Source organism: Balaenoptera borealis (genome assembly GCF_965194805.1).
Source record: "Balaenoptera borealis genome assembly, contig: HAP1_SCAFFOLD_1904, whole genome shotgun sequence".
Lineage (NCBI taxonomy): Eukaryota > Metazoa > Chordata > Mammalia > Artiodactyla > Balaenopteridae > Balaenoptera > Balaenoptera borealis.
The window spans coordinates 9,410-74,000 of NW_028122353.1; the positions used below are offsets into that span (position 1 = coordinate 9,410).

Here is a 64,591-nt window from a genome sequence, read left to right on the forward strand (position 1 = left end):
TACCTGGGAAACTTTTATATGTCAAGTAATTCAATTCTCTGTTCACCCACGTTGACCCTTCTGTCATTGTACCAAATAGCTTTACTAAGAGCAAGGTTCTTCAGAATCTTTACCCTCTTTGGTCCTTTGTTTCCAATTGGTGCTTTCAAAAAGGAATCAGATCCTTCACTTTCTTGGTGGGAAGTATATTGAACAACAAATTGAACAAAACAGAACAGTTTGGGAACAGTTTGTTCAATGTTTAGCTTATCGAACTTGTACCAGGCCACTGGTGATCCTCACAGTACTGGGGGAGATAACAGGCAGAGAATCCTTTAGGGTAGATCTTCCCAACCAGCGAGGATTCCTTCAGTGGGGATTCTCAGAGTGGCTGGCAGCACCAGCTTCATGAATGTGCCCCTGGTATAGTTACATGGTGCTTAGTTTAGCCCTCTGCTGGTACTGTCTTGAAATCCTCAATAATTTCTGAGTAAGGGGCCCCACATTTTTATTTTGCAGTGGGCCTTGTAAATTATGTAGCTGGTCCTGGTGGCTAGCACTGGCCTGGGGCAGCTGAAGTCCTTCCTACAGCAAGCTACCTCCTCCATTGTCCAGCACACTGTGGGTGCATGTTGGTTTTCCTTTTTGCTGTATGCTGTGGCCTGAAAGACATCAGGAAGCAGTGCCCTAAGGTAAAGCATATAGGCCTGAGAAGTGGTTCTCAAATGGAGTGATTTTTGTACACCTCCCCACCATTGGAGATACTTGGCAACATCTGGAGACATTTTTGGTTGTCACAACTGGGGAATGCTATTAGCATCTGGTGGGTTGAGGCCAGAGATGCTGCTAAACATTTCATAGTGCTCAGGACAACACCCACCACAAAGGATTATCTGGCCCCAAATCTCAACATTGCCAAGGTTGGAAAACCCTGTGTTAGAGCCCGGCCACTCAAAGGTTATCTTCTCACCAGCAGCCTCAGAAACACCCAGGAGCCTGTTGGAAATTCAGACTCTCAGGCTATACCCAGACCTACTTGAGTCATAATCAGCCTTTTAACCAGATCCCCAGGTGACTCATACACACATCAGAGTCTGAGAAGCAATGGGCCAGAACAAAACTTATCTGGTTTAGGCTTAAGCGTCTGCAGAGTTTCTGATTGGAGGGCTATCCTTGGCATTGAAGATCATGAATTTGGATCAAACAGGGAGAGTATGGCCTGAGGGAGGAAAACCTGAAAACCAGCCCAGTATAGAGCAATAGGTTCAAAAGGCAAAGCAGGAAAGGAAATAGGGGAAGAGTCCTCAGGGCGAGCCACCAGTGGTTCCTCAGATCATGAAGACCTAAGGAGAGCTTGAATCCCCCTTGCATGTAGCCCATTGCATGAGGTGGGTAGGAAGCTTCTAAAGGAACCACAACTGTGAACACACACATTTGTGACCATCAGAGACCACTCTGTCTAATGGTGTGTCTATTGGACTTGGGATATGGACACGACCAGAGTCTGCCTATATTACTTTGCTAGGATCCATAACAAAGTGCCACAGGCTGAGTAGCTTAAACAACAGAAATTTATTTTCTCACAGCTGTATAGGTTGGAAGTCCAAGATCAAGGTGTCATCAGGGTTGGTTTCTTCTGAGATTTCTTTCCTTGGCTTGCAGATGGCTGTCTTCTCCCTGTGTCTACACATGGTGTTCCTCTGTGTTTGTCTGTGTCCCGGTCTACTTTTATTACAAGGACACCAGTCATATTGGATTAGAGACCACTCATATAACCCCATTTCAAATTAACTACCTCTTTAAGACCTATCTCCAAATACAGTCATGTTCTGAGATACTGGCAGTTAGGACCTCAACATATGAATTTGGCGAGGGGACACAGTTCAACCCACTGTCCTCTCTTCCCACATACTCCTCAACATCACAGTCTCCCATTCATCTCCACTGGGCTCTCTTAGCTGCTAACTTTGGGTCTTTTCCCATATGACCCGCCTCATTGAGAGTTGAAGTTCACTAGCTCCTGGGAAGTCTGGTGCCCTGCTGAATATTAAACATACGGGCTCTAAGCTCTTGGGACACAAAGTGAGTTGTGAACCAAGACTCTGCTCTTCTCTCCAGAAGGCATTTGGCATTTCCTTCCCTTTGTGGGTACACCACACCATATCCATGACCCTCAGGTTAACTAGGGCAATTACTAATAAAAGGTTAGAGTGTGATTGCCTCAAGGTTCTGATAGATAGGTCAAAGGAATATGAATGCAAATGCATTTTTTAAAGCACACTGCAGCTATTGTTGGGTATAATGGAAAGTCATTAAGCATATTAGCTGCTGATTCTATAATTAAGTGCTAGCATTTTCTGGATGCTAACCTAAGTAACAGGAGATATTGGCCATTTGCAAAACATGTTTAAACAAAAAAGATTCAGGGACAAGAAGTGCCTCTCATCTTAATTATTTTTTTTTTGCATCATAAAAACCTCATGAACAATGCTATTGCAAAGCATAATGGATGTGGAGCAGCTGTAGAAAACATCTCACTTCCTTTGTTTGGAAACAACGTTTTACATTTGGAAAGAAAAATTCTGTCCAGCTGATTTTATTCCAAGGAGAGGGCGATTCTCTGCTGTCTGAGGAGTATCTATCCATGTCCATCGAACACTGGTAAAACTTTAGAGGGAATGGTTTGAAATTGTGCTTGTTTTCTGTCAGTACTGCTTCTTCAAGGTCTCCAGGTGGCTGCTAAGTCTGCAGGGGAAGGCGGACTGTTGAGCATCACGTCCTGACCTTGATTGCCAAGGAGCAGACTTTCATGCTTTCATGAGTGGAGAGAGAACTTCTTATTCTCTTTTTCGGAGCCATTCACAAGCCATCAGCATCAGCCCAGACTTGTTTTTCCAGATGGATAAAATAAAATTACTGATCACATCACATCAGGAGCAGAACTTCCCCAGCATGTCAGCTGATCGTGCTTAGGCAGGCAGCACATCTTGCCTTTCCAAGTTCTTAGATGTGAATCTATGGCCAAATGAACTCTGTGTCCAGTGTGCCCAGCAATGGCCAACATAACCATGGATCCTCTGAGTCACAGCATTCTCTACCTCTATGAGTTGACCCCCTTCAGGGGACAAGCCATCTATCTACTCTATACCAGTTGAACTCTGTGTCCAGTGTGCCCAGCAATGGCCAACATAACCATGGATCCTCTGAGTCACAGCATTCTCTACCTCTATGAGTTAACCCCCTTCAGGGGACAAGCCATCTATCTACTCTATACCAGTTAGCAGTTGCCATGTAACAAACCGTCCCAAAATTTAGTGGCTTAAACCACAACCATATGCTACTTCTCATGAGTACCTGGTGACTGGGTGGTCCAGCTGATCTGGGTCAGGTGTGGTTGATCTGGACTGGGCTTGCTAATAAATCTGCGGGCAGTTAGCAGGTCTACTTGAGGCTAATCAGCCTAGGATGATCTTTGTTGGGATAAGTTAGTTTTTTCCCGAGTCTCTCTCCTCATCCAGGTGAGACTGGGCATGTGCTCATGGTGGTGGCATGGGTCCAAGCAAGGAAACGTAATTGCTGAAGTACTTTATCAGGCCTCTGGCCCCATTAGCCAGAGCAAGTCACTGTCCAGTGACCATGTTGAATTACCCACTTTAATTGAGGTCCAACTGGCCTGAGTCAGACTAACTAACATCGCTCTGCTCAGCTTCCCTCCTTTTCATGGATGGATGAGATCTTACCCTTTGTGACCCCCACTCCTGACCGGGGTACTGGCATGAACAGGGTCGTAAGACCATGGGCACCTAAGGGGAACAGGTCAAAACTGCATCATGAAACGTGGTAGAATATGAATGCATGATACAGTGGAAAAAGACAAATTCTGTATTCCCAAGGTACAACTTAAATTCAGTTTTATCATTGCCCAAAGTCTCCCACCAGAAAGGCCCTTGCTCCTCACTCAGTGTGGATATTTGCCTCAATTACACCTGAGCTCTTTAGCCTGCCTTATTTGGTGCTGACAAACAGCCCTGGGAGAACTGGAGAAAACTGAATTGTCAACCAGCAAGTATCTGAACAATAGATGTGGCTCAAGATAAGGAGTCTTTTGGTAACTTTCCTTGAGATAAAAGAGTTTTTGGACTTCTTGGTCCACAAATTCAATTTACTCCATTCACCCAAGGAGTATTAGATCTGAGAAAGCTTGTTAGGTGTTTTGTTTACTTGCTAAATGTGTATTTATCCATCAAATTTTTGCCTAACTGTTCCCTTCTCTATTAAGTCTTCCTTGAACAGGTAGAATTAGCCAATCCCCTGTGTGTGAACCATTGCACTTATGCAATAGACTTTTTATTCTTCTTCCATTCATATGTTCACCAAAAAGGTATTGAATGCTTCCTATGTGCCAGGCACTGAGTAAAAACCTTTGAACAAAAGCAAGGTCCCCACCCTCATGGAGCTTACATTTGGAAGGGAGGGTTCCATAATTAATAAATAACCAAATAAATATATACTATATCAGATGCTAAGAAAAAAAATAAGATTGGGTAAGGAACAGACAATGATGGTGTTTGTGTGTGTGTGTGTGTGTTTGGGGTCTGTGTTAGGTGGTCAGGAAGCCCTTTTGAAAAGTTGCATTTGGGCAAAGGTCTGAACCACATGAGGGAGTGGGCTACATGGGCATTTAGGGGATAGCTTCCTAGGGAGAAGAAGTTTCAGCACATGGAGCAAGCTTGGCTCTTTTGAAGGACAGCAAGGGAGCTGGTGGGGTTTGATTGAACAGGGAGAGAATGGTAGGGCATGAGATCAGAGAGATAGTAGGGTTCCTGATTGTATGAGGCCTTATAGGCCAGGAAAACAACTTTTAATTTTGTTCTAAGTGGGATCGTAAGTATGGTAGATAGAATAGTGGCCTCCAAAGATGACCATGTCCTAATCCTTGGAACCTGCGACTATGTTATCCTTACATGGCAAAAGAGACTTTCCAGATGAGATTAAGCCAAGACTCTTGAGATGGGGAGATGATCCTGGGTTATCAGGGTGGGCCCAATGGAATTACTAGGGTCCTTATAGAAGGGAAGCAGGAGGGTCAGATACAGAGAAGGAGATGGGATGACAGAAGCAGAGGCTAAGGTCATGCAGGGCCATGAACCAAGGAATGGAGACATCCTCTAGAAGTTAGAAAAGGCAAGGAATAGATCCTCTCCTGAAGCCTCTAGAAAGGAACAAAATCTGCTGACACGTTGATTTTAGCCCATTAAGACCCTTTTCAAACTTCTGACCTCCAGAACTGTAAGATAATCAGTTTGTGTCACTTTAAGTCACTAAGTTTGTGGTAATATTTTACAACAGGAAGTCACTGGAGCGTTTTGAAGAGAAATGTGATATAGAATGCCTTACATTTAAGAAAAAAATCACTGACTGATTATGTGGAGGATGCAGTGAGGAAGGCCAAGTAGAAGCGTTCGCAGGAGTTCAGAGAAGAGATTATGATGCTCGGTCTAAGGCGATGATGGTGGAGAGAAGTGGTGGGATCTTCATGTGTTCTGCAAATAGACTCTAGGACTCAGTATGTAAGAAATTGGTTGAAGGGGCTGAAGGAGACAGAGGAGCATGGATGACTCCCAGATTCTCAATTTAAGTCCTAGAAAAGATGAAAATGTTATTTATTGAGTATGGTCAGAGGAAAATCAGTTTTGGAGGTTTGGTGTCTATATGTGGAGGGAGAGAGTGGACTGAGAATTCCATTTGGATATTTTATGTTTAAAATGTCTGTAAACCATCAAATAGGCAGTTTTTTTTTTTTTTAATGAATTTGGAACTCAGGAGTATTCTGGGCTAGAGGTCTAAATGGAAGAGTTGTCAGTGTAAAATGATGCTTAAAGCCATGGGGACAGATGAGATTGAGGTGTAGATTGAGAAGAGCACAGGCTGGGGAGGGTAAGTGGCAGCATTCCATGCAGAACTTCCTCATGTTAGCAATACTCACTCTTGACTGGGACTTAGGCTGGAAAAGAACTCTGCTAGAATGTTGGGGTGGGGAATACACAGCTAAGGAGATTTCTTAGTTACCCATTGCCCTCTACAATGTAGAAGATGACTGGACTCAAACTGATATTCCCTAGCACTTATTCATAATGGAAAGATGATGCTTTCTTAAACAGATAAATAAAACCACATATTTAAGCAAAGGCAGCCATCATAGCATGTGTACTATGATACCCTTTGGCTGAGTATACCCATGAAAGTGCTTTAATATGGGTTCATCGGATAAATAATGATTGTAAGAAAAGGGTAGATACTTGGGGGAAGCAGAAGGAACAATACTATGTGGAGGGCAACATGGCTTCCCAGATTGATTCATTTGCTCTTGTTGACTATTTCCATGCTATAAATCTCAGTTGAAGAGTCTCACTGTATCCAAAATGAGGGCCCAGAAACCCCAAACAAGAATACAGTAGCTCACCAGGGAAGGCAGTCACCAACCTAAATGCTGCTTTCCTTCCCTGAAGAAATCTCCTCCATCTGTGCCAGAGTCGTTATCTCTGCCTTCCTTGGAAAAGAGGAAATTTGCACTATCAAAAATAGGATTTGTGTGTCCAACCTGACTTCAAAGATATTAAATGATAATCTTTCCAAATAAAGAACAGAATGAACTCAAAGCTCCCACTCCACTTGCTGGGTAAATGAAGATGGAGCCTCAAGCAAAACCCTCTGTGGGAAGGAAAGCAGGTTTCTTGGTATCCTACCCATAGGCAGGCTCTGACAAGAGCTCTATTTCAAAGACCTTGTCCTATATTAGGGCCTCTAAGTAACTCATGATAATTGCTTGGTTATTTTCTATGTAAGTTATCTCCTATTAAAAACTGCTCCTGCTGCTATATTCTTGCTGTATGAAGAGTGTATCAATTAGATATTGCCACCATAATGCTGTGTAACAAGCCATCCCCAAACTCAGTGGCACATAACAATAAGTATTTACTTATACCCATATATCTGTGGGGCAGCTGAGGTTGGCTCAGGTGGCTCTGCTCCACATATTTTCACTCCTGGGCCCAGGATAATGGGGTAGCAGTTATCTGGGGGGAGGTCTTGAATGGTAGAGGTTGGAAGCTCTCAAAGGGGTGAACAGAATGACATAATATCTCTTAAGGCCTAGGTTCAGAAGTGATACATTTCATTGGCCAGAGCAAGTCATATGACCAAATCCAATATCAGTAAGGCAGGGAAGTGTACTCCTCCCATGACATTTGGGTAAAGGGAGTGAATATTTACCAAATGATAAGCTAATCTATATAGGGAGGAATACTAATATCTCTGGGTTTTAGATGGGAAAACTGAAATAGAGATCAACGCCATGTCTGTGAAATAGTTCTCAGTTGAAACTTAGAGAAATCATTCTGTATTGATTACCAAAATGGTTATTAACTAGGCTATTTTTGCATCTTCATGTACTTAGCCACCAGATATAGTTATTTTCTAGAAGGGACCAGAGTGACTCTCCTGCTATTCATGGAATGCCTGGATGGCATTGACTATGCAGTGACCTTGTCAGGTGGTTGAAAGTTGATCAGAATGACCCTCAGATAATTTGGATGATGGTGTTGGAGCACGGAGGGAACAAAAAGTGCCCACCAAACTGAGAAGGCATTCTGAGACAGAAAAATGAGGCAGGCAGCTCCATGTAATCAATGGGTCAGTTTATTATAGGGTAACTTACTCACAGGGTGGGGTCTGGATCAGGCCGACAGGGACCTGAAAGAGTTCGCGGCTGCACTCTGCACCGCCGAGGGGCCACTGGGACAATTTTATGGTTAACCTAGGGCAAGGGGGTAGGTGTTTGGAAACAGGACATGCATTCCTAAGTTAAGATTTATGAATGGATAACTAGTCTTGTGGGCGCCAGGAATATGTCAGGGAAGGTTTTCACCATTGTTTGGGGACTAACAGAGTATAGTGGCTACCTGGTCCTAATGATCATGAAACAATATCTATTAACTACAAAGCCCTTGACAACAGAGAAGTGATTCACTGCAGCGTACAGTTTTGGGTAGGGTCAGCAAAAGGACAAGAGAAACTGTAAGGGCCCAACATAGCATCAGTTATACTAACAACAGTCATACAAATGGCTTATGATCGGATTGCAGGGCATGGTTTTGAATATCTTCTCTTTCCAAAATCAGTGAGCTGTTAGTTAAAATTCTTGTTCCTGGGAGATCAAACCGTGACCATATTATGGCTTGAAGTTATGACAGTGTGGCACACATAATTAATCATTCAAGCATCGATTCATATTTTCCCAACTGTCAAGATAACTAAGAGTCCAGTAGTGGCATAGTCTTAAAGCCAGTATGGTTTGGTCAGCTTGCCCAAAATAATGGAGGCATGTGTCACCTCATGGCCTCACAGTGAAGACTGAGGATCTTTGTGCCTAAGAGAGTTTCTCAAAGCCTAGTCTTAGACACCAGATCCCTCTTTCTAACTTCATCCTTAAGAAAAACCGAGGTCAGCTTCTCCTACCTCTTTTTGATATCATGTGTTGGCAGTGCGCTACTCTTTCAGGAAAGGACATGCCCCACATTATTTTTCCTGCCATGTGCATGGTCTTGGAATCTAAAGGCGTGCCAAAAGAGAAGGAAGAATTGGCGGTCACATGACTGTGAGGAATTCCAGGGCACAGGACTCAGCAGTGCCTTTCCATGCAGAACCGCCCCCCCCCCAGAACCTTGAAGACAAGGCTCCAGGAATGAGCCTGGCCTCTTGAGAAGAGGCATTAATTGAAGTTCATTTTTATTCATCGAATGTGTTCACCAAAACTCATTTCCTTTTCCTCCTGAGCAGACAAACAGATATTTCCCAGCCTTCCTTGCAGCTCGATGGAGTCATGTGACTGAGTTCCAGCCAATGGGCTAGTTGTGATCCGCACCACTGCCTGGCCTGCTTGATGCATACCTCCCTCGTGCATTCCCCATGCTCTCTCCCTTTTCTCCAGCCGCTTGTCCTCGCGCAGCGCAACTTTGGGGCCACACGTTAAAGATGGCAGAGATGCCTTCCAACCAGAAACACCTACTGTGGCCTGCTACATGAGCGAAAAATAAACTTTTGTTAAGCCACTGGTATTTGGGAGTTTATATGTTAGAAGTTAGTGTTACACTAATTAATATGTTTTTTAATTTTTTTAGACTCATAAAAGTCTCTCACTTTCCTTTGTCTCCAAGGCCCTGCTTGGACACAGTGGACCATCTGAAGACCCAAACATGTCCGTCCCATCTCTAAGTCCTAGCAAGTGTCCCTATCACTGAGCCTCACATTCTGTCCATGATGAGGCTGATGACAACTAAAATGTGTTGGCAATTTATTATATGCCAGGCATTTTATGGACTTTATCACATTTTAACCTCACAAATCCACTGATATTTGTCATGTCCATTTTACTGTTTAGTAAATTTAGGCTCTGGGTGGATAAGTCATGTGCCCAAGACTTCACAACTAGAAAAGTGGGGAAGTCAGGAATGAAGCCCAGGGTAGGGGACTCTAGAGCGTGTGTCCCTAACAGCCGTGCTGAGTTCCCAGCCAAGCAGATTATTAGGCCTGCCGGCAGCCCTTTCTCCAGGCAGCCTCACACTCCCGCTTCTCACGGCCATCCTGGAAACCAGTGACTGCTTTCTCGACGCTCCTGAGTGACTAAGCTTTCCCTGCGTGGCCCAGCCCTGGTCCATCCCTGACTCTCCTGAGATCTGAGCAGAACTACACTCCGTGTGCTCCATGCTACAACACCATGTATCTTCAAGCTGCCTCTGTTTAGAAACAGGCCTCCCTGAGCCAGCCCTTTCATTAAAACACTTCTGCCTGCCCTTTTGCTCACCCACACTGGGAGGCCATGTCCACAGAAGACTCTCCTATTTGCCCTAATGACGAAGAGAATGATTACCCATCGCCCCATTTTCCAGATTACTGAAGCCGGTAGCGGTGGGAAAAATACAATCAAGGCTACTGCGTCAGAGCATGGACTTAGCGGAACAATGATGAATGGGCTTAAAGAGGCCTGCGCGGACTCTCGCAGCATAATAAGGTGCTGGCTAGCAGGCTCTCGCCAAGAAGGGCATAGACACTCCCTTGCTGGAATCAGGGCTCCTTTTTCTCTTTCTGGAGGAGGTCTGAGCTCCTGTCACTGTCACTCAACTTTGGTGTCAGTTTCCAGGAAATAGTCAAAGGCAGCTCAGAGAACTGGGAGGCTCTGGGAGGTGACTTGGGGTGAGAAGGCGGAATGGCAGTGAGCATAGGGCAGGGCTCCTGACCAGCTGAACCCAGACTCCTCAGCATTTCCAAGGTGGCCTTGGTCTGAGCCTGGAGCTGATCCTATAGTTATAACTGAGGCAGTGTGTGAAGTAGTGATCAGGAGTCCGTTGGCCTTGCTTGGAATGTTTGCTCCATCACTTCCTTATTGCGAGACCATAAGTTAATTTCTTAACACCTGCAGGGGTAAGTTTTCTTATGTGTGCAGTGGAGATTTTCGAAATAGTACTGCTCCAAAAGGGGAGGACTTATGCAATAGGCAGAGAAAGCACTTAGTAGAGTCTCAACTTTTATGAAGTCCATCCTGGCCACCACATCCTAAGCGTAGCTTGTTTGGTCAAAAATAATTTTCAAGAGAACACTAGGGACCTGGAAGAAAATTACAGAGGAATCCATTTGTGTTCCTGTGGTCATACTTTGAGGTTGGGGTTCTGAAGGAGAGGCAGGAATAACCCTTTAAGCTGCCCCCCTTAGTTCTCTCTGCCGGTGAGAGTCTGTCTGGAGCTGAGGGTGAAGAAGTGAAGTTGATGCATTTTTCCCAGTGAGTGAGCTGTCAGCTAGCCCCATTCAACCTCAGTGGCATGTGTCCATCTGCTTTCCATCTGGAGGTGGCACCTTACTTCTAAGGTGGGAAGTGTATTACTGTAGATGAGACCGGGGGGGCGGTGGGGCTGACCACCAAGGCAGTGGAGAGATCACCACCATGGCTTAGGTCCTGAGAAGGTGAAGGAGAGCAGAGTCTTCAGTGAAACCAGAGGGACTGACTTTTGCTCTGAGGAAGAACTCTTCTTTCATTGCAAGAACACTTATAAAGCCCTGGTCTTGTCCCATGGCAAGTTTGTATTTTAAAAAGTCTAGTATAGGCTTTCTTCATGTTCTCAAACAATTAAGGGGGTTGTCTAGGTTTGGGTTTCCCCAAAAGCAGGCCCTGAGATTAGGATTAGAGTGCAAGGATTTTATCTGGGAAATGATCCCAGGAATTCCCGTCGGGGGAGGGGAATAGGGAAGAGACATAGGTGTGGTAGATTAAAAAATGGCACCCAGTCGATTTCCATGTCCTAATCCCTGGAACCTGTGGATGTTAAGTTATGTGGCAAAGTCACTGCAGATGTAATTATTAAAGATCTTGAGATGGGGCAGATGATCCTGGATTATCTGGGTAGGCAATCACATGTATCCTTATAAGGAGGCAGAGGGAGATTTGAAGCACACAGAGAAGGCAATGTGACCACAGAGGCAGAGATTGGAGTGATGTGACTACAAATCAAGGCGTCCCAGCAGCCACCAGAAGCTGTGAAGTTTTTCCCCTAGAACCTCTAGAGGGAGCATGACCCTGCTGACACCTTGATCTTGGACTTCCGGCCTCCAGAACAGTGAGAGAATAAAGTTCTTTGTTTTAACCCACCAAGTTAATGATAATTTGTTAGAGCAGACCTAGGAAGCTCATACAACAGGGAAGGAAGGATATTTTCAGAGCGTTAATAAACTGGTTTTCCCTCTGGGCAACTGGGGCCCAATCCCACTGGGGGTTTCTTGGAGTTTTGCAGCCGTATCTTCCAGTTGCATCCCCTGAGGATCAAAGAAATTGGAGTATTTATTCACTAAATCTTTTCGTCAGTGTTCGGTGGCTACTCATGGGGACATCAGCTCCCTGGTGCCACCGGCTTGCTCTGTGTACCAGAGCTTTCCACACCAGAGAACACTGTCAGGCATTGTAGCTGTTGCAGTTTTCTATAGTAAGAATTTGCCAGCGTGCTTGGAATGAGGGGATAGAGTCTGCTCTGGAGATCACAGTGGACTCTACCCATGTACATAATCCAGGTGAACTGGTTTTTTTTCTCCTAGTGTCTGAAACCCTCACAGAGCCAGCAGCCTCTTGCTCTCCTAGCCCAGGACTTCCCCCTCACCGACAGCATCCCTGTTCTGTCATCTTTGATACCTGAAAGCTCTGAGTCAGGGAAGGGGAAAGTTGGTGAATCCCTACTGGTGAATAATTTTGGTCCCATCCTAAGTACAGTAAGAGGCAAAAAGAGAAATGGATTTGAACACAGGATTGTAGAAATGAATTTCCTCCAAGACCCCTAATTGTGGGAGAGAGACATCATCTGGACGTTCTGGTGGCCTCCCCCCACCCCCACCTTTGCTTCTCTAGAACACGTTTCTCTGGATTTCAGGTGTGTTTGGGCAATTCACTGCAGACATCTGGAAATTAATTACCTATGTAGGGTGTTTTGCAGCCTACAACTAAGTTTTTTTTTTTTTAACATCTTTATTGGAGTATAATTACTTTATAATGGTGTATTAGTTTCTGCTGTATAACAAAATGAATCAGCTATACATTTACATATATCCCCATATCTCCTCCCTCTTGCGTCTCCCTCCCACCCTCCCTATCCCACCCCTCTAGGTGGTCACAAAGCACCGAGCTGATCTCCCTGTGCTATGCGGCTGCTTCCCACTAGCTAGCTATTTTACATTTCGTAGTATATGTAAGTCCATGCCACTCTCTCACTTCGTCCCAGCTTACCCTTCCCCCTCCCCATGTCCTCAAGTCCATTCTCTATGTCTGTGTCTTTATTCCTGTCCTGCCCCTAAGTTCTTCATAACCATTTTTTTTTTTTAGATTCCGTATATATGTGTTAGCATACGGTATTTGTTTTTCTCTTTCTGACTTACTTCACCCTGTATGACAGACTCTAGGTCCATCCACCTCACTACAAATAACTCAATTTTGTTTCTTTTTATGGCTGAGTAATATTCCATTGTATATATGTGCCACATCTTGTTTATCCATTCATCTGTCAGTGGACACTTAGGTTGCTTCCATGTCCTAGCTATTGTAAATAGAGCTGCAGTGAACATTGTGGTACATGACTCTTTTTGAATTATGGTTTTCTCAGGGTATATGCCCAGTAGTGGGATTGCTGGGTCATATGGTAGTTCTATTTTTAGCTTTTTAAGGAACCTCCATACTGTTCTCCATAGTGGCTGTATCAATTTACATTCCCACCAACAGTGCAAGAGGGTTCCCTTTTCTCCACACCCTCTCCAGCATTTGTTGTTGGTAGATTTTTTGATGATGGCCATTCTAACTGGTGTGAGGTGATACCTCATTGTAGTTTTGATTTGCATTTCTCTAATGATTAGTGATGTTAAGCATTCTTTCATGTGTTTGTTGGCAATCTGTATATCTTCTTTGGAGAAATGTCTGTTTAGATCTTTTGCCCATTTTTGGATTGGGTTGTTTGTTTTTTTGATATTGAGCTGCATGAGCTGCTCGTAAACTTTGGAGATTAATCCTTTGTCAGTTACTTCATTTGCAAATATTCTCTCCCATTCTGAGGGTTGTCTTTTCATCTTGTTTATGTTTTCCTTTGCTGTGCAAAAGCTTTTAAGTTTCATTAGGTCCCATTTGTTTATTTTTGTTTTTATTTCCATTTCCTTAGGAGGTGGGTCAAAAAGGATCTTGCTATGATTTATGTCATAGAGTGTTCTGCCTATGTTTTCCTCTATGAGTTTTATAGTGTCTGGCCTTACATTTAGGTCTTTAATCCATTTTGAGTTTATTTTTTTGTATGGTGTTAGCGAGTGTTCTAATTTCATTCTTTTACATGTAGCTGTCCAGTTTTCCCAGCACCACTTATTGAAGAGGCTGTCTTGTCTCCATTGTATATTCTTGCCTCCTTTATCAAAAATAAGGTGACCATATGTGCGTGGGTTTATCTCTGGGCTTTCTGTCCTGTTCCATTGATCTCTATTTCTGTTTTTGTGCCAGTACCATACTGTCTTGATTACTGTAGCTTTGTAGTATAGTCTGAAGTCAGGGAGCCTGATTCCTCCAGCTCTGTTTTTCTTCCTCAAGATTGCTCTGGCTATTCAGGGTCTTTTGTGTTTCCATACAAATTGTGCAATTTTTTGTTCTAGTTCTGTGAAAAATGCCACTGGTAGTTTGATAGGGATTGTATTGAATCTGTAGATTGCTTTGGGTAGGATAGTCATTTTCACAATGTTGATTCTTCCAGTCCAGGAACATGGTGTATCTCTCCATCTGTTTGTATCATCTTTAATTTCTTTCATCAGTGTCTTATAGTTTTATTGCATGCAGGTCTTATGTCTCCTTAGGTAGGCTTATTCCTAGGTATTTTATTCTTTTTGTTGCAGTGGTAAATGGGAGTGTTTCCTTAATTTCTCTTTCAGATTTTTCATCATTAGTGTATAGGAATGCTAGAGATTTCTGTGCATTAATTTTGTATCCTGCAACTTTACCAAATTCATTGATTCGCTCTAGTGGTTTTCTCGTAGCATCTTTCAGATTCTCTATGTATAGTGTCATGTCATCTGCAAACATACAACTCAGTTTTGAAACCAGTGTTTTAGTTACTTATGATGATGAGATGGTAAGGATGATAGTATAATCATATTGACCATTTCTAACCATTAACCATTATCAACCAAATCTATTTTGAAAACTTAAGCTTATGTCTTTGCTACTCAAAGTGTGGTCTGTGGACCAGCAGTAGCAGCAACACCTGGGAGCTTGTTAGAAATGCAGAATCTCAGGCTCCTCTTTGGATCTGCTGAACTTGCATTTTGCCCAGTTCCCAGGTGGCTCATTAACTTTGAGAATTGCTAACTTATACATCTTAACGGAGACCTGGGCCTCTCCTGTGGCTCTGTCGACCTGGGGTCTTCTTTGCAGGCTTGAGGAGAAGGAATGGGGTGAGCAGAAGTAGATGCTCAGGAGGCCTTTTCTGGGGGATGCCCTAGGGTCTGAGGACCCAGTGATGCAGCAGGCAAGTCTTTGTGACCTTCTCCCCTTCACTTCCTCCAGGTTGGTAGACCAGGCCTTTTTTTGTTTGTTTGTTTTTTACTGCTGACCCCCAGTTGCTTGCCCTCTGCAAGTATTGGCATTGTGGGGGTGGAGGACAAAGCCGCTTCTAGTTTTTTCTGGGAAGCCAAGAGTTTAGGGTAATTTTCTAAGCTGCTTCCTCTGGCAACCTCCCCTTGCCCTCTTGCCCTCTGTTCTGAGTCTCTGGGGGTAGGGGGCTATGCTTTGCTGTGCTTAAATTTGGAAACCCCTTGTTACCTGTCTCAGCCCCCAGCTCTGATAGTGCCTGTCAGATTCTGCTCCCTAAACCTTCCCAGGCTCCAAATAATCTCCTGTGTCTTTCCTATAAGCTCCTTTGAATTCGCTCACTCATGTAACATCGAGGAGAAGAGCTGCGTTGTTATGCCAAAGCCAGCTTCTCCCATGAGCCTTTGTCACACAAATAAAATAGATGTTTGCTTTGTTCCTCCTGCTCCACTTTTTTACACGCCCAGGCACAGGCTTTTAACAGAGTTTATTAGAAATGGAAAAGAAAGCCTCTAAAGGCAGCAAAGGGCGCCTGTGCATTCTTCTGATTCTAACTCCTGCCCTTCCTGGTGCCTGTGTTTTCGATAATGAATGTCACAGGGGGACGGGGAGGTGAATGGGGACTGATAAGTGCAGACCGTTATTGTGTTCAGCTCTGTGGAGCCTGCGAGGGGTGCCACCACCGAGCTCCGGCTGCGACAGCAGAAAGCACTTTCCTGCCATCCTCCCATGTCCTCCACCCCAACCCGAAGGAGGACTTTTTTGTAATGGTGCAGAGGGGGAAAAGCAGTGGGTGTCCCAATACTCCGGTTACTGGTTCTGGCTTTGCCACCAACATGCTGGGAGACCGTGGCTGTGTGACTGAAGCTTTCTGGGCTATAAACCTAAACTGAACCTATAAACTTGTTCCTGCTTCATGAGCTTGCACAACTATATATGTTAAAATATTCTTACTTGGATTAAGGAAGAAATATAGGCCGCTCCATGCACCCCGAAGTGCCTACCACTGGTTGCTTTCCTGTGGGGCTCCAGAGACCAAGGCTAGCCTGACTTGATGGGATAATAGACAGATGTGGAAGCACTTGGTAAACTGTAAAGTGCTATGCCTGAGAGCAGTGTTGCCATTGCCATTATCCTTGAGTCTGCTGGGGCAGTGTGGGCCCATTGTGGGGTGCTGAGAGGGAAAAAGTGAAGGAAGTTATGAGGGTTGGGTAGGCCTGGTGAAAGGCTATTGATGGGGGAATCTAAGGTGAGATAAAAGCTGGATAATGTGGGAAGGGAAGACTGAGGGAAGTGATGGATGGTAAGAAAACAGGTCAGACAATGCACTGGAGATAATGATTGTCTTAGTCCATTCAGGCTGCTGTAACAAACCGCCACAGACCAAGAGGTCTACAAACAATAGATATTAATTTCGCACAGTTCTGGAGGCTGGAAGCCCGAGATCAGGGACCAGCATGGTTAGGTGTGATGTGGGCCCTCCTCTGGGTCACAGTGGTGAGGGAGCTCTGTGACATTTCTTTTTTTTTTTTTTTGCCTGCAACAATTATACTTGTAGTATTGTTGCAAGCTCTATTTTTTTTAAATAGATAAATTTATTTATTTATTTATTTATTTTTGTCTGTGTTGGGTCTCCGTTGCTGCGGGCTTTCTCTAGTTGTGGCGAGCAAGGGCTACTCTTCATTGCGGTGCGTGGGCTTCTCATTGCAGTGGCTTCTCTTGTTGCGGAGCACGGGCTCTAGGCGCATGGGATTCAGTAGTTGTGGCACGTGGGCCTAGAGCGCAGGCTCAGTAGTTGTGGCGCACGGGCTTAGTTGCTCCGCGGCATGTGAGATCTTCCTGGTCCGGGGCTCGAACCTGCATCCCCCGCGTTGGCAGGCGGATTCTCAACCACTGCACCACCAGGGAAGCCCAGATTTCTTTCATAAGAACACTAATCTCATTTGTGAGGGTTCCACTCAAAGGCTCCACCTCCTAATACCATTACCTTGGGCATTAAGATTTAATATATGGATTTTGGTGGGGGAAGCGCAAACATTCTGACCATAGCAAAGATTGTAAAATGCTTGGCATCTTTATTATGCTTTCAGTTTGGATTTCACCCTTGCTCCCTCATCTCTGAACTTACTTTGGGTTGTCAAAGCCCCTCCTGATATGTTACAAGACTTAAGCTCAAATTTCAGTCATCAGTAAGAATGTCACCTCATTTAAGAAACATACTCTAGAGCTATTAATATAGCCCAGAATTGCAATGATCGTTTTTTGGTCTGTTTTTGTCAATTGTGTTTTCCTGCAGACTATCTGAACTTCTTGTCCACCAATGCAGTCCCATCTTTTCTCTCATAAGCTGGTGCCAATGTGGTTCTCACTGATTCTCTATTTTATATTTAAGAGAAAAGCTTTGCTCTGATAAATAATGACATTTTTAATAATTTTAAATATTGGCAGCTTCAGCAGGCATGATAGGTAAGGGTTCAGCCAGGTGGATAAATCCTTGTATGGATATCCAGGGACTTAAAATAGCATTGGTGAAGTGGTGACCAGAAGCAGAGAGAGGAGGGGAGGGTCAGATGGTAAATGTGGGATCTAGCCTCCTTGATGACCCCCAGTGATCCTGAGCTCTAGGTATTCACACCCTTATGTAATCTCCTCCCATGATGACTCAGAGGGCCAATCAAGTATGGCAGTGGTTACAGTGTGTGACTTCTGAGGCTAGGTCATAAAAGGCATTGCAGCTTCCACCCTGGCCTCTTGGATCTCTCACTCTGGGGGAAGCCAGTCACCATGACATGAGGAAACTCAAAGGACTAGGTGAAGAAGAGCTGGGGCCTCCTGCCAACAGTGAGCATGAGTTTGCCAGCCATATGAGGGATCCACTTTGAAAGAAGGTTCTCCAACCCCAGTCAAGCCTTCAGATGACTGTAGTCCTGGTCAATCTCTTGGCCCTAATAGACTACCTCAAGTTAGAATTTTCCAGCTAAGCTGCTCCTGAATTCCTGACCCATAGAAACTCTGAGTGATAACAAATGTTTACTGTTATTTTCAGCCACTGCGTTTTGGGGCAGCAATAGGTTACTAATACAGGGGTATGAACTTGGTGGCAGGGAGATGAGGTCAAAACTACAGAAGCCAATTTTTGCTTTTAATCTACAAAGTAAAAAAGCAAGGAAACAAAAAGACTGGGATTTTTTTTTTAAAAAGAAAACTTTGTGGTTTATGAGAATCGCACTGTAGGAAGCAAAGAGGAGGATACTCACCATTTGGAGGCCTGGGACTTCCACACCCCAGATCCTTAATACATAAAGTTCCAGGCTTAAAAAATATCCATGAGTACAGCCAAAGGCCCCTATGGACGTTACCTTGTGGTCGTCAGGGGAGGAGGGATCTTGTGACATTTGTGGGGGAAAGATGAAGTCTTGTGATGCTCAGCAGAGGAGAGGAAGGTGGTCCTTGCCATAAGCTAGCAAACTTCAAAAAGGCTTTTGAAAAACATACAGATAACTTATCTTTGAAAGAAGTCACTATATTTGTCCAATAAAACATGCAGGGTCTCTAAATGGGCTCTAGCATTTTTCCAAGAGAGTAAGGCTTTGAAGATCTATAAAGGGGTCATGATGGGGGTCGAGCAGAGTAAAACACTCCAGCTGTCTTGTTAGCTGAGATTTTTCAGTTTCAGAATATGTGACATGAAGTTCAGTTAACTGTGGACTGTCATCAGCGTGAGGACAGAAGTAAAAGCCAGACCATAAGGATGAGGAGCTGGGGTCAGGGCCAGGACAGGGGGCCAAGTGAGAAGGACTTTACAGTTGTTACAGACACGGCTGCTCAGATATTTTTAGAGGGACTTAAGCCTCTATGACTGGGATAAGCAGTTCCCTGCTCTGTCTGGAATTCTCCAATTTACTTTCCAAAATTCAGGGGAAAACTTTAGTGCTTCCCTGCTCCTGGGGTGTATAAAGAAATCCATTGACTAGACCAGGATGAGGCCACAGATGCTGGGCAACGAAGGAGTCTGGCCCTTGCCATGAGAGATCCACCCCATACAGGAAGTGTAGGGTGGGGTTTTCACTTTCCTTCAGAGAAGGCAGTTTTCCTGCCCTTTCCATTTATGTGCCTGTGCCATCCAGATGGTATGTGAGATGGAGGGTGCTCGTCAAAGAATTACCGTTATTTTCAAGACATTAAATCATGTTACCTTTTCCATTAGATGGGCCTCTGGATAGTATTTTTTCTGATTTAAAATAAAGTGTAACCAATTGAGGAAATACATAACATTAGATATTAGGGAAATTTTAAAAGGCAATAATATCTTCATCCAGGCACTCAGAAATATGGGTCATTTTATATCTCTTCTGGGCAAATAAAATGACCACAAGAGAGGTATGGCCTAGTCAAGAGTGATTTGATTATAAGAGCCAAAATCCCACTTGAAACAAAATAAGCAAACCAAAGCAAAAGCAAAACGAAAAAACAAAAGAAGAAAGAAAGAGAAATTTATTGGACTGTTTCATGGTTCATTGACTTAGCTCCATCTTCCACTTTCTTGGTTCAAATTCTCAAGAGAGAGAATTGGATTGGTAAGAGTGGTTTGGGATCCTTTCCAGGCAGGCAGGTAGCATGGTGGTGCGGGCCTACCCTTGTGTGTGGGGTAGGGTCATTATCAGATAAGAGGGCCACGAAGTGCACAGACACTCTGAAATGTCTTCTACAAACTTCTGCCCTGGCGGGGAGCTCTGGTTAGCTCACAGACATGCACACCGTGAGGGACTGTAAGAAATGCAAGGCTATAAAGTTGCCAAATTAACAAAAAAAAAAAAAAAGAGAGAGAGGGAGAGAGAAACGAAAGGAGGAAGGGAAGGAGGAAGGTGGTAGAAAGAGAAATGGGAGGGAGAGAAAACTATCATTAAGTATGCAATAATTGTTATATACTAAAAAATCATTTTTTCTTTATCTGAAATGCAAATTTAACTAAGCATCCTGCATTTTATCTGGCAATGCTACCCAAGGGCAATCCTTCTCCATTGGAGCTGTCATGGAGGAGGACTAGGGAGAATTTAAACTGAGTCTTAAACTAAATTTTCTGTGCCCTGGGGCTGCTTGTGTCCATGTCCTGTTGGTTTTCTGTGATCTGTTTTTATTTTCAAGAGAAGCAACCTGGTGTGATGAAAAAGCAGAGAACCTGGCTTTGAGGTCTGGATCTGTCACTTAGGAACTGGGTGATACTGGGCAAACCATTTGGTTTTGAGGTGCCTCTGTTTCCTCATCTAGAAACCAGGGGTAGTCATGCCTATTTCAGAAGACAGCTGTGGGGGAGTAACTTCAGGCAGGCAAAATTAGCTGGAGGGATACCAGCCATGTAGCCGGTACTCAGCTAACATGTATGCCCCTTTCTTTTTCCATCCTCATTGTATGAATAGAAATACCAGTATGTATTACTATTTATTGAATTGCTGTAATCATTTATATGCCAGGTACAGGATAATATGCTGTACAAGCATCGCCTCATTTAATTCAAGCAACAATTGAGTGAGAGAGCTACTATTTTCCTTCCCAATTTGCTGATGATGAAACTGGGGCTCAGATTGGTGCAAGAGGACTGACCAGAACCTCTTAAAGGACAGAACTTGGGTGTAGACCTGGGCCTATGGGTCTCCAGAATGCCTGCTCTCTACTTTCACTCGAATGCCTTTCCTTGTGCTCATGAAGCACACAGCCCACGGCATGGCACGTGGAGCATTTGCAGTGCTGGATCCACTCACTGTCCAGTCACTCCTTTCACTAATATTTTTTGCATGCTCGCGCTGTTGCAGGCTTCCTTCTGGACACTGAGGATGCAGTGACGATCAGGTCAAAGGCCTCCCTCATAGAGTTTCCATTCCAGCTAGGAACAGACAATAAACATGTAAACAGACACAGGCAAGATATGGCATTGTGCTGTGGTATGTGATATGAAGAAGAACAGGAATGAAAGGTGTGACCTGGGGCTAGGGAGTAGGAGAGAGATATTTTAAATAAGGGTGTTCATGGAAGGCTTCTCTGAGCAGGTGACCTGTGAGCCCAGACCTAAAGAAGGCATGAGAAGAAATGGGCAGAGGGTGTGGCAAATGTAAACACAGAGACAAGAGCAAGCTGGGGTGATGTAGCACAGCAAGGAAGCCAGCGTGAAGCAGAATGTGTGAAGGAAGGAGGCCGCGGATGAGGTCAGATCCTAGCAAGGAGCTGGGGATTTACTCCTCAGTGATGGAAGGTGATCATTTGCCGGGAGCTGTTGTGCCCGTGACCCGTGGCGCCCACCACAGCTTCAGGAGAAAGGCCCCGTCGCCGAGAAGCGGCTGCGTCGGCACAAGGAAACCAATCATGCCACTTATCGCCCCAGTTCGAAAGGTAATTGCAGACACATGTGTAAAGGGCAGGGCAATCTTTTCTGCCAATTATGTGCCCTGCTATTAGGCGACTAGAAGATGGTAAAGTCACGGTGTGAGGGATTAGCAGCACAATTCCCTCTCCCGTCACCTTGGCATTTCTGCTTCTCCCGAGGGTGCCTTCTTCCCTCCTCAGGTGCTGGTCTCAGCTTGACCGGGTACCTGTCCCAAATTATGTCCCCTAAACACACCTGTCCTTGTCTATAAAAGGAAAAGAGCATTCAAGAGACTCCTGTAAAACTGCAGGTGAAAAACAGGGTTAGGTTTGCCTGGCTAGGAGATTGCAAACTTGTATTTACAGCAATACTTGTGAAGACTGTTTTGTTCTGGGTATTTCCAAAGCTGCTTATCAACCAGAGTGTGCTGGTCCTTGCTGCACTTTCATGCACATGCCTTTATTGTTTTATTTGCTTCTCATGCCTGTGCACATCTGCCCATTTCTTTGGGCCTGTGTATTCACGAATCCATCTGTCCCTTCATTCTTCAAGCCAGTACTTAATTAAGCATCTATTTTCTGCCCGGCGCAGACCTGCTCTTTGAAATTAACAGTAAAGTCTAGTGGATAAGAGCTTCAGGGTCAAATAGCCCTGAATTCAAATCCCAACTCAGCTCCTTTAGTTATTTTTGTGGTCAGTATTTCCATCTGAAAAATGGGGATGGTGGCAGAATGGGATTCTCTGCCACTCTAACCTTCTTCACCCACCCTCATTCTCAGTCCTGGTGGAGAGAGGGCTTCTAGTCTCGCACCCCATCCAGTTATGGCCTGACAGCTGCGAGAAGACATTGGTTGGTTTATAGGTGTCCCACTCTAGAGGTGAAGATCCAAGGGCAGGCAGCACTGCGGGACATGGGTTGGGGAGGAGGGTGGGACTCATGGGACTCCAGTAACTGGATGAACCTGGAAGCCTGAGAGGAAGAAGGAAAGAGGGGCAGAGGAAAGGAAGAAGGGAGCAGAGACAAGAGAAGGGGCCTCCCAAACATGCACCTAAAGGAGTCTAGACCAGCTATCCTGTACTGAGGCTGCTGCACACCTTGGTTCGCTAAGGGAGTAACTTAAACCAGACCGCTAGGGATCAAGTCCTGGCTCTGCCCCTTGTTGGCTATGGGTCCCTGGGTAAGTAAAGCCTCTAACCTCTCTGTGCCTCATTGTTTCATCTCTAACGAGATCCTAATAATAGGACTTACCTCCTAGGGTGGCCGGAAGGACTCAATGAGTGCATACATGTAAAATGCTTAGAATGATGCCCGGCACAGAGTAATCATGAAAAAAACATTAGCAGTTATGGAATTCTAAGTCTCTTCCCAAGTGCTCTCTGCTCCTTTCCTGCCTGTATTTCACCAGAACTCTTCTCACTATTTATCTTATCTCACATTTTTCTCACCCCACCGCCCACCACACTAGAATTCAAGTTCCTTGTCTGGGGCTTTTGTCTGTTTTGTTCACGACTGTATTCTAGCTCTATTTCCTGGAACAGTGCTTGGCACAGGAAAGGGACACAATCAATACTTCTTAATGGTTGAGGGAATGAATGGATAAATGAAAGAATGAATGAGTTATTATCCTGTGCACTCTGTGTTCTTGATTAACTCTTAGTAATAATGGGCTACCCACCCAAACTTTCATAAATTGTGAGCATAGTGGTGGTGTTCTATGATAATGATAGTGATATCGACTTTCTAAGGATTGAGGAGTGGAATATCTGTAAGATACCCAGGGTAAGTGCCTGCTAGTGACATTGTTGCTTTGTATGGTGTACTCTCTCCTCCAAGACACCTGGGTACCCACCAAGGTTACTGACCATGAGGAATCTATGATTGATGTAACTGAGAGATGGGGAGGATCCAACCAAGGCTGTGCAATCTGGTTGTCTGGTTCTTTCCATCTTGAGGGCAGTGAAACCATGTGGCCAGGCCCTAGAGCTAGAGCTCTTTGGTGGTGGCTGTCTGGAATCAGTGAGAATTTTACCATCTTGTGACAGGTTTCCACTGTTCATGAACACCCAGTCTTAGATGCCACAGAATTGGCTGAGACTGAAATATTTAGAAACTTCAGTTCAGTGGACAGTCCCATAAACTGTACAGGTGCCCAGTTGGTGAAACAATTCTCAATTAATGTTACTTTTATTTCTGTAATTATTCCCACCACATAGGTCACAACTTGGCAGATGGCAAGAGCTCAATGGTGATGAGTTAAGTAGCTCACCTAAGGCCTGTTCTAGAAAGTGACAGAGTGGAACTTAAACCTTGGGTGTCTGACTCCAAAGGCTGTGCTTATTAACAAGCAAGGAAACTGAGGCTTTGAGAATACTGACCTGTTCTCTGCTAAGGCACAAGTAGGCTGTAAAGACTGGCTTAGGACTCGGATGCTTGGACTCCCAGGTTAGTGCTTTTTCTTCTACAGCCCAGTGCAGGTTTGTCTGTCACTGGTCACCAGTAAAAGGGGATAATCCTACTTCATAAGGAGCTGGCTAGGATTCAATGAGAAAAACATGAGTGTGAAGTACTTGGAAAAGTGCTTGGCACTTAATAAAGATCACAGCTCTCATGATTATTTATGATGTGTGTGTATCAATGCATAGATATTATTTTGAAGTCCTATGTCTGCTTGGCACTGGGCTTATTGAGGATGTCGATGAGAATAAAACTTGGTTCTTACCTTAAGCAGCTGATAGTCCAGAGAGGGACCCCAGTAAATTAATAATGACATGTTCTAAGTGCAGTTAACTCAGCCTGGGTGGATCAGGGGTGACTTCCTGGAGGAAATGGCATGTGAGGTGATTGGTACTTAATGATGAGCTGTGAGATCTAGGCCTGCAAAAGAGAAATCCAAGAAAGCAGCATGTGCAAAGTTCCTGTGGAATGAAGTAGCCTTGCATGAGGTGAGGTGAATGCCAGAATGTTCTGTATGGCTGGTGCTTGAGCTTTGTTGTGGGAGATAAAGCAGAGCAGCCATGTAGAATCTTTATGTATGACACTGAATGCCAAGTTAGGGATTTGGAATTAAAGGCAATGGGGAGCCGCTGAAGGTTTTATATATATATCAAGAACAGATACAGGAACAAAAGCCAGGAACAAAGTTGCTGTTATTCACTGCTAAGTAAAATAATGCCTAGATTATGGTAGATACTTGATACTTACTGCTCCAATTAAAAATTACTCTAGCAACAGTATGAAAGTCAGACTGGGGAGCTGGAGGAGTCTGGCAATCTAGGGATCAACTACTTAGTTTGATTCCAGAAAAATACTCCTTTTTTTTTACTGTATCTTGTTGCTTATTACAAAACAAATTGCCGAATGAGTGAATGAACAAAGAAATGAATAAATAGTTGTTGTCCTATTCTACTTTCTATGTAAAGAGAGGGATGATTTATGGGCACGGAAGGCAAGTTAGCTGGGAGCAATAAAGTAGGAAAGTCCTAAAATAAATAACCATTTAACCCCCAAAGAATAATAACTGGGTCATGAGCATCTTCTGGGAATATGTCAAGACCTGCGTCTTCACCCTTAAGGCTCCATGACAAGCAGTGAGAATTCTTTGTCTTCTCTCTTGACATTCTGTGGTCTTCAGAGTCTCCTGGGGACACCAAGTGAATCGATAGATTCATTACATGAACAAGAACCTGGCACTCTGAAAAGGCTTTAGATGAATTCCTGAACTGTCAAGTAAGAGAAAGTCGTGTTGAAAGTACTCTACCAAGATTTCCTCAGGTGTGCCCCTGCCCCCTCAGCCTCTCCTGATTCACCTTGGGAAAACTGGGTCCTTAATTCACCTAGGATGTGCCCCGGAGTCCATATGAGCTTGGTCTTGGCAAAGAAAATAGACAGTAGTTTACTTGGCTCACTCACAGGGCCCCCGGACCCTTGATCTCATGTTTTATACAACTTAAGGCTTTGAGGTGTGCACACTTAATCCTGACTACATTGTTGCATGGTGGTTCTCTAGCAGTGTTCTGCAGTCATCAGCCATTGGACCATTACTTGGTATTCCTAACAAGATTAATGCATCTAGAGATCCACTGGTCCATCTACTCTCATTGGCCATAATATCATCTGTTCATTCATTTCTTCAAAAAAAAAAAAGAAAGGAAAATAAAAAGATTATTGAGTGCCTGTCATGGACCAGGTCTGGTTCTAGGTCCTGGAGTACAGTGATCAATAAACAGATATTTAGTTGCCATCATGAAACTCATAGTCTAGTGAGGGAAACAAACATAGAAAGAGGCAAACAATAAATAAAATAATGACAAAGGATGGCAAATGCCATGAAGGAAACAAATAAGGAAATGAGCTAAATAAAGAGTGAACTGGTGAGGGACGGCTTCTCCTCTGAGGAGGTGACATATAAACAGATTCTGGGAGGATGAATGACCTGGAAGTAGAGGAAAGAACATTCCAGACAGAGTGACTAGAATGTGCAAAGGCCCAAGTGTAGGGAAAAGCTTGGCATGCTTGATGATTGAGAGAAGAGCAGAGCACAGTGAGCAAGGGGAAAGTGGAAATGGAATGAATTTGGAGAGAGAGGCAGACTCTCCATCATTTGCAAGGCCTTGGGGGCTGTGGCCAATTTCCCTTTTCTGTCATGTCTTAGGAGAGAACTTTATAATTCAAGACATACTCCCTTTTGAGTTTTATGCAATAGAAACAGTAGACAAAATTTCCATGTGGAGTGTTGGGACCAAATGGGGACATACAGTGGGACAACAGTTTGAGAACCACTGTTCTAGGAGATGGATGCTGATAATAGAGGTGTATTGTTTGATAGTTTGTTTGCTGCAGTAATTATAGGTATGACAAACAGCAGATGTGTAAGGCTAAACAGGACCTCTCCTATGGTGCTGCACTGTTTTATTGACACATCCCTCTCATGTCTACTGAATGTCAACTCAGAGCCATACAACGTGTGGCCAAGGGGTATTCAAGGGAGAGAAAGACAGATGTCATCCCTGACATCATGGAAATGGCACACTGACCGTTTTAACTCCATAAAAGCTCAGCTTAAGAAACAAAAGAGTCTTGGATTTGCCTTTTCTGGTTCTCATTTGGTTAAATTCTGGCAGCTGTCACACATTTAGAATCATTAAAATGTAGTTTTCTGTGCTTAACTTGCTTCCACAGATTAACTTTCCTCAGCTCATTATGGTGGCCCTGACCTTGGTCTATTCATAAAAGGCCACAGAAACCATTAACCAGGTGTGTTGCTTTTTATAGGAGCAACACAATTTTATCTACTAGAGGCATTGGCAGATGTGGATTACATTGTAAATAAATTTATCCACTACAAACATTCAGGGATCTGCCTTGCATTGTAAATAAATTTTCCCAAGTAATTGTTAAGTGATGGCCTCACAACTATGCTGGCATAAGAAAAACAACCAGAGACAGATTCAGTAGCTTTGCAGTAAATATTCAGATAGGAACCTAGTGTTTTGCAAGGAGACAGCTGACTTGGATTAGGTGAGTGGAAGGAGAGGACTATTTGATAAGTCGAGAAATTATTAAGGGCTTGGATTTGTGGTAAGCATTAAACATTGGTCACACCATGTAAATGTCTATGCTCTATTTAAGTATTCACCCTTTATCCCATTTCCTGAGCTGTACATAGTCCCAAGAAGAGGGTTCATTTATGTATCAGTCAGCTGTTGCTGGATAACAAACAACCACACACTGTGGCATGCAATAGTAAGCATTGATTCCTTTGGATCCATAGGTTGGTTGGGGTTTGGCTAATCTAAGCTAGACTCTAGTTCTCACTACAGATCTGTGGATGGGTGGAGGTGGCTCAACTTCACCTGTTTCTCATCCTCCTTGGATCAGTTGGATAGCCAGGGAATGTTCTTTTCATGGAGATGGCAGAGGTGTAAGAGAGCAAACAGAAACACATGAGAGCTCTTAAGACCTAGGCTCAGACTGCACACTGCCACCATCACCTCATTCTGTTAGCCAAAGCAAGCCATATGGTCAAGCTCAAAGTCAAAGATGAGGAAGTTCACTCCACCATTAATGAGGCATGGATTAGATGCAGGGAAGGGTGAAGAATCGGAGCTCAAAGGAATCTCCTGTAATTTAATAAGTATGTTTCATTCATCTATTATTGTATAAGTTTCTTTTATGTGCCAGACACTGCTAGGCAGCAGGAGAGATTGCCATGTAATATTCCTATACCACTCACTGGTTAGAAAACTAAGAAAAAGAGTTCTGGCTCTTATCTTTTGTATGGTATGTACAATAGTTTTCTAAAGTCTCTCTTCCTTAGTTATGGCCTTGATGCAGTCCATCCTCCAGTGTGGCCAAAGTGAACTTCCTAAAATGTAAATGAGATATTGAATCTTCCCTTTAAGCAGTTTGGATGATTCCCCTTTGCCAGTAGGATAAAGCTCAACCTCCACATGTTGACATTTAAACTGATCCTAATCTGGACCCTCAAACTGCCCACACTTATCTTCTGCCATCCCTCTGGTCATCAGCCCCTCCCCCAAGCATCCCCTCTTCCTTATTTCCCTTTTGCTCTGGCTCAGCAGTTCCCTGCTTTTAGACCACAGACAGGTGGTGGGTAGGGAGGTGGAGGGCATGGCATCATTGGAAGGCATCTTACTGAATGCACACTAAGCATTACCTGTCAACTCTAAATAATGCTCACCCTGCCCCGCCCCACACCCCACACAGACACTGCCATTTGCAATTTTACCTAGATGAGATTGTGAAGAATACACTGCAAATTAAGTTAGAGGGAGGTGTTGAATTTGAGCTGCCTTTTGCTATTATTTAGTTGCTCATCAACAGATGCAAAAAGTACAACTTCTGTCAAGTAGAGATCTATAATGGTTTTGACAAACAGTGGAAACGAACGACAGTGGAGCCCTTGCCTCTTCTTAAAGACATCCTGAGCCCCCCATATAGCTCTGGCTACTTTGACTCTCTCAGCACCTCCTGCAGCACGTTGTAATAGAATGATGTCTTTCTCTCTAGGAGTCCTATTTTCTGAAGCACACAAACCATGCTTTTTCATTTCTTTCCCTGTTACCCAGCTCAGTGGCTAATATGCAGTAGGCGCTTTATGATAGTTCTTGAATGAACGAATGAATCTATGTAAGTGAGTGCCGGAGAATTCTTTAGAGGAGTGGTTCTCAAACTATGCATATGAAAAGCTTGTAAAACAGAGATCTCTGGACTCTAATCCCAAGTTTTTGAATCAGTAGGTCTGGGGTGAGGCCTGAGAATTTCCATTTCTAACAAGTTTCCAGGTGGTGACGATGCTGCCAGTCTAGGGGCCGCACTTTGAAAACCACTGCTTTACCATATGGATGCTGAGATGATTCTCTGTGTAGAAATAACCCCACTCACTAATTTTGGGTAAGGGAGACACCTAGAGGGGGGTTTTAACAGCTTCTAGTTCCCAGGATAAAATTGGTGTCTGAATACCCAGTTTTGCTACCAAGGGGGGACTGGAGTCCTAAAGACAGTTAGGCCAGTTGAATTGAGATGGCCTAAAAGTCACTCCCTGTTTTCTCTCTGTGCTAGTGTGGAAGTCATGATTGTATTAAAATGTATTCAGAGGACACTATATTAGTGCAGTACCTCAAAAGCCAAAGGAGTATTTTCTGTCCAATTTTTAGATGTCTGGGCTCTTCATACATTGAGGAAATTCAGAAGGATGTCTCACCCCAAGTGTCCTTCACCAAAGATCCCCAAGCACCTGCCTGTTCACACTAGTCTCTGTGGAATGTTCCTTATTTTGTCTAATACTGGTCTAGACTATCATAAGAAGTGCTTGCCTTGTCATAGGCCGAATTAGACGGCCACGTGGCAGTGGAGACTGTCAAGGTCATAGGATGCTTTCCACGTGGGGGGACTGAACTGTCACCATCAGAAAGTATTTCTGTTAGGGCAGTACATGTAGGGGGGTTTCATATCAGCATCACAATTTTCAGTACAGAAGCCATTTAATGCATCTTCTCAACAAAAATCATTTGAGCTCCTACTATGTGCCAGACACTGTTCTAGAAGCTGAGCACACAGCAGCAAAAGACAGATGTGGGACTTATATTCCAGAGGAATAGACGGACAACAAACAAGCCAATGTAATTATTGGTTAGCTATTGCTGTATAACAAACCATCCCCTGATTTAGAGCAATTATTTATTTTTAGTTCATATAACTGTGGGCCAGCTGATCTGGGTGGGGCTCTGCTAGGCTTGCTCAAGTGTCTCTGGGTCCATGGGGGTGCTCATCTCTCCTCCTCTGACCAGTGAGCTAGTCTATGAATGTGCCTTTGAAGGCATTCATTGGCAGAGGCCCTAGCAAGAGCCAGGTGAAATGCACAGGGCCTCTTGGGGCCTTGGCTTATAACTGGGTTTGTGTGGCCAAACCCAAAGTCAAGGTGTAAAGGATATAGGTACAAGTTGGAGTGAATAATTGAGACAGTAATGCAAGTGACCATTTATAGTATAAGGTCAAGTAACATAAAGGACTTTGAAGAAGATAAAGCAGGTTCATGGCTCAAGAGCAATCAGGGGTCCTTTTTGGTGGCCAGGTGTTGTGAGATGGTGTACTGTCATCATCCTGGGTATTTTTAGCAGGCTATCCCACTGGGAGAGGTATAGCTTCAGCTTCAGCCTGTTACAAGGCTGTATAGGATGGGCTTCCCTCCCCATTGTCCCGGTATATCCCAGTTACCAAGGGCTCCTGGCATACCTGATAAGTGTTACATCTCGTAAGGGCATCTATTTGGTTTATTACTGTCTATTCAAATGCCTCATCACAGCAGCACATTCAGAGGTACCAAAATTGGAACAAATTATCTCTGCTGGATGATACACCAGTTGCCCCCTGTTCATATACACACACCCATGCACTTGTACACATAACACACAAGCACTTCACTCACCCACATGGCCACCTCCACACACTCAGAAATGAGGTCTTCATCATGTCAGTCAATGAGAGGAAACAGTCTCAATCCCTGGCACCTCAGGAGACAGCTGCTGACTGTTGGATGATTCCATCAGCTCCAAAGCCAGAATGATGTGCCCAGAAAAGGAGTGTGAACCTGGAATGTGTCTGAATGCAGACACAGCTTCTGGGGAGCCCACAGCTGCAAGCTGCAAAAGCAGTCAGGGGTTGTTGTGGGCTGGGGTGGGAGGAGATAGAGTCAGGGTAGGTAGGCGGTGGTTTTCAGTTTCAGTATTTACTTACCACCATCAATCAATGCATCAGCCAAAAGACCCTCATTAGGGAGCTGAAGGGAAAACAAGGCAAAACAAACAAACAGAAATGGATTTCTTCTTCAGAAGCCTCTTATCATTGGAGTGAAGTGATTTTTCTCCTGTCTTTGTTGAACAAAACCTGATATTATGTTTTTGGCAAGATGCACATTTTCTGAGAGTAGAGGGGAGTAGGGGATAGAGGGGAAAAGTGACATCAATTTTTACAACAGTTCTTGGAGTGTTATGTTATTATTCCCATTTTATTGATGAAGAAACTGAGGTTTGGGGAGTAAAAGCAACTTGCCCAATATAAGTAAAGTCCAGAGATCCCAATCCAGGTCTCATTTTGTGGACCAATCTTTTTGACTTCCTAGCTTCCATGGTTTCTAGACGTGAGCCTCAGGGCCTAAGAAGACTCTTGAAATTAACTCTCCCCAGCCCCTAAAATTCAACCTGTGGGGGCTGAGGTAGGAAGGAATGGAGACTGGCCCTTTGGGTACACTCACCTAAAATCAGGTGAGGTTGCCTGGAGCCACTCTGCCTGCCAGTAGAACAGTTCAGGACAAAAGCCCAGGACTTTGGTAAATGCCCGTGCAGGTCCTGGCTGGAGACAGAGTGAGCAGGACTTCAGCCAGGCAAATCTACATCCATCTTCACTGGTACCATCAGATGCACAAGGTCATCTGCAGCCTGGGAATCACAGCCTCCGGTTACCTGTTATGGGTCACACCTTAGTTTTCTATAGAGCTGACAAAGCTGAGGTCAGACTGGAATATTGCCCTTGGGAACAGCCAACAACTGGCCCACTGGGGGCACTAAGGCACAGCCCCCTGACTCTGTTAGGCTCATCTCTAAAGGGCCACTCTAGCCTCAGAGCTCTCCTGGGATTGGCTGAGGCCTCTGCTGCAACTGCAAAGTCATCCACCTCACCCTCTGCCAGTCTTGTTTTCCTCCCTCTTGCAGTGGTTGTGGTGAGAACACTCCCCACTAAGCCTCCTGCACAAATTTCCATCCCAGCACCTATTCCAGGGAAACCAATCTGTCTCACATTGGTGATTAAATGCTCCACCTATCACTTTTGCTCCCAGCTCATTTGCTAGAACTAGTCACATGGCCCCACAGTAAGCACAAGGGGGCCAGCAAGTGCAACCCTGCAAAAAATGGGGAAAACTGGATCTATTTGGTGAGTGGCAGTAAGGGAGATGGGATGGGAAGACCACAGAAAGAGCTGCCAGAACTATAAAATCAATAATACTGCTTTGCACCTTAGACAAGGCAGCCTTGGACACACCCTACCCTTAGGAGTGCTTCTCTGCCCAAGTGGCTGCTTGTGGAAAAGTGGCTGGAACATCATCTTACTGCCCTCTTCACCCCTTATCACGGTTGATCATCTCCCAGGAGGTCCTCTGCTCTCTCTCTGTCTCCACGTCTGCTAAATCCATGGGCTTAGCTCAGTTGACCTCTAATTGACAAGATGGCTGCTACCCTGGAATGGAGAAAAATTAGGGTATTTCAGGATGCCTTGGTCTGAAGTCTCTTTGACTTCAAAGTACCTTGTTTTACTCTTTTTTTTTTTTTTTTTTTAAGAAGGTTAGTAGCTTTATTTATTTATTTATTCATTTATTTTTGGTTGCGTTGGGTCTTCGTTTCTGCGCGAGGGCTCCCTCCAGGTGCGGCAAGCGGGGGGCCACTCCCCACCGCGGCGCGCGGGCCCCTCCCCACCGCGGCCCCTCCCGCTGCGGAGCACAGGCTCCAGACGCGCAGGCCCAGCAGCCGTGGCCCACGGGCCCAGCCGCTCCGCGGCACGCGGGATCCTCCCAGACCAGGGCCCGAGCCCGCGTCCCCCGCATCGGCAGGCAGACTCCCAACCACTGCGCCACCAGGGAAGCCCCCCCTTGTTTTACTCTTAATGGTGGGTAATGTGGGTATGGATCTCCACACACATGGGTTCCAAGCTGGGACAATCAGATCATCTGTCAAACGCTGCCTGCACTTCTAATAGACTCAGAGGTGGATGCCTACCTAGGCAAGAGAACAGTGGAAAGCAGAAGAGACTGGAAGAAGCAGCAGCATCCACCTTTCCTGAGCTCTTCTGGGGGCTGTTTGGCCAACATTGCCATCTGTTGGGCTAGTGCTGGCTAATGCAGCCAGGTGGTCAGATGGCATTGCATCTTCATCAGACGCGATGACCGAACTGCTGACAATGAAGCAATTTTAGAAAGTGCATTAGTTTACATTTAATGAGTGGTTATTCTGTCACTTAATCCTCACCACAAACTTGTGAGTTCAGTACAATTTATATTTTCATTTAACCAGTGATCAAACAGAGGCACAGGGAGTGAGAAACTTACTAGTCAGTAGCAGAGCTGGGGGTTAAGCTTAGGCAATGTGGCTCCAGATTTTTTGCCCCACCCCACCCTCTGCTACTTCTTGATTAAGTCTAGACATCTGTTTAACACACACTAATGATTGTCTCCATGTTTCAGGCCCTGTGCCAGATGCTGGGAATACAGCCCAACCCACTGGATCTCGGCATGGTCCATTGCACAGTGTCCTGCTATATTAGATGTCACATTATACATTTAGTCCAGTATTTACTGCTGGGGAAATTATGTCAGAAGATATTTGTATACTTGTATCTACAAGAACTATGTAATTTAAATGTTTCTCTTGTTGCTTTGGCCACCAGGAAGCTCAGATCCAAATCAGAGGAAATACGTTAGCGTTTGGGTTTAGTATTTCAGTTTTCTGAATTTTTCCTCCTGTCCCAGATTTTTTATTTTTCTTGCATAAATTCTATTGAAAAAGTGTCCTATATTATAAAACACCTTAAATTTTTTTAGAAGGAGGCTGCATGGAAATGAGAAAGTAAGGTCTTTACTGCATATTCTTAAACTCCTACTGGGAAAGTTAGACCTAGATAGCCCTCTTACACTCATTCCCATAGCACCCCACTTATAAAATCCCTTGAACAGTGGTTACTACTGTTCCCAATCCCTGGAGATAGCTAGAAGCTTCTAAAAGACCACATCCAGAGAGAGGAAAAAAAAGTTTCCTCAAATCATGGCCTCAACTTTGGTGCCAGATGCACATTTCTGGAGTAGGCGGCCAGTCAGACTCTCACCTGAGCAGTTAATAAAATCTATTGCCCCTTGATGGATTTTTTTCTGCAAGCTACAATTGATCTGTCGTCTTTGTGATTTGTGAGATGGCAGGGAAACACCAAACACCATCATGACTTGGGCCACACTGAAAAAAAAAAAGAAAGAAAAAGAAAAAAAAGAAAATCCACCGCCAAGTCTTTCCTGGCGTAGAAAGGGCTGGAACTGCTGGGGTCATTTTATTTGATTTATTGGAAATAAAGTGGATCTTATTAACATTTTAATAAAGAGAATCTTTTGCACTGGGCTGGAAGTGGCCGCCAGTACCCGGTGGAATTCCATTCTTTGGAAAAGTGGCATCAGCTGGCGTTGCCCAGCGTGATTTGTGGGGCTGGGCCCCAACAGTCCAAAAAAGCGAACGGGCCGCCTCCTCCGAGGGGCTCGCTCTGCGCGAGGTGCTCGCCCCGTCTCTGCCATGCAAAAACGAGAGAGCTTTATGAAGGAATCCGTCTTGTAAAGCCATTGGTCCTGGTCATCAGCCTCTACCCAATGCTTTCGTGATGCTGCCGCTGATCTATTTGGGAAGTTGGCTGGCTGGCGAGGCAGAGCCTCTCCTCAAAGCCTGGCTCCCACGGAAAATATGCTCAGTGCAGCCGCGTGCATGAATGAAAACGCCGCCAGGCGCTTCTAGTTGGGCAAAATGCAGCCGACAACTCCGCTCGTCCTGTGCGTTCTCCTGTCCCAGGTAGGGAAGAGAGGCTGCTGGGCGCACCCCGCGCCCCGTTTCTGCCTTCCGATTGCCTGGCGCGGGCTGGGCGAGGGGGTTTTCGGGGGGTCAGGGGACTCCGGGCGCGGCGGCGAAGACAGCTCGGGGCTCAGAAGGGAGGTCATACCCAGCCCCTGAGATCCTGGAGGGCGAGGGGGTGGGCCTGCTTTCCCACTCCGGGTTGTGTATGTATATGTTCGGGAGATGTGGAAAGAGCTCCGAGTCCTTCTTTTTTTTGCAAGCAGGGGCGACATTCTCGCCTACATCAAGTGTGGTAACTTTGATTCGCCTCCTCCGGAGGCTCACGCATCGGAGACTCAGCTGGAAGCGACTCCAAGGAGTCGTGGTTTCCCCCAACCCAGCGCCGATCGGGGAAGCGCAGCTCGGGTCGGGATTGCGGGCTGCCGGGCTGGAGAGGTCGGCCTGGCGTCGCCGACTTCCCGGGGCGCCCGGGCCCCCTCGCCCAGCCCGGCGGCGCGCTGGAAGGCGCCTCGGGCCAGCCGAACGCCGCAGCCCGGCTGCCGCTGTCGCTCAAAGGCGCCGGCCGCGCCCGCATCGGGGTCCCTTCCCTCCCTGACCTCGGGCCCGGAAGGGCCTGAGCGCGTCCCCTCGCCCAGGCCCCAGGCCCACTCCCCCCCGCCCCCGCCCCCGCCCCCGCGCCCCCTTTGTCTGGCCCACGGGAGCTCCGGCCCTGAGCCCTTAATGCCGCTTCTGCTGTGTTCCCGGGCGGGCGCAGAGCGCGGAGAAAAGTTCAAGCCTTGCCCACCAGGCTGCAGCTGCCTGTTAACCCTCAGGGCGCTGAGGCGAGAGGGAAGGGCCGGCGACCCGGGAGAGGGGGCGATGGAGACGTGGTCCTTAAGCAACCATCTCTGCATCTCGGAGATCTCAGGAAGTCTGTGGGCAGGAAAGCAGTACTCTCAGGAGGCCAGACTGGAGGTGCTGGCTGGCGGCCGGCTCAGCCCTGCTCGAGGGCCTGTGTTCTGAGAGCGCTGTTACCCAGTCCCCCCCGGCCTTCCTGGCAGCCTATGGGACTTGGCATGAGCTAGCAGGCTACAAGTGGGTGGCTGAGATCAAGGCAGGGCCAGGCAGAGAGGAGGGAAGGAGACAGGGAGTGCCTTGGGGTGCTGGAAATGGGTGTTGAGTTCCTGGCCAGGACTCCTGGATGCCAGGGGAAGAGGCACATGTGTGAGTGTGTGAGTGGGGTGAGAGGGAGGGTGAGGCAGCTCGAGTCCCAGGCAGGGGCTGGCTGGGAAGCAGAGATGCAGTGCCGCCTGCTAAGGGGAGACCACTGATGCGTCCACGTGGGGCTTAGACTTCGGAAATGGGTCAGTGTCCCAGGAAGCAGTAACCATGGTAATGACTCAGAGTTGGGTGTGAGGGTGGATGATGGTGCTTGGGGGCAGAGTAGGGTGCCTGGCTGCTGAGCCCCCTCCCAACTCCTGCCTTCTTTCTTCCCTGGATACACAGCCCCCATTCATCAGTGCCCAGTCATACTCTTCTTCTACTAGGGCTTTGGGCTGATTCTCTTGGGGTCCCTGTAGCTTTAAGTTCTGCCACAAATCCTATGCCTGTCTGTGAGCCAGTTTTCTAGACTTTGTGAACTCTATCCCGGAGGTAGTGTGTGTGTGTATGTGTATATATATCTATACATCTATATATAGATGTATAGATATATATATCCCAATTTAGCAGGGTGGTTCAGAGCATGCCTCTGATTCAGACAGATCCTCTCTGCCATATGCTAGTGGTACCACCTGGGCAACTCGCTTAACCTCTCTGAGCTTCCAGATTCTCTGTGGTGAAGTAATTTTATCACCTTCCTAGGACTGCTAGGCAGATTGGATTGCATTCAACAGCATGTCCTAGGTAATGCATTTAGCACAAGGCCTAGCACTCTGGGAGCTTGAGGTGTCTGGGAGCACTTACCACTGCCTTACCCAGGACTTTACAGTCCTTTTCTCCGTGGGCATGTTTTGACCTCAGTGTGGATTCCAGGGTTTGGCTGAAGTTTCGTCTTCCTTCGAGCAAATCAGACCACATGACAGCACCCAGCAATTCCCATGCACTAGGGGCTTACATAATGCCTTTTGCAAAGCAATTGGTGTGTCTCCTCCCCCAGGGCCTGACTGACACAGGTGGCTTCTGAAGGCTGTCAGCTCTCTCAGTTTCTTTAGGATGGGGGAGCAGAGGTTTTACGAAGAATTTAATTGCCCGCCCTAAGAGGCTTATTTCTCTCTTAGATTGTAATTCATAATCAGAGCAAATGTCCACATTAGGACAGCAATTGATATCCTGGTAGCAATAGCACCTTGCAGGGAAATCATTTTGGTGCAAATCAGTTAACCGGCAAGAGGTTCAAGTGCAGAGCTCTGTGTGCCGTAGCAAAAGGAGGGGAGAGTCTAGGAGCCTTTGAGTCAACAAGCGAAAACAAAACTTTCCTGAGGCAGAGAGAAAACAGAGGAAAGGGGAAAAACAATGTAATAAAGCCAATTAGTCACTCGGCCTTAGTGGTGTTCAGGCAAATATGTGTGTGTTTTTCTACCACAGTTGTAGTACTCTGGGTCTGGCTTTGGAAGCCATCAATCTCTGTAAGTTTATTGGCTAGGTTGCTGTTTTAGGCATTTTGGAAGGGGGAAGAGGAATTCTAAGCAACAATGGCTGGAAGCTGGCAAAGCTGAGGAGCAGTCACCTCTCTTCTCCCCTGGGGCATTTTGGGTAAGCCCTTACCAGAAGTGGCCTCTGGAATTTGGCTATGATAAATAATGAATGTGAAACAAATCAAGAGAGGACATGAGCTAGAAATTCCACTGTAAATATGATTCCCCCACCCCCAACCCAATTAGGGTATCACATCTAGGCAGGCAAAAGTTCTAACAATGAATGAGTAATCCCCCAAGAATGAGGATTTTAGGGAGTGGTTCAGGTTTGGAGAGCAGTCACTTGGGAGTGACTAAAGTTTCCACGGAATTCTGAGATGTTGATTTAAAATGGGGAGGTTTTTATTGGAGTCAGAATCTTGATTTTCAGGATTTTAAATGAGAATCAGTGTCTTCTAGTGCCCCTGCAACTTCATATATTGTATTTTAAGGGCAGTGTTTATTTGCAGAACCCTTTTGATGGGGAGGAAAGACTGTGAGAATTGCAGAGGGCATCTCTTGCTCTGAGATGGGTTCAACATGTGACAGCCTATAAGATTTCAAAAGCACTGGGGAAGCAGAGATATAAGTGGTGAAAGGAATTGCCAAGTGGTAGTGTTCATATGTCTGAACAACTTTTTTAGCAAGTCCCCAAAGAGATTGAATAAACTGTAAGGCTGAATATGTGATCTGGAATTTATGTAATACCACAGTCTATATTAAAAGCCCCAACAGTCATCTTAGCTAATATCTCCTGCTCTGCCTCCGTCCCTTCTTTTCTATCTTTAGCCCTTGGGCTTTCCATTAAATAAATCTATTTTTTTTCTAGAAATATCCTCTGTGTGTTACCGTGCCATTGCCCAACAAACCAATGTACCCAATAACTGCATTATCTAAAAGTACCAGCATTTGGATGTTTATGTTGAGTCTCAATCTGAAGTTCACTGTTGAGGTAAAAGTACAGCTGGGTTCTGGAGAATATCTTTCTTTCTTTACCTCCTTCCAAAAAGATAGTTGCTTGGGGAGTCCAGTTAATTTCTATCTGGTGGAAGCTAAGGAAAAGGCCAAACTATGGATTCAATTCGCATCTGAATGACAGTAGCCAACAGTATTACATATTTCTGTGTGTGTGTGTGTGTGTGTGTGTGTGTGTGTGTGTGTGTGTGTGTGTTTATGTGTGTGTGTTCATCTCTGTGTGTTTTGATCTTGTTTTAATACCTGTTGAAAATTTTCTCCAGAAGAGGGCTCCATCCACAGCATTACAAAATTCTAAATCTACAGCTCATATTTTAAAGAACTTCAGTGTAGAAGCTCCATCAAAACCAAACTATTCTCCTTATTTTCAGTTATTTTCTACAAGCTCCCCTAAAGAGAAGTCCTGTCATTTTGCACTGAGTATCTTTCCTCCTTTTTTTCCCTATTGTAGTTGCTTCTGTTCTATTTTATTCTTCAACTATGTATCCCCTCTGAGTATTAGAGCAGGGAACATTTCAAAGGTAGACAATGCAGTATGATATGTGAGGAAGTTCTGAAATTTCCTGGCATTTGACTTCGGTTGGGCCTGGTTTTACTCTTTAGGCAGCCAAACGGCAGGCACAGTTCTGCCTGTGAAAGGAGATAATCTTCCCCATTAGGTCACTACCCAGAAAAGCGAATCATTAGCCAGATGCACTCACCGTGCAACACCAGTTGAAAAGGAGAGGGAAATATCAGTCTGTCATCCAATTACAATAACCAGTTGGACAGAATCAATCGAGTGACCACTGGTTTTGGCATCGTTTCCACTTAGCTGTGGGCAAGGCACCCACACGCCTGGGAGAATCTGACCCTCCTGAAGGATGCTGCCAATACAATTCCCTGCAGCTTATCACCTCTGCAGCCGCCTGGGGACCCCAGGCCTGGCTCCCTCTATCTGAGCAGACTGTACAAATGATGACTGGCTGGACTGTAGGACCCCCTGCACCTTCACCAGATATGAAGTAGTGGCTTTATTCTGGAGTTAGGGTGGAAAGTGATTTCTTTCTCTACTGAGAGAAGCTTCTAAGGGTAGGCTAGGGAGGAGAAGAAATGACATTTCAAACTTGAAATGCCGTCTGAGCCAAGGCTCATGGAGATAATGGGTCGCCCTTTGGCATAGCAGGTTGAACCTCGAGAGATCTACTTGGTGGTGCTGAAGCCCATTCATCCCAATTCTGCAACTCTAGATTCCAGGGAGAAGTTGCAAAGTAGACGCCACAGGCCAAATGTAGCTCATGGATGTCTCTTGTTTGGCCCAAATGTTTTGAAAAGTAGGATATTGTACATTAAAAAACAAAACAAAACAAAACAAAACAGGTTTCTTGCATTTCTTAAAATGTCAGAAGGTTAGGCAGCCCTAGAGCCACATTCCTGCAAGGCCACTCTTCCCTGGAGCTGAGTCACTACTGCCCCCTTTAGGACATGCCTCTGTAGTTTGCCACAATCCCCTCCACTCCCTACTGTCCACCCAGCCCATTGTACTCATTTATTTTACCTACTTGCCCTTGTAGGCATTTCCATTGGGAACTTCTGGTTTTGCAAATTTTGAGCCTTGATCAAACTGATGTAGTCAGTTTTTCAGTGATAGGCTGTTTGGAAAGGAAGGGACTAGCCCCTTTTTGATTGCTCTGATTGAACCACATGGATGTGAACTTTGGAAGAACATGACCAAGGGGACTGCACCTCCTCCCTGAGAACATTATTACCATCAATGCCATTAGGTGACTAGGGCTACCCAGAGCAACACAACACCCAGGTCACTGTTTCATGTGGAATAGTTACACCCAGAGAAGTGACACACTGCAGTTTTCAGTCAGTCTGAGTGCTGGTACCAGGGTGTTGGTACACCTTAAACATTGTTCTACATCAGCAGCCAAGGGGCTCTGGGACCACTGGATAATATGTAGGCCCTAGTGCACTGTACGAAGTATTACAGCAAGGGCATCCCTGCCCTTGGAGTACAGTGACTCCCTGGGCATTGCCATTCCAACAGTGTTGCTCACGCACAGGATGCGTATCATCAGAACGTCACAACACCTTACTGTCCTTAGTCCTGCAGGGAACTCTGGGAGAACTGAGCTAACACTCCGAGCATTTATAACTTCAGGGTAATGTTAGCTTCGTAGCTTTGTTGTCTAGAGTGCTTTTATACACAGGACATTGTCACCTCTAGTGCCAACTGCAGTTTGTGTGATGTTTTTGTAACTGTTTTTAGCAGTTAACACCCACCACAGTCTACACGCAGTGCTAATGCTACAATTAATGTCCTCTGGCTCCATAAATACTAGACTAATCTGTCCACTCATCCCGTACCAGCAGGTAAGCCTCAGGTAACTATTGTTTTCAGTAGCTACAGACCCCAAAGATCAGCGTAAATATACCTACATACATATACAAAAAAAAAGTGATTGTTTTTCTTCTGTCAGTTGCCAGCAGAAGTCAAATTCCTGAAAATTAGCCTTAGCAATAGGCACGTTTTAACATGCCATGTCTCATTTCAAAGGCCCCAGTGAGTGTCACCCAATCTGCTACAGAAGCACAAAGCCCCTGTGTCTCCCAGCTGAGCGCAGGCTGGGCTGGGGTGGAGGGCAGCAGCTGCTCAGCTGAGAGCAGCCCTGCCACATGCCTGGGCAGGGCCAGGAAGTGAGCTCAGCCTCTGGAGGAGCCTGGGGACCCTGCAAGGAATGTGGCAGCCTCATTCCTGCCTTATGCGGCCTCTAGGCCAAAGTCTCTTTCCTCCAGGGTGGCAGGGAACTGCTTTTCCATGAGCTGCAGGAGATGGTGACTGCAAATGCCTGAAGCTCAAGCTATTGGGATAATCTCCCTGTCAAACAATGTGGGGTCTGCGGAGAGTTGCTGGACCCTGCCAGTAGAACCCATGGCTGACTCAGGCCACACAGGCCCCGCCTTCAACTGCTGTAAGCTGCGGGGCATCTGGGATCATCTAACTCAGGGGTTGCAAACTATGGCCCGTAGGCCAATTCCTGCCTGCAGCCTGTTTTTATAAATAGTTTTATTGGAACATAGCCATGCCCATTCATTTATATAATCGTCTATGGCTGTGCTTGTGCTATAACAACAGAGTTGACACCATATGGCCCACAAAGACTAAAATATTTACTATTTGGGCCTTTACAGAAAAATTTGCTGACTCCTGCTGTGGCTCAAAATTACAGCCAGAGAGACTGCAGAGAGCCTTGTCAAAGTGCAGAGAGACATTAGGGGTTTGTATTAGGAATTGTCCCTTCTATGCCCCAAGCACTCAAGCAACTTGACTTCAGGGAGATTCACCTGGGACCAAATGGATTCAATAAATACCTATTATATACATGTGGGACCTACTGTGTGCTCCAGGTACAGCTGCCAGTAAGGCTGATTCAGTCTCTCTTCTCTTGGGGCTCAGACCCCAAGAGATCCCCTGGCAGGGGAGATCAATGTCAATTAATAAATATTTCAAAACAGAGACAACTGCTAGATGGACGGAAACACAGTTGTGTGAGATCATGTCATTCTATATGGTTTGCTTGTCTGTGCCTTTTCTTTCTCCTCTACTAAAATATAGGCTCCGTTACAGCACGTGTTGTTGTCTGATTGAATCAGTTTTGTAGTCTCAGGGCCTAGAACAGAGCCTGGCATATAGTAGGCCCTCAGTAAACATGAATGAATGAATGAATGGATGAATGAATGAATATAAGAAAGGCATCAGATCCAGATGAAGGGTCTGGGAGGCTTCCCTGATAGCCTGCTGCTTGGGCCACAGTCTGGAGGAGCAGTGAGGCTTATGGACAAAGGAACACTAGGGTGTGGTGATGGGGGAAGCATTCCAGGCAGAAGGCCCGGCCTGGGGGAAGCCTGTGCAGGAGGAAACACCACACAACCCAGAGAGTGGTGTGAGGAACAGCTGGGGTTGCCAGAGCTGCTAGCACCTTGTCAGCCATCTCAAGGATTTTGGTGTTCGTCCTGGAGCAATGGGCAGTCATTGAAAGCAACATGGGGAGGGTATACTGTGACAAGGCCAGATTTCTATTTTGAAAAGGTAATTTGGCTGCAGTGTAGTTAGTGGATGGAGCTGGATATGAATGGAAGGGAGAAGCCAGTCTAGGCTTGAGATCATAGGAAGAGCAGGGACTCTTGTTGCTCTAGACTAGGGAGTGACAGTGCAGATGAGAGAAGTAGACACACCCTACTCAGAGCATCCTAGAGACATTTAGGGGAGAATTTGGCAGGGCTGGGTTTGAGATGGCAGGACAAGGGCTAGGGAGGTGTTAAAGATGCAAGCTTGAGTTCTGGCTCTTCCAGTTGGCAGAAAGCTGGAGCCAGTTGCCCAAACAAGGAACCATGTGTTTGACGTCATAAACAGGGCCTGAGGGCTCTTCCCATGGGGGTGTTAGCCAGGCTGCAGCATGCTCCTCACGCGAGGCGTCCAGGGCCCCAAGGTACGCTGATGTCCGCAGACCAATCCATGCTTGCATCTGGGATGGGCACCGTGGGGCCTGGCAGTGCCCTTGGCTAGAGTGACTGATGTGTAGCCTTTATAATTAACCAATCTCTGAGGATTTTCATGCAAAAGATATTTGAGAGAAACATTGCTAAGCCCTTTAATTGTTTCTTGAACATTCAATCAGCAGCACTAGAAATATTTCTTACATGAAGCAAATAATGATCTACTATTTTCAGCAATCACTTTGCGAATGCTAACAAAACTTCATTTCAGCATCCTAGATATAGCCTTGGTGATGTTTATGTTCCTAGGTATAGTAATCTTCTTCAGCTGGGTGCCAGGCAGTGGTATGCTGCTAAATGTTTAACAACTGCTTTCTCTCTAAAAAAAAAAAAAAAAAGCAGCACAGGTACGTTATCCTCAGAAGGTGAGGGATGTACAGTTGTCCACTTGCTAAGTATTTACTGAAGCATTTGGGGAGTTCATAGGTAAACAAGATGGACATGGACATGGAAACTGTTCTCGTGGTCTTGTGATCTACTGAGGGCAGCCAATAAGGAACAAGAAAGCAAATAGCTGAAATATACACATTTGGTAATTATTACGATAGGAAACAATAGGGGCTGAGATAGTATTGAAGGGGTGAGGCTGCTGTGCTCTCTCTCCTTTCCTTCCATCTTTCCTCCTACCCTCCCTCTGTTCCTCCCATATTTTCTTCTTTCTTCCCACAATTTTTGATATCTAGCAAGTGCCAAGCATTCTGCTAATTTGGGGATCCGGAGATGAGTACAACACGGTCCTGGTCCTCAATAGGAGAAGTGCTGGAGGTGAATCAGGGCCTCTGGTCTCCTGGGACCCAGAGGAGCTAGTGTCTTAGTTTATGAGGATCAGGGAGACTTCTGAGACTTTGAGAAGTGAATTTGAATTCTGACCCAGCCTTTTGCATGCTGTGTGACCTCTGATAAGTTACCTTTTTTCTCTCTTCTTCTGTTTCCTCCTGTGTCTAAAAAGGAGAGGCTACACCTCTCTACACCTGCCTAGCAGGTGAGTATTAAATAAGTGTATGCTTACGGCTTCATCACATGATTGCCAATGCTAGGAGCTTAAAGAATACTGGTTGCATTAACTTTTATACTCCATGCTGCAAAGTAGTTTATGGCTTGAAGGTACCATGGGGCCCTGGACTTGAGCATCTGACTAACTTAGAGGGGAAAAATACTTGTGTCCTTAAAATTGTACGGACATTAAAAAAATAAAGTTTGCTCCCCATAGAAGGATTTGCCAAATCTCATATTGGGAGCTCCCCAGTGATCATTCTCCTGGAGATTTTATGCTTCATAAAATTTTTTGATCTGGTGGGATGGTATCTTCTAGATGTATCTTCCCAGCAGCTGTTCCCAGGAGGCTTTATCAGGGCAGTATGTACGTGGGTATGCTTGCCAACACCATGAGCACTTATGATTATTATTATTATTTAAAATAAATCGAAATTACTGTAGTAAACTTATTGTATAATTTACTGCTAAGTGCCAGTTGAATATATTATCTCAAATTCTCACTGCAACCCTTAGGGACAACTATTCTTGTCTCCATTTTTATCTATGATGAAAAGAAGTTCAGAGTGGATGAGTCATCTGCCTAAGGCTACACAGCCACTAAGAACTGGGATCAGGGTTTGAACCCATGCATTTCTGATTTCTGGGCATGTGAGTTATCCTCCATATTTCCCTGGTATATAAAAAATTGCTCCCTTGTGCCCTCAAATGATGTAAGAATTCTCTTCCTTGACTATTTTGTTCTCTGGCTCTCTTGGAGTCAAAATAGCTGCCTGCGATGACCTCATTTTTGAACTCCTTGTCTCTAAAAGTAGGCGTGGGACCTGGACCTCCTCTCTGGGTTACTGGTTACAACCTTCAGAACTGGGTTAGCTCAGGGTTATTTTGTATACTTTATCGATGAGTCCTTGTGTTTGACCAGGGACTAACAAGCTACCCACACCACATGCTTCCCCCAGCGAGAACAGTCATCCCAGGGAGAACAGCCACGCAGAGGCCAGGACCCAGCCTGGGTGTGGCTCCTCTGCAGCTTCCAACGTGCAGGTAAATTCTCTGGCAGTTTCCTGCCTGCTGCTGAGCCCTGAAGCTGGACGGCATCCCTCCCTGGGAATGCCAAGGAACTCCATTGTCCAAGCCAGTGTCTCCTGAGTGCCACTGTCTACAATACTGTTTTCCCCAATCTATAGGAAAATGAGAAATACACAGCCTGTATCTATATCCAGACACTCAGATCTACAGTGGGTTGCAATTGGACTGAATCTAACCTGAAGTTTAGTTGTGTTTTACTAGATGAGGTTTCTTTTTTTCTTTTTAATTCAATTTAAGGATCTTTAGTCAGGGTAGCCACTAATTCAGTGAACATTGTTGAGTGCCTGTTATGTGCCTGGCACCATTTCATGTCCTGGAGACAGAGTAGGGAGCATTCACAGAGCCCCTGTGCTGGCAGATACACACACTCCCCCTTTGCCCCAGTCCTCACCACCCACACAGTGACCTTGCCTTTCTGCCTCTCTCAGGATGTACCTGTGCCCCAATCTATTCACTCCACATTTGATTAAGTCATTCATTTAACAAATATTTACCGACCAATGACCATATCTCAAGCAGGGTGCTTGACACTGGGTGAGAAGCAGTGATTAAGAAAGACAAGATTGCCTGCCCTCATGGAGTCTATGTTCTCATAAGGGAGAAAGAGAGTAAACAACAAAAATAAGTAAACATGATAATTTTGGAAAATGATAGTGCTCTGAAAAAAAGTTTTAAATGGGATAGGCAGTTGTTCTGAGCTTATCCACTACTCTCTTTGGGGATGGAATGTTCATTGTTCTGATGCAATGACCATTCTACTTTTTAGGGTTAAAATGTCTTATAATTTGTGAAATGAAGTTGGTTAATACATAGAGGGCATTTTTGTCCTTAGTGTTAAAGTGTTATTGGCAAACCTTTGCCATTCTCTATTTTTTGTTTTTCTTAAAATTTTGCTTTTGGGAATCCAAAACTATGGCAACCAATGACTTAAACCACAGGTAGGTAATCTTTTTCTGTAAAGGACTATCGAGTAAATATATGGTCTCTCTTGCAACTACTCAATGCTATCAATGTAGCATAAAAGTAACAACAGATAATATGTAAACAAATGGGCAGGGCTGTGTTCCAATAAAACTTTATTTACAAAAACAGGCAGAGCTGGATTTGGCCCTCAGGCTGTAGTTTGCTGATCCCTCATCTAAACCATTAGCCGCCTCACCAGTTGGTCAAATTGGAATAGGGCAGAGGCCAGGGATAGAGACCAGAACTTTTTCTTTGTTGTCTTGTCTTCATGAGAACTGTGGTACTTCTTTAGCACCACATATCACTGGGATTCTACGTTAACTTAGATCAAGGTAAAGATGCTGGTAGTCAACTATGGAATGTAATTCTTAGACCAGCTCTAAAAGATATAATAATTCAGCTTTTATATTAATTATCTGGACTACAATTCTTAAGGCTTACTCACCACCCAAAGGTATATTGGTGCTAAACCCTGTATCTTGGATTGAGTTCTCCCAAACGGTGATGGAGACAAAGGCTTGTACGCAGGGAGCTGATGTGAGAGATGATTCCAGTTCACAGACATGAGGACTGTAAAACAAGAAAGAAGGAAAGCCAATAAAAAGTGTATCTTTGAGCTGGTTATTGTCATGGGCAACGGAGGCTCACTGCTGCTGGGGGCCCTTGGAAGAACTGTGTAAAACTCGCTTCAGAATGGTCCCTCTGCAGGATAGGAGGCTGGAGTGTACATCTACCTATGCCCGCTTTCCATTGGTCAAGGGTGGCCTCTGGTGCCATTATTTCCTCTGTGATTCCCTGCTGAGCCTTTGTGACCCTGGGGGCAACCATGGTTTTAGAAAAGTTCTGAGCAGAAAAATGAAGAGGCATGACAGGTGCTTGGATGGGCAGTACACGCCCTGAGTAGAACATGAGTATATAAGGGATTCCAATTGCCACCATTATGTGTTACTGGAAACTTCCTCAGTAGAGTTAATGATAAAGGAAACAGTTGTGGTGGTTGTTTTTATAAACCCTCCAAATTCAGTTTAGCACCCACCTGCAAATATGCTCTTTCCCACTAGATGGTACCAGTATGCCAAAGCCCTGGAATGCTACCTTAGGCCCTCATTTTTGAGGAATACTTTCCCACTACTTTTGAACAATTTAGGAATAAACGAGTTGAGATTGGAGGAACAGACTATGGGTGTTTTGGGAACAAAAGATGGAAGAAAAGTGGAGGTTGTCTAAATAATTACCCTCATTCATTCGTTCACCAACACATCTTACTGACAACCTTCTAAGTGCTCACTCTCTTCTTGGCACTGGGAATACAGAAGTGAACAGTGTACACAAAGCCCCTGCCACAGTGAGCTTCCATACCGGTTGCGGGAGAGACAATAAAAAATGAATGGGGGGGCTTCCCTGGTGGCGCAGTGGTTGAGAATCTGCCTGCCAATGCAGGGGACACGGGTTCGAGCCCTGGTCTGGGAAGATCCCACATGCCGCGGAGCAACTAGGCCCGTGAGCCACAATTACTGAGCCTGCGCGTCTGGAGCCTGTGCTCCGCAACAAGAGAGGCCGCGATAGTGAGAGGCCCGTGCTCCGCGATGAAGAGTGGCCCCCGCTTGCCGCAACTGGAGAAAGCCCTCGCACAGAAACGAAGACCCAACACAGCCAAAAAATAAAATAAATAAATAAATAAACCCCCAAAAAAAGTTTAAAAAAAAAAAATGAATGGGTAGATACACGATGTCTATCAGGTGGTGCTGTGTGCTCTGGAGAATGACAAAGCAGGCAAAGGGATGGATGGGGGCAGGGAAGAGCGCAGCCCTTCTCATATCTTCCTGTCCTGTCTGCTGGTAGGGTGAGAGATTATTTCCATCTATTTCCTAAACCCAGTTCTGCCACTCACCAACCTCTTATGAGTATGTTTATGTGGTTTATTTTCAAAATGAGACTGTGAACTTGTAGAGGGCAGAAGCAGTGCTTTGCAAACGGGCGTTGACCAGCTGGAACCTACTTCAGCCTAACGCCCAACTCCACCAACTACTTGTTGGCTGATTTCATTTATCTGGAATCGTTGTGAATTATTGTTGTTGACACATAATAGAGTCACATTTTACTCAAGGGTTAGATTATAAAGTCAAGGTTTCAGGCAAACATAGAGTCATCATTAACCTTGAGATCTCTAAGTTGCCCATTAAATTGCAGTGTGTTTGGTTCTGTGTACGCAACCTTGTACTGTAATCAATATATAACAATGTATAATGCATGCAGTGATGTACAGTGCATAATAAGGAATATATGCAAGATATAATTTTATAGCATTTAATTGCAGTATTTAAATTGTTCTTTTTCCTTCTCTTTTTGGTGGAAGAGCTAGATTTCCATTAGTTAAATGTGCATATGATAAGACTTTGTGTTCGTTTAAACTGGTTTCCTAATCATGTAATCCCCACCAGGCTGTGCATAGGGGAGGGCAAGAGCTATGTTCTTTGTGCTCTATTCATCTTTGGGTTCCCACCACCAGTCGCATGCTTTGGGGCAGAGGAACAGCAGACTAGTAATATTAGTAGTAGTGGCCGTAATGGAGGCTGACATCTTAGTAGTGCTTACTATGAGCTGGGCCCTGTGTGAGTACTTTAGTTGTATTAATTAGTATATTCAAGCCTCCTAATGACTCTGTGGTATATCTAGTATGATTTTAATTCCATTTTACAGATGGAGGAATTCCAGGAGAACTTGATAAAGGTCACAGAGTTTTTTAGCTCTGGGGCTGAGATTCAAACTTGGGCAGTCCCAGACACAAAAGGCCACATGTTGTATGACTCCATGAAATGGAAAGAACTGCCCAGAATAGGCAGATCCATATAGACTAGAAGTAGATTAGTGGTTGCCTAGGGCTGGCTGGGGGAAGTAGGGAGTGGGGAGCGACTGTTAATGGGTATGGGGTTTCTTTTGGGGGTGATGGAAATGTTCTGGAACTAGATAGTGGTGATGGTTGCACAACTCTGTGAGTGTACTAAAGACCGCAGAATTGCATATTTTAACAGGGTAAACTTTATAGTATGTGTATTATGTCTCAATAAAGCTGTCGTTAAGTGGGAAAACAAGCCGACCTCGGGCAGTCCAACCTCTGGGTTCCTGCAAGTGCCACCCCTGAGCACACACAACCTATCCTACAGGCACTCACCACTTGCTAATGGCATCCTGCTTGTTTTACTTATGCTAACTTGACTATTCCTTAAAAGAGCCCTATTGTCTGCCCCATTTCAGAGATCAGAAAACTGAGGCAGAAGGATACCGAGAAACTTGGGGCTGGCAAGCGACCCAGGGAGTTCTGGGCCCAAATCATCCTTTGACTGCTACACTGGTTTTCACACATTTTACTAATTGAAAGCAATAGTGATTCAGGGTTGCAGGTAGCTTTAGCCCATTAGAAATAAAGCAATGGTTCCTTGCTTTTGTTTTGCTGATTTCCAAAGTGGATTAAGATCCATCTTTGTCTCATTGGTTAGTATGCCCATCTGGCTCACTTGTCTCTGGTGTAGGGTCCTGACAGTAAGACCCAGAAACTATAGGAGAAGGAGGTGTGTTAGAGTGGCTGACTTCAAAAAGTAATAAGCATATGTGGCTCAGGAAGAGAGAGGGAGAGAAGAGAGGGAGGGGAAAAGAGGGAAAAGCAGGAGAGAGGGAGAGGGAGAGAGGTAGGGAGAGGAGAGAAAGTGGGAGAAGGAGTGAAAGAGGGTGAGGGAAAGAACTGAATTGACATGCTGTCGTTGTACTCCAGTTGATCCCCAATTGCTGAAAGGATTTACCCAAATTAACAAGAATGTTTGGCACCCCTTGGCTGGTTCAGTTAAAGATTTCCAACGCTGGTAAAGAGAAGGCAATCTAAGGTCTAAGGCACTCATCATAGTCTGAATCAACGACCTGCTCCCCATCCCAAGCACACTCCCCCATCAGCACCTGCCACCTATCCAAGACCTTCTTTGATTCCCAGGCTCCCTAAACATGTATGTTACTCCTCTCTGCCCTTAACCTTGGGTTGCTGATTTGTATTTCTCTTTCACGTTTAATATTCAGAGTGACAAAGCCCTTAGTCATGCGCAGTGCAACAGGGAAGGGCAGCAGGGCTCGCCCCCTGACCAGCCCAGGATGCCTGTTTGTGGTCCTGGGAAGCGAGGATTTATAAAGGCACAGCTAAGAGACTGTAAATACCTTCCTGAGTCTCCAGTCTAGAGGAAAAGCCACAGTTTGGACTGGAACAGGAGCTGGGGATTGAAAGGCCTCTGGCTGAGACCTGGTCACCCACACGGCCGGCTCCCAGGTGACAGGGATTCTGCTGGGCTCCCTGTGATTCTTAAAGCCTTCCCCGGTGACAGCAGGGGATCATACAAAGCCACATGAGTGTCTGATTCAGCCCTCCCTCATCATTTCTCCAGTGCACTGTTTTGCAAAGTGTATTGTGAAGACATACTGGTTCCGTGGGTGGTTAATAAGGGTTCTGGAAAACATAGGTTTGCATGTGCTAATATTTTGGGAAACTCTGAAGTTGCACAGAGAAGTGAACCAGGTTGTGTTTTGTTTTTCATGACTGAACATCCTTGAGACTTTAACGTGCATTTGAGTTTCAAAAAGATGCTCCCCAAGGCTGCATTACCAGTGCTCTCCCCAAACTCCCAGGGGTAAGGGTATTCTTACATAGAGGACATCATGAGATAGGGATTCACAGGACTTGGGTGGGAAAACAAGCTGTGTGGACTCTGGGGTCTCAGAACTTGGGGCTTGACCTATAGGACCAGCAGTGTCAGCAACACCTGGGAGCTTTCAGAAATGCAAATTCTCTACCCAGGACCTACTGAGTCAGAGCTTCTGGGGGTGGACCTAGCAATCTGTGTCTTCACATGCCTGCCCTCCGGGGGATTTCGATGCTCTCTGAGGTTTGCGAAGCTGCTGGTCCAGTGGGCTAGTGGGGAGAGAACTACCTGGTGTTCTTCTGGGTGAAGGAGGGAGACACAAAGCCAGGCTAGGAACGTGGCTCCCCCACAGAAAGCAGAGATTACAAAATGAAGATCACCAAGACACAGGAGTAGGAGCTAAAAGTTCTGCTTGGTCCCATTATGGCCATGGGTGTTTACTTCTGTGAGGCCCTGAGCTGTGTTTGCAGGATGCCTTTAGGTGAAAATTTCTGTCCACACAGGCAGACCAGAAGACTAGGGTGAGGACAGAGAGACAGTCTGTGTAGGGGAGGCAAAACCATACCTCTACCCATGTTAGGTTTTTAGCTGGGGCTCTTTAAGAAAAAGACAGATTAACAAGAGAAAAACCAACAATTTGTTAACACATATAACTCATGTATACATGAGAGATACCCAGGGGAAAATGAGTAACTCTCAGAGGTGGCTTAGAACTCCGGTTTAAATACTCTCTTAAACTAAAGAGAAAGAACAGTATGTGGGAGGCCAGTTATGGGGAGGTAACCAGGAAAAGCAGGGTAAACAAGAGTAAGATAGGTTATGCAGATTTAAGTCTGCCTTCTCCATTGATAAGGATCCAAAGATGTCTCCGGTGATTAACTTTTGTCCTTCCAGGTAGAGAGGGGAAGAAGGACTCCTTTGTAAAGTTTTGTCCTGCTTTAAGGCAAATAGCCGGACGGCAGTAAGCTTTTCTTGTAGCCACTTCTTCTCAATTGCCTTTAGCTCAAAATAATCCTTATGCCAAACTGGTATATTTTGGGGTCGTATATTCTGCTACCCTTCATTTGATTTGGCAGACACCTCCTTTGATTTTATATGTATGTGTGTAATGTGTGTATGTGTATATATATGTATACATATATGTGTCTATATATCTACACACATACATATATAACACAATACATAATATATATACACATGTATATACAGATGTATATACATACATAGCACATATACACAGAATGTATATATGCATATACAACATACATAAGTATACATATACACAGGTACACACATGTACATGATGTGTATATATATCCACATAAATACATATAAATTTAAATATATTACATAAATATATATATTACACCTATTAAGCACTAGTCACTATTGGTACCTACTAAATTCTAGGCCCTCTAAGGTGAACCAGACAGACACAGATGCTGCAGATGCTAATCTTGAGGAGATTCGAGACATGAGGGAAGAATAATAAAAAGACAATGACACTTCTGGGTCTATGAGAAGAGCTCAAGGCCAGCTAGGTCTACAGCCATTGGGTTTTGAAACCCACCCAGAATAATTCTTTGTGTGCCCTTGTGAATCTTTGCTGACCCTTCTGATACCTGCCCATGATTCTTACTTGAGAAGTTCAGTCTACACCAGTGGTTCTCGGCCAGGGGCAGTTGTGCCCACCAAAGATCACGTGGTGATGTCGGGAGACATGTTTGGTTGTTGCAACTGGTGGAGGGGATACTATTGGCATCTAGTGGATAGAAGGCAGGGATGTTGTTCAGTATTCTACAGTGCACAGGACAGCCTTCTACCATAAAGAATTACCCTGACACAACTGTCAATAGCGTGAGGTGAGAAGACCTGGTTTAAATGCAGAGCTTTATACCCCCCCAGCACACACAGGGAATTTTTATCTCTACCCCATCTCATTATTACTAGAAAGTCAGAATCGAAACTTGGGTCTGTGAAAAAATAACTGGAAGCAAGCCCCAAACGTGTATAGTTTTTCAAAAGGTAAAACCATGACTTTCAGGTAAATATGACCGTTAATTCATTAGATTATGAGGAAACCAGTAAGATCTGATGGTAGTTTCAAAGGGTATTTAATAAGCTAGGGTATTTATGAGCAATTTAACAAAGAAATATTAGGAAGAGATTGTTCAGTTAGAAAAAGAACTAGTTAATGTGCAATATGCCTAAATTGTTGGGATTATCTGTTATGTTAGACAGAAATTATTTGCATCTCCACTTGGACAAAATCGACAAGTAACTGGCGACTTCTCTAAGTCTAGAGGCCTCAATCAAGAGCAAGCAGTGAGATGAGCTAAGAACGTGCTCCTAGACATCTTCCCATGGCCTTTGTCCCTGAATGATGTTCAAAGGATTGCCATCAATCATTTTGGTCTAGTTTACAAGCTTTGGATAATTTTTTCTTATGCCTCAAGCACATGACATTTAATTTACTAGTAAAGAAATGGTCTGTGAAACGTGGGGCAAAGAAATGGAGGTTGGTTGAGGGCTAGAAAGTGCTGGGAGGAAAGGTTATAGAAGGTCAAAGTGACAGTATTGCATAGATGCCATCCATTACCTGCCTGTGATGAAGTGTGCTCTGTGCTAGATGCTTTCTTTCAACCCTCTTAGGTAGGTCTTACTATCGTCCCCATCTACAGATGAGGAAAGCGAGTCAGAGGGAGAGTCAGGAGTGTCAGTAGTGGACTTGGACAGAGTAAGAAGAAAATGGTATGTGATCAAGACCATAGCGGGAGAAATAGGATTTAGCCAGAGAAGGAAGGGAGGGTGTTATGAGCTGGAGGGAAGCCTAGTCCCAATTTGAGGTAGAAATACTCATAGCATGTTCAGAGGGCAGTGAGGAGGCCATTCTGGGTGACAGTGAATATGTGAAATTAGATCAGTGCTACATGAATGACAGCTATTAGTAGTACCAGTGTTATTTTAGCCAAAGAATCCTACTATCATTATAAGGCAGTGCCTGGCAGTACACTATGTGCGTTAAGAGCTCAGGCCTTGGGGGGAAGGTGGAAGTACAGTTTGAATCCCAGCTCTGTCACTGCAGGGCTGTGTGGCCATGGACAAGTTGCTTAACCTCTCTGTGCCTCACTTGCCAGATCTATGAAATGAGGGCAGTGATATCTACCTGATATGACTGGGATGGGAATTCAAGACAAACATGTAAAATCTTGGTCTAACAAGCAATGAGACTTTGGAAAATGGAAGTTGGTTCTTTGAGGAGGTGAATGGATAGGATTTAGCATGGTTTTTAGTCATTTGCCTGTAAGTGTCACAGTCTCAGTCTGAGTTCCCTCAAAAACAGATTCTGGGGCTTCCCTGCTGGTGCAGTGGTTGAGAATCTGCCTGCCAATGCAGGGGACACGGGTTCGAGCCCTGGTCCGGGAAGGTCCCACATGCCGCGGAGCAGCTAAGCCCGTGCACCACAACTACTGAGCCTGCGCTCTAGAGCCTGTGAGCACAACTACTGAGCCCACGTGCCGCAACTACTGAAGCCTGAGCACCTAGAGCCCGTGCTCCGCAACGAGGGAAGCCTTGGCAATGAGAAGCCCGCGCACCGCAACGAAGAGTAGCCCCCACTCACTGCAACTAGAGAAAGCCCGCACACAGCAACAAAGACCCAACGCAGCCAAAAATAAGTAAATTAAAAAAAAAAAAAAGCAGATTCTGAGAGGAGAATGTGAGTGCAGTTAATTTCATTTGGAAGGTGAGCCAGGGAAAACTCTAGCGGGGTGGGGAAACAAAGCAAGGAAGGGAGGGCTGCCACATAAAGGGTCTTTGATTCAGCCAGTTGCTACTGCAGGTACCTGGGGACCTTTGGGAGCCAGTGTGGAATACCTCAGAGTTATCACACCTGAGGGGCATGGGAGCTTCAGTCTTTATGCCACAGATTTGGGTGGGCATTGTTTTGGAACTGCCCCAGGTGCCGTTGATTTTGAGCACTATCAGACTGCTGAGTATGAAGTCTGGTCCCGGAGGAAGCCCTTGGTAAAGAGGTGTAGATTCTTGCAGTGGAAGTTGGGTCCACTAACGAAAGGCCAGAAGGGGATGTGGGCTTGGCAGTGGGAAGCCATCAGCGTCTGCAGTAGTCAGTATCACAAGGCCTAAAAACAGTAAAGCCCTTTGGGCCAGTAATCCACATCTGAGAAGTTAAAGAAACAGAGCTAAATACAGAAAAAGATGTACAGAAATACTTCTCTGCATTATTTGTGATAGCACAAATTGGAAATAATAACAATAGCCAACATTTATTGAGTGTTTGCCGTGTGCCTGGCTCTCCTAAGTGCTTGACAAATAAGCTAAATTTCTAGCAGATGGAAACTCGTTAAATGACTCAATGGAATATTACATAGGCATTAAAGAGGAAGGTTATGAAGACAATGATGACATGAAAAAATCATATAAGCGAGAAATGAATACTGAATAGGAGAATATGTGTGGAGTAGGATTCTTACTAAGCAAAAAAAGTTTCTATGTATGAAAAAAGGGGGATGGAGTCTGAAAGGATATTTTTCAAAATGCTAACTGCAGTTTTGTTCATGTGATGGGTTCCTGAGTGATTTTTTTCCCCTCTACAAATCTCCGTTGATATGTATATATTACATTTATAATGAAAAATATAATAAACTTGAAAAGTGAAAGAAGAAAAAATTGAAGAAAAATAAGTAGTGGAGATTCAGTGGTGGTTTTGAAGAAGGGAATAACATAATGGAAAATAATATTTCAGAAAAATTAATCTGGGGGCGGTGTGAAAGACGGACTGGGTCCAGAAAAACCGAAGGCAAGAAATCCAGCTTGTGAGCTAATAAAGGTCAAAAGAAGTGTGGAAAAGAAAGGACTGGTTTTAGAGGCTTGGTGGTGAATGGGCTGACGGGGAAGAAAGAAAAAAAAAAATGCCAGAAATGATCTCAAGAGTTTAAGGTTGATTGAGTGAGAGAAAATTAGCAATGAGACAATAAATATGTGTTGAGCACCTCTGTGAGCCAGGTTTCCTTGCATCTGCTGTCTCAGTTAAACCTAACAACAATCCTATAAGCTATGTTTTTAATATTTCTGTTTTATTGGTGAGGTAATAGAAGATCAGAGAAGTAAAATGACTTGTCCAAGTTTACGGTGAATCTGAGCTCAGATAATTGTTAAATGAACTGGATAGATGGACGGATGGATGGATGGGTGGATGGGTAGATGGATGGATGGATGGATGATGGATGAATGGATTGGTAACCATGTAAGGGGGAAGAAATATAGGGTATTATAGTGTCAAAGCAGGAAAGAGGGAATTTCAAGGAGGAACTTGCAGATACCTTAGAAGATAAAGAAAGAAGGGCTGGGGAAATTGCTAGATTCTGCAGGAAGAAGGAGTGGCCACTGGTTCTCTGCTTTGAAAAGGCCACTGTAGTCAAGTAACGGGAAGTCGGCTTAGCTGCATGGGGGACCAGGACGTTGTGGGGGACCCTATGAAATTACTGGTCAGACCACGTACAAGCTTAAAAACAGGCACACGTCTAAGGAGTAGATGCAACATTAGAAAGGAGGAGGGACGTAAGAGAGCAAAGGGAAGGAGAGGGGAAGTGAAGGAGAAAAGGAAAAAGGAAAAGCAATTACTGGTTAAGAATGAGGGCACCAGACCGCCTGGGCTTGACTCTCAGCTCCCACTGCCCTGTGACCTTGAGCAAGTCCCATACATAACTCTCTTTGTCCCAGCTTCCTTATCTGTCAAATGGGGAGAATAGTGATAACTCCATCCCATGGGCTTCTTAGGAGGACGAACTGAATCACGTAACATGCTTAGCACAGTGCCTGGTACAATATAAATCCAAACTGGGCAGGGATCTCGGTGTCTTTTTTTTTTTCTTCCCAGCCATGCTGTGTGGCATGTGGGATCTTAGTTACCGGACCAGGGATTGAACCCGTGCCCCCTGCAGTGGAAGCGCAGAGTCTTAACCACTGGACCGCCAGGGAAGTCCAGGGATCTTGGTGTCTTAATCATCACAATAAATGCCATTTCTTGGGAAACAGTCCCAAGCTATAGATCAAGAAACTGAGGCTCAGTCACTGAATGTGCCCCAAGAACGTACGTCTGGAAACCCAACATCACACTGTTGGGGACACAAGTGGTCAGCTCTCCCATCCTTCAGAAGAAAATAGATTTTGCATAACACCCTATGCGTAGTTTTATTAGATGGAAATTAACCTTACGCAGTTTGCAAGAAATGAGACGTATTAGGTTTCTTTTTTTTTTTTTTTCTTTTTGACCAAAGAGTTAATAAACAGAGGCTGCTCATTAAAGCAAAGTTGGAAGGAGTTTTGAAGGCACTGGAGAATAGCTGAGGGAGCAAAGTAATGAAGCACTAGGAAGATTCGGAGGGGGCGGATGAAGACCCGTCAGACCCCAGCAAGCATCATGAACTCAGCGCCCTTTCTCCATTCCGGAAAGTTTTATGCTGTTATAATTGATGCTTGGATAGGTCTGTGCACTGCAGACTCGGCATGAGAAATCCTAAAAGCCTTATTAACCCAGCCACTTAGACTTTCTGAGTGTAACCCCTACCCTGGCTATTTTGGTTCAGGATTAACTGAGACCCCAAATGTTCTGCTGTTGGGATGAAGAGGTTCAATTTAACACCGTTCTCTGGGCAGTCTCCTTCTAAATCCCCCTGCCTCTCTAGCGCTGGCTGCCGGCAAGCTGCATCGTGCTCTGCCTGCTCACTCCTGCCCTTTGAGATCATGGAACCTGCCAAGGAAGCATTCTCCCCGAGGCTGAGCCACCAGAGAAATTGCACACCCAAGATTGATTTTGCACAGTGTAAAAATCAATCTGCACACTGCGTAGTAGAGTCTGCAAGAGAACCAGTTCAGGCTGGTTGGAGCCCCAGTGGGGCAGGGCAGCAAGCAGTTTAAGTCGAAAAGTTAAAAAAGTAAACAGAAAAAACAGGTGAAATTGAGGGGTGTGTTTTGCCAGGCTGGAATGGGCTTTTCTCTTTCTGTGTTAAGGAGCCTTATCTGGTGCCGCTGGTCTCTACCTGGTGCATGGTTTTTGTGGGGAGGGGGGAGTTGGAGAGAGACCCCCCATTAGACACATTCCCCTGCTGGCAGGTGGGGCCCCAGGGAGATACTGTTAGCTTGACACTGTCTCTCCAAGGACAGAACTTTAATTTGCTTCGGTGGTAAGGCTAAGAACAACCATCATCATTTGTGCTCGAATAATTAATTATTATTTAATTAAATGACACCATAATAATTACTTAAGTTAAAAAATAACATTTATGGAGCATCATCTATGTGTCAGGCACTCAGCTAAGTATTTATTACATACAGGGTGTCTGATTCAAGTCTCTGAATGTGGGAGTTACTGTGATCCCTCTCATTTTGTAGCTAAGGACGTCACCTTTTGCTGGGCTTGCTCACACACAACCTCTTCCTTGATCTCCACTCAACCCTCAGGAGGCTGCAGATGATGTTTTTCAGTTAAGGAACCTGAGCCTCAGGGACCTGTCTTCTTCAGCAAATAATTGGCAGAATCAGGATTTGAATCTGGATCTCCTGACTCTTTATTGTTGCAACTGTATTGGGAGAGAGAGGTGGTGTGTATTCATTAAATTCCTTCTGTTAAGACTGGAGAAAAGAGTTTATTGTGCTTTGTTTCGATCCTCAGTCAGGAGGGTGTTGCTTTCCCACTTTACAGATGAGAAGGCTGAGGCTCAGAGAGGGGAAGCCATTGGAAGAAAACCACTCAGGTAGTTGTAGGGAGTAGATCTGGGCCTTATAGCTTCCCATTCTGCCCTGCGGGTTTTCCCTGTTATCCCCACCTCTCCACGGCAGTGCCTTCGATAGCAGAAACAACACCATGTGATTTCCCAGCAGGTTCAGTGAGAGTGTGATTCTTGACTTGGACCTTAGGATTTAGGATGGATCATGGGTATTGACAATTGAATAGGCTGCTAGAAATGTGATCCTGGCCTGGAAGGAAGATCAGACATGACTGAGACTTTAGGAAGGACCAGATCTGTCCAATCAGAAGGAATTTGGGGCCTTTCATCTTCTTGGAGGCTATAAGTTCCAATTTGCACTTTGAAAGCCACAACTTGCTGGGCCAACCTATTGTTGCTGCCCTCTTCTTGCCAGTCACAGTCATCAAAGCAAAGTTCTCCGAACATGCTAATGTCACAGCACTTTCTGGGGAGACCATTGTACTGAGCAAGGCTCGGGTTCTGGGGAGGAGGGATTACATTGTAGAGTTGGCTCTCCATTTCCCTGGAGTCTTGTGCTTTGGAAAAGCATTATTTGTTTTTCATTCCTGACAGTCACTGGTGACACCTCCAGGCTCTGAAAGGTTACAGGAAAATAAAAGGCTTCTGGCAGTTTCCAGCAGGTTCTCTTTCTCACCTGGGCTAGGATTGTGCATGTGCTTTTCATTCGTGACAAGATGAGGAGAGCTTGGTTAAATAAGGATCCGCTGCTCTTTATTCATCCACTTTTCTGATTATATGGCATCAGAAAACCATTCATCTGGTTTGAAGATAGACAGGTGGTTGCCGTCACTACACTGCGGGCTTTTGAAGCTTGCTCTGTGATGTGATTACAGCACATACTTAGCTTGTGCTCCAGGGGGTAAGGTTGACCTTTGATCCTACTCCTCATTTAAAAATCACAGATCTTGGGAAATGAACCAATCTAGGAAGATGCTGGATGCTGCATTTGCTGCTGAGGTTGGCTGTCAAACCAATTTAACTGGCCTGCTTTACCTAGAATTCTGGTTTTTCTGATTAAAACAGATGACCTTTAAAGCCTTTTTTTCCTCTGACAATCTCTAGAGGACATCTGGTCTTTTGTGAGTTTCAGTGGGAACCCAGAATCATGCCGCTACTGTAGGTTCCAAATGAGGAAGATGCACAAAGCATCGATTGGAAGAAATTCAAGACCATTATCCAAACAGAGTGCATGTTATTTACCTTTCTCTCTCATTCATTCATTCGGTCAACATTTATAGAGAACCTATCATGTGCCAGTTCTGTGACAGGAGCAGCAATAAGGAGGTAACAGAATCGTAGTCCCTGACCGCGGGATCTTATGATTCAGAAGCTGAAACAGAACAGTCAGCATTGTCAAGACAGGATGAAAGGGACTGGGAATTCATCTGCTTGGAAAACTGTTTGGTTTTGGCTTTGATAGATACCACCAGACAGTTTTCCAGCGTGGTTGTAAAGAAGGCGGGAGGGGGGCTTCTGAGAACCTGATCGTGTTTTATTTTTTGACCCCAGTTGCATGGCACCTTGTGGAAAATACTGAGCTATATACTGAGGCTTTGCACACTTCCTGTAGTGCCACAGTAGAATTTAAATTAAAAAATAAAGAAATAAAGTATTGTCAGCTTCAGGCCCTTTGGGAGCACAGAGGAGGGACTGGGCTCTACCTGGGGGAGGAGAGCAGAGAGATTGAGGAACTCAATTGATATTGATATTTGAACTGGGCCCAGAAGGATCAACAGAGAGTAGGCAGTCAGAAAATGGGGTGGGATGTGCTTGCACAAAGGCCTCAGTCAGAAGGAAGGCGTGGAGTGGAAGGAGCTGGCAGTTAGGGCTTGGGAGGGCTGTGAGTTGCTTGCTGTGGCTGAAGCCCAGGGTGTGGGGCTGTAGACATAGGAGAGGTCAGCAGGGGAGGAAGCTGGACTGTTTCACAGACGTAATGTCCCGAAAGCAGCGGGAGCCACGAGGGATTTTTAAGCAGCAGAGTGACACTGTCAAGCCTGGCTTATCTGACAATCAGCATGCTTATGCCTGCATGGGCGTGCAAATGGGAGATGTTTAGGTGTCTTTTGCAATAGTCCCAGAGGAGAAGGCTGAAGGCCCCATGTAAGGCACTGAGAGAGGAGAGGAGGAGACAGATCAGAGATCAGCAGATATCATACAATACATGAAACTTGTTAGTCCACTGCAAGGTCGGGGGGTTGTTGCGGGAAGAGATGGGGAGAAATCAGAAGGTTTCTCTTCCAGCCCAGGCTCTGGTGAGAACCACTCGGATAGAAACACCTGGGCCTGAGCGCCAATTTCTCTTATTATATAAAACCACAAAGATCCTCATTAGCCATTCCAGAAACATCTATTTATGCCCACGATATGTCAGGCAGTAGGGGAGGTTCCGAGGATACAGAGATGGAAGGGACCAATTCTTGCCTTCAAGGAGCCACCTGTAGAGTGTGGGGAGACAGCAGGTCCTATTCGCTCTGCCTTAAACCTCAGAAGGTGTCTTTGAGTTTATGCAGTGGTGTTAGTTTCTTCTTTGATTCAAGGTCAGTTCCCCAGCCCCTGCAACATCACTGACAGGGCATTCCCCAGATCCCTTGCAGAGAGGATCATTCCCATGAGTAGTTGTGAGCCAGGCATATAAACTTGCGTGAATGTTTGAAAACTTCTCCTAGTTCTCAGAATGCAATTCCAACAGTGCTGAAGGCTGCCAATTAAATGAAGATTTAGATAAAGGCTGTGTGGGAGAAGGAGCGCAATATTCTTAAACCTAATAATGGTTTCCTTCTGTCTTTTTGAAGCTCTTGAATAATGCTGATTGACTGGCTCTCTGCTTTGGGCATCCCCATTTACTGGACAATTTAATAACGTTTAAAATGTTTGACAACCTTTATTTGAGGGCAGACAGCCCAGGGGAGCAGGCTCTGGGTAAGGATACGAATGCTGTACAGGTAAAAAGAGGAACCAGGGTTTAAATAAGTTTTTTCGTAGGCAGAACAAACCCCCTGCCTGCTGGGTGGCAGGGGGCACAGAAGGGGTAAGAACAGGCTCCCGGATTATCATATGAACCGTGGGAACACGTGACGACTGCCACGTAGCCTTGCGCCAAGTGCTTTCTCTCCTGTCACCTCAGTTACTCTGACAACACTGAGGTGGGTCTTAAGACTGTGCCAGTCATGCAGGTGAAGTAGCCAAGGCCTATGACCATGCAGCTAAGAAGCCTTGGGGCTGGTGTTCTCCATCCTGTGCTCATTCTCTTGGCTCTGGAGTACTCGGTGTGCTGTAGGAATTGAAGAAGGAATTCAGAAAGAAATCCAAAACAACTTTCCTCCCTTTCCCACTGTCTCAGGGGATTCATCTGTTCATACATTCATTCATTCATTCATTCACATTTATTGAATGCCCTCTATGTGCCAGGTATGGTTCTAAGCACCAAGAAAACAACAATGGATACAACCAAGTCCCTGCCTCTATAGAGCTTTTGTTTTAGTGGGAGGAGCAAATAGCAAAGAAAGTCTGTTAGTCATAAGTGCTGTACATAAACCAAGGCACTGTCAAGGATAAAGTGTAACTAGGATGCTCTTTTCCATAGGGGTGGAGGGTTGGCGGGGGCTCCTCTGGAGAAGGCACATTTCACCTGAGACCTGCCTGTAGTGGAGGAGACAGCCATGTAGGCCTGTGGGGGACAGAATACGCCAGGCAGAAGAAAAAGTGTAAAATCCCTGAAGTAGGAACATGCCTGGTGTGTTCCAGAAATAGCGAGGCGACCTCAGTGGCTGGACCAAGAAAATGAGATGAGATCCAGAGACAGACTGGGCCATGGGGAGAGTTTGGATATTATTCTGAGAGTGATGGGAAACCATTGGTGGAGGGAGGGCAAAGCAATGACATCATCTGTTACTATGTGCGGTAGAGGAAGCCGAAAGCAATTTGGAAGTCTGAAAAAGCTCACCTCCTCCACAGTCTGTTTTCCTGTTTACATATGTTAATTTTACATATGTAAAATTTCTTTCTGAATTCCTTCTCCAATTTTATTTCATTATGTCCTCACAACAACCAATGAAATAGGCGTTGCTCTTATTATTATTCCTCACTTTGCAGTGGGGAAACTGAGGCCCAGAGCAGGCATGGTCACCTGTATAGGAAGCAGTGGAAACAGGATGCCTTAGGGTTAATAGCCCACTACTCAAGTGCTTTAATTCCAGCTAGCATTTAGTGGGCACCTGATATGTGCCAGGTGTGCATGAGGTTCTGGGATGCCTAGACACACCCTTTAGACCCTGGCTTATCTCCAGGGAGAGACAGAGGATTAAGCAGAGAGTTAATGTGCAGAACAGCTAGTGCTCTGATTTTAATTTGGCAGTATGGAGAAAAAGCGTCTGGCCCAGTAGGGGTGGGGAAGCCAAAGGTGACATCTGAGCTGGGAGTGGGCACCATGTTGGAGATGGTCAAACAAAGCTGCGGGTATGGGGGTGGGGAGGGGGATTCCAAGCAGAGAAATGAGTGGTTCAAAGGCATAGGGTGGAGAGTGAATGGCAGCGGCTGGAGAGAAGCAAGGGTGCACCTGGTAGCGTCTGGATAGGAGGCTGGATAGAGAGACAGGTTTACACTTGGTTTCATTTGTTTTTTTCAGTTTTTAAATAGACTTTATTTTTATTTTTTTTTTTATTTTGTTTTTTATTGAAGTATAGTTAATTTACAATGTTGCATTAGTTTCTGGTGTACAGCAAAGTGATTCAGTCATAATCACTTCCTCCCTAACCCCTGGCAACCACTGATCCTTTGTCTCCATAGTTTTGCCTTTTCCAGAATGTCATATAGTTAGAATCATACATTTTCAGATCGGCTTCTTTCACTTGGTAATATGTATTTAAGTTTCCTCCAAGTCTTTTCATGGCTTAATAGCTCATTTCTTCTTATTGCTGAATAATACTCCATTGTCTAGATGTACCACAGTTTATTTATCCATTCACCTACTGAAGGACATCTTGTTTGCTTTCAAGTTTTGGCTATTATGAATAAAGCTGTTATAACATTTGTGTGCAGGTTTTTGTATGGGCATACGTTTTCTACTCCTTTGGGGAAATAGCAAGGAGTGCAATTGCTGGATCATATGGTATGTTTAGTTTTGTAAGAAATTGCCAAATTGTCTTCCAAAGTGGCAATGAATGAGAGTTCCTGTTACTCCATATGTTCATCAGTATTTGGTGTTGTTAGTGTTTTGGATGTTGACCATTCTAATAGGTGTGTAGTAGTATTTCAGTGTTGTTTTAATTTGCATTTTCCTAATGACATACAACGTTGAGCATCTTTTCATGTGCTTATTTGCCATCTGTATATCTTCTTTGGTGAGGTGTTGTTAATGTCTTTGGCTCATTTCTTAATTGGGCTGTTTATTTTCTTATAATTGAGTTTTAAAAGGTATTTGTATATTTTGGATAATAGTCCTTTACCAGATATATCTTTTGCAAATATTTCCTCCCAGTCTATGCATTACTTTCTCATTCTCTTGACAGTATCTTTTGCAGAACAGAACTTTTCAATGTTAATGAAGTCTAGCTTATCAATTCTTTCTTTCTTGCGTTATACTTTTGGTGTTATATCTAAGAAGTCATTTCCATACCCAAGGCCATCTGCATTTTCTCCTATGTTATCTTCTAGGAGTTTTATAGTTTTGTGTTTTACACTTAGGTCTCTGATCCATTTTGAGTTAATTTTTGTGTAGGATGTGAGATCTGTGTCTAGACTCAATATTTTGCATGTGGGTATCCAGTTGTTTCAGCTGGATAGTCTTTGTTTAAAAGACTATCTTTGCTCCATTGTATTGACTTTGCTCCATTGTATTGCCTTTTCTCCCTTGTCAAAGATCACTTGACTACAATTATGTGGCTCTTTATTCTGTTCCAGTGATATTTTTATCTATTCTTCCACCAATGTCACACTGTCTTGATTACTATAGCTTTATGGTAAGTCTTAAAGTTGAGTTGTGTCAGTTGTCTGACTTTATTATTCTTCAATATTGTGGTGACTAGTCTGGATTTTTTGCCTCTTCATATACATTTTAGAATCAGTTTGTTGATATTCATAAAATAACTTGCTGGGATTTTGATTGGGATTGTGTTGACTCTATAGATCAAGTTGGGAAGAACTGACATGTTGACAATATTGAGTCTTCCTATCTATGAACGTGGAATATCTCTTCATTTATTTAGTTCCTTGATTACTTTCATCAGTTTTGTAATTTTCTCATACAGATTTTGTACATATTCTGTTAGATTTATACCAAAGTATTTCATTTTTGGGGGTGCTAA

General features: G+C 44.8%; 1 long non-coding RNA gene across 1 annotated transcript; it reads left to right on the plus strand.

The window, feature by feature from the left end:
- The first annotated feature begins 34,019 nt into the window (after positions 1–34,019).
- LOC309622254 lies at positions 34,020–59,713 on the plus strand. Its single transcript, XR_014240645.1, has 3 exons — positions 34,020–34,598; positions 44,285–44,419; positions 57,913–59,713. It is a non-coding gene; the product is annotated as an uncharacterized lncRNA (long non-coding RNA).
- Positions 59,714–64,591: the final 4,878 nt, after the last annotated feature.